Raw genomic sequence first — 72089 nt, forward strand, 5'->3', positions numbered from 1 at the left:
TATAAGAACCTGAGATTGGAAGATCCATATTGAAATCTATAGAAACAGAAGACCATGGTTGTTTTGGAATGGATAATGGCTGAAGAAGTCTATAAGATCGATGACAAGGAGTTTTTGATCTTGAGCAAATATCATAAGTTTGTACAAAATCTTTGACTGGTTTCCACATTTGTCGCCACCAAAAATCCTTGGATATTAATTCCAAATTTTTATTGTACCTAAAATGTCCTGTTGCTAGAAAGTCATGACGAGCTTGAAGAATATGTAATTGAGCTTCACCTTTTGGAACATATAGGCGTCCTTTGAAATATAATAGATTTTTCTTGAATTCAAACTTGGAAGTATTATAAGACTTAGAGGAAGTATCCTTGATATCCTGAATAAGAGAATCAGAGGACATGCTTGATTGAATTTGCTTCACAAATGTTGAATTAATAGTCAATGTTGATTTTATAGCTCAAAGATGAAAATACTCAGGCTTTAAGAGATTTGATCTTTATTGATCAAAAGATATATCTCCTTCTTTTGGTGTAAGATAAGAACATCTAGAAAGAGCGTCCAATAGACCTTGTTATTTTCTTGGTCAATAAGTGATCTTGAAATTGAATTTAGTTTAAGACATGTTCCAACAGGCTTGACGACAATTCAAGAGACATACTGACATGAAGTACTCGAGGTTCTTATGGTCTTTATACATGGTAATTGGACTTGAGGTGCCTTTTAGATAATGACACCATTCTTGAAATGAATCCATGATTGCAAGGAGTTCTTTGTCATGGATCTCATAATTAATCTTAGCTGCTAAAAATTTCCTTGAATGGAAAGCTAATAGGTGGAGTTTGTCATCTGTTCCCATTTGTGACAACTCAACACCTATAGCAAAATTTGACATGTTTATTTCCATAAAAAATGCCTTAGAAAAATCAACGCAATATAAGATTGGTGTAGAAATAAATTCTTTCTTTAAAGCATCAAATGATGCTTTTTTTTCTTTATTCCACTGAAGTTTGTCTTTACAAGTCAGACGTATAAGTGGAGCTGCAACTTGTAAAAAATTCTTGATGAAGATTTTATAGTAATTAGCAAAGCCCAAAAAGCATTGCACATCTTGTACTATTCTTGGAATCTTCCATTCTATGATAGTTTGAACCTTCTTGGGATCCATCATAAAGCCTTCGTTGAAAATAATATTCCTAAAAAGTCAACTTGAGTAGTGTAGAATATACACTTTTCCAACTTGGCATATAATCTTGCATCTCTAAGTTTCTATAACACGAGACAAATATGAAGCTCATGTTCTTATGTGTTCTTAGAATAGATTACAATGTTGTCTAAATAGCAAACAACAAAATCATATAAAAATTCACGAAAAATATCATTCATAAGATGTTGAAAAGCGGTCGGTGCATTCGTGAGTCCAAAAGGCATGATATTATATTCAAAATGTCCATACCTAGTTCGAAAAGCAATCTTCCATTCATCTCTTTCTTTGATACGAACTAAATTGTATGTTCCTCGTACATCTATTTTGGTATAGATTTTTGCTTGATTGAGTTGGTCAAGAAGTCCTGAAATCAAACACAAAGGATACTTATTTTTGATGCCGATCTTGTTGAGTCCTCGATAATCCACACATTCATGGAGATCCATCTTTCTTCTTCACAAATAAGATAAAAGCCTCGGCTAGAGATTTAAAATGGCATATGAAGTTCTTTGCCAAATTTTCATTAATGTATTCTTTTAATGCAGCCAACTCATTCTGCAATAAGCTATAGATTGGTCCAAATGGTGATTGAGCTCTTTCTTGTAGATCAATTGAACAATCATAAGGTCGATGCTCGGAGAGAATATTTGCATTCTTCTTTTCAAAAATGACTTGGAATTCTTGATATTACTTAAGAATACCACTCGACATTGTTTCACTATTAAAAATAGATGTAGCATATATAGCAAAAGATGATCCTTCTTTTGTAGCATGCATGAAAGCTTTTACACCTAATAATAAAATTTTGGGCATATTGGACTTAGGTACTTCTATTTTACTAACGCAATCTTAGATTATACTATTAGGAAAGTTAAGATTACAAGAAATCTAATGTATTTGAGTATTATATTTTTCTAGCCATGATAATCCTAAAATAACCGGATTAGAGAGAGATTTTATTACATTAAATACTACTACGTTGTTATGATCTTTAATTACTCTATCTAAAGGAATAATTTCATGGGTAACATTTCTAGAAGACGACGAACAACCATCTATGACTTCTATATGTATGGATTAAATTTTTTTCACTAAAGGTATTTTTTGATTTTTGACAAAATCTTCATCTATAAAACATGTTGAGGCTCCTTAATCTAACAAAGCAAAGACTTTGTGATTATTAGGTCCTAAATATACTTCTATTATAAAACAAGGTGAAGTGTCTGAGGAGAGAATAGAACCTTTACTAGGTATTGCACATGATTCCAGCCCCACGGTCTTTATTATAGCTGGAGAAACTCATTTTCTGATATATTATCTTCTTTGGTAATTGTGTTCCTCATTTTGTAATTATGTTGCTTCTTTGGACAATATTGAGCAGTGTGCTTAGCTTCTCCACAATATAAATATAATCCCTCTTGGAAACGTCGAGTCTTTTTTTATTTTGTGAAAGGTTTAAAATGTATCATATCAATTTGCATTGATTCTGGCTTTGATGAATACGTTTCAATAAACTTGGGAGCTGCTGCCATTACTTGACTTGTTCCTCTTCAATCAAATCTTTGTTCTTGATGCCTTTCAAATAAACGATTGTCGCATGTAATGGCTTGAGTAATAAATTGTTTCAAAGTTTCTACTTTCGATATAATTAATAACAAATCTTTGATGTTATCCTTCAATCCATATCAAAATTGGTTGATAAGTGCTTTGTCATTTCAATCCACATCGTAAGCAAGGTTTTGGAATTTGATAGCATATATAGTGGCTGATTGTGATCCTTATCATAAGAATAAAGGCTTCGTCTCTGCTACTTGTTCTTGATCACTTTCTCCAAATGTGGCTATAAACACTTCTAGGAATGAATTCAAATTATAAAGGAGTTGTGAATCTTTTTCCATTAAAGATGCAAACCAAGAGAGAGCACTTCCTGATAGTAGTACACTTATGAATCCGACTTAGATAAATCCATCAAGGTATTGGAGAGAGTGCAATCTTAAATAGAGCTTGATTTCTTGCAAAAATCTTCAAAATTTTGATCTTGTTCCATCAAACTTCTTAGGCATAGTAATCCTTGTCCCTCTCATACTTGTAGAAGCAAAACTCCCTGGATTTGGTTGTGACATTGATCTACTTGTTTCTTTCAATTATACAAGTTCTTGCTACAAATTCTAAACTTCTTCTATAGGTGTAGGCATAGTACTTCCATGATTCATGTTGGTAATATGTGAGATTTCTACTCTTAGAGTATTGACAAGCTCATAAAGATCTGCCATAATTGTAAATCTATTCTCACTTCCATTGAGAGTAGCACCCATAATTTTTCCTTCTATTGACAACTCAAACGAATTCAAAAGTTAAATTAGAGGAAGGTAATCCCCACCTTCTAAAAATAAATTCTACAAAGAGGGGTAATCTACTTTCTTTAAGGAAAAGATCAATGTTAGAAAATAAGATTTTTTGTTTAAAGGTAGGTAGTCTGCAACCTTCAAAACATAACAATAGAAGTGGGATAATCCACTCACTCCTAAAACAAGATAGAAACAATATGTTAGCATTCTTGTCAAACTATCAAGGACATGAATCTCAAAGAAAGAGAGCCCTCAATACACTCTTCTATCACTAAAGAGAACTAGAAAATCACTCAAAAGGTGATGTAATATTAACTAGAATAGCTATTGGCAAAAATAAGAAAGACTAGAAAGTCTTGAAACAAGACTAAGACTAGAAAGGCATTGACAAGAGTGAAGAAGGCTTCACTCTTGCCTCCATATGTACTATCTAACTAAGAGCTACATGGCGATGTCTTATAGGACCTCCAGCATGTGTTGACTTTGTTAGTCACATGTCTTATCTTGCAAGGTAAGTTACCTATGTATATGCCACATAGTTAAAAAGATTTTTTACAAATTCTAATTTGTATTTATTTGACCAAGGATTTAATTATAAGACACACTAATTCTTTAATAACAAAGGATATATTAAGTACTATGTTTTTTATATTTTTTTATATATAATAAATGTAAAAAATAATAAATCAATTAAAATGAATAATTAAGAAGTAGAAAGAGACATGTTTTGGTACGAAGTTGGTGGTGTAATTCTTATTGCAATTAAATGTTGTTATTTTCTAATAAGATGACATCATTGGTTAATTTCGTACCTTATGTCTCTATTTGTTTTTTTATTTATTTATTCTGATTATTGTAATAATATCAAACAACATGGTTTAAGTTCTTGCAATACATATATGGCTTATTTGTTTTTTTGTATAAGCTTCTCTTCTTGTATTAGCAATTTAAACCAAGTTGCATGAATTTGCATATCTTTAATTTTATATTGAATGTAATTAGTTTTATTGTTTTATAAATTGGTACAATAATTTGGTGTGTGCTACACCATCTTAGTTCCTTCTTTTGTTGTCTTTCAAAATATTCAATCAATAGATGCAAATTCCTTTGTAATGAAAATTTTCATATTAAAAAAATAAAATTTTATATAATATTGGAAAATAATAATATATATATACTGACATTTTTTTCTTAATCAATTAAAAATTATATAAATTTTATTAAAAACTATTAGTATATAAGAAATAAAGGCTTTAAGAAAGAATAGTCTATGTAATGTTTTTAGTATATATTTTTTGAAGTATTCCAACTAAACACTGTCTCAAATTCCATAAAAGATGGTTTAAAATATCCATAAAAATTACAAATATTTTCCATAATTCAATGCTAGTTAAGAAGAGCTTTCAAATTCTTCTTGCATAAATTCATACAAATAATTGTACATGTTAAAGAAACTAAAAGTTATCATACTTGTCCCATCAAATCTAATTAATATATTAGTCTTGTATTTGTTTACTTATAAAGTAATATGCATATATGTGTGTATATATATAGTAAGTTTTGGTTGCTAATCTTTTTATTTATTCTCAATTTAAATTCTTCTAGTCTTTATTGATATCTATTTAAAATATTATAAGCTTTGGTAATTGAACAGTGCCAGTTTAGAAAAATTTATAAGTTCTTCTCATAAACTGTGGTTGTCTACCACCATAATAATTTATTTAAGTGTGTGTAAGAATAATTTTATAAATACACAAGTTGGTTTTATATACCACTTTATAAGAAGATAATCTACATCTTTAAAATTATTGCAGTGATTGAAAAGAAGAATAATTCAATCACATTTAATCACATTTAGAATAAATACAAGTGTACAATACACAAAATTAATTTATTCAAAATTTCAAACACACAATGATAATTATCTGAGATGTTATGGAATACAATAAAATAGTTTACAAGATTAAATACAAGACTTTGAAAAAAGTTTAATTTCTTATTCTGTATTTTAAGTAATATAATATAGTTTTTATAGTTATATTTAGTTTTTAATTACAATAATATATTCTTATCTAGCATTCAAAATGTATTAATTGAAATTGAACTCAAGATTTGTAATGGATGTCTTTAAATGTGGTAACTTGTGTATTAATGGTTTTATTATTATTATTATTATTATATACAAAAACACACATACAGACATACATTTTTAAAAGATTTATCCCACATGGATAATTTTTATAAAAAATTATAGTATATTTTGCTATGTAAAATTTAATTACATTTTTTTCTGTAATTTTTATAAGTTGAAGGATTACAGATTAAGATCCAAGAAAAGTAGATAGATTATTTAGAAATGTTCTTATAATGCACTTCAATTTCAAATTTTATTTTTCATTCTTTATTGATGAATCATTTAGACTATACTTGGAAATATACTGCAATGTAAACTGTAGATATACACAGAAATACAAACTATCAATGTTCTAAAAAAAGAAATGCCTCAGCCTACTCTATAAAATATCCATACACATAGTAGGTCAAAATTTGTGTTACTGAAATGGATAGTAGAACATGTTTGGTATCTCAAATTTGGGTAATTTACAATAAGCCTATTTATTTTCTTTAAAATATATATAATATTAAAAAAATGGTTTGAATTTTTTCGATTAGAAAAGAATTTAAAATACACAAGCATTCTTATTTTTATTTTTATTTCTACCATCAAGTTTGATTTATCTACAAGGCATGTCAAACATTGATTTAATGCACTAGCATTAGTGAAAAAAATAAAATTACTGTAGTCACAGGCATGTACACAATTTTAGAATAGATTGTAATATTTATATAATCAATATAAGTGGAAGATAACTCACTTCTCGTTGTCCAACTACATCATAATCTTTACAAAAAGAAATTACGCAGCAACTCAAAACTGTAAAGTTCCTTCAGACCTTTTTCACGTAAGATTTAATATTGTAGTTAATTCATTAATCAACCAATGTGAAACAACAAAGAACATACATTCAGAAACTAAGAACGGAAGGTGGAAGGAAATGAGAGAGGAAAGAAAAAAGGAAGATAAAGATAAAGTTCAGAGCAGGAAGAAAGGTAGAGAGACGAAGGAGATTTAAAAAATAGCAGGATGAGAAGGAAAAAGCGAAAGGAAGGATGAAAAGGAAAAGGAGAAGGAGGAGGGGGGGGTAAAGCAGCCAGCTCGACGTAAATAAAGGAGCTGTCTCAAACTCATCCGAAAAGCAGAGAGAATGTTAAGAGTATATTCCGTGTCTAAATTTACACACACCCATGCTATTTACTTTTCTCGGCGTTCAATTCTGAGATTCCCTCGGTAACTTCCCTCCCCCCTCCAAGTACTATTTTCTTAGAATTTCCTAGAATCGTCCCTCTGATTGCGAACCCCTTTTCACACCATATGTGTAGGATTGGAGTGTTCCTATTCAGTGGTTGCAATCGTCCATTGAGCTACTTCCATGAAGTCCCCACAGATTCCAAGCGATGAATCCAAAAGAAATTCATTCATCCAACAGGATGAAGATTCATCCTCATCCTTGCACAAGCAACAGCACGCCATGGGGCTTACATCCATCCACTCGCTTCCCGCAACCCTAGCGAACGATCTCTACAGGATGGCCGTTCTAATTCCGGCATGTTGGATGAGTTACATCATATGATCCCCGAACTGAATGCGAAAGTGGATGAAGAAGCTTCGTTCAACTGTGTGCTTGTCGGAATGGGGGGGGGTACCTGCGAGATGCAGTCTGCACAGTCGTGCAGCAGCACTCAGTCAGTCTAGTTTGCAGCACCAGGGCACCGTCTCGCGACTCCGGGCTTCATCGATTGTTGCTCAATGCGGCACTTCGCGGATGTAGGCTATTTTCATGAGGTGAGTTGACGCCGCAGCTATGAATTCTACATCTCAGTGTCGCTTCGCACACCACTTCCGCAAGCGTATCCCTTCTTATCGTGCTGTTTTAGCGCACTCCATCTGAAATTCGAGGTCCATTGACGCGTCTTGCGAAATGCCGATTGAAGCCGGTGTGATAATTCGCGCTGTAGCGTGACAATTGCTTAGGAGATCCTCACCGGCCATTGAGTCGACGTTTAGACGCTTTATCTTTTTGTTGCTCTTCTTAAGGATTTCGTAGGGTGTGCAGGTGTAGAGTTTTTTTTTTTTTTTTTTTTTTTTTTTTTTCTGGTTCGCTTGGGGCTTGAATATTAATTTAGTGCTTCTCATGCGGAATGACTTACAGGTGCTGCCGAAGTTGAAAATGGCTGACGCAGAGGGAGTACGAGGAATTTTCAACTGAGAGAGCGGGGTGAATTTTCTTGCGAACATCTTCACTTCTTCGCTGTTCGTGCAGAGTTGGAGGGAGTCGGGAGAGATGACGGAGGAAGGGAAGCCGTTTAACTGCCCTATATGCCTGGACCTGGCCTACAAGCCCGTCGTGCAGGGGTGTGGCCATATGTTTTGTTTCTGGTGCGTGCACCGATCCATGAACACCTCCACAGTCTCCCATTGCCCGGTCTGCCAGAAAGCCTACATCCACCAACCTCGAGTCGCCCCCCAGCTCCATCACCTTCTGCAGCTCATCTACCCCCGAGAATACGAAAGCCGCGCGCTGGAGGTTGCAGCGGAGGAATCTGACCAGAATCTCTACTCCCCTGCGATAGAGCCCCTCTCGTCTTCGTCCTCTCGTAGCCCTAAGACCACTCTCAACTGCAATGTCTGCAAGAAGCTGCTCTGCAAGCCGGTGGCGATGAACTGTGGCCATCTCATGTGCCAGTCATGCGCCGTGTCTAGCCCGTCCAACACTTGCCGCGTCTGTGGAGTGTACCACCCCGGGCCATTCCCGCTGGTTTGTGTCGAACTTGAGCAGTACATGGAGAGAGAATTCGCGCGCGATCACAAGCTTCGGAAGGACGAGGTTGGTCGAGGAGCGTTCGCGGGCTGGATAGTTCAGCCGGCTGACGATCCCGACAATAATAGCACGGTCCACTCTAACGTGGGGTGCGACGGGTGTGGTATGATGCCCATCCTTGGCAAAAGGTTTCATTGTCTCGATTGCCCGGAGAGCTGCGGGTACGATTTATGTCAAACTTGCTATAACCGCGGGGTGAACTTGCCCGGGCGGTTCAACCAGTGCCATACGCCGCGGCACCGCATGGAGGAGCGGTCCTTACGAAGCCCCTGGATCTTCGTCTGGGCCTGGTGAACCTGCCAGGGTTGTCGTGGAAGACGACGTCGCTGAATTGAAACTACCCTCGCACACTCTCTCACATACACACAATCTTTTCTGTAGAAACCGGCCTTCAATCTGTAGATGTCTTTCTTAGTTTGTAGGCCGGACATGGCTCACGAGCCTGATCGCGCACAATCATGTTTGCGGACTCATGTAACATGAGCTGAATCAATTGTGGTGCGACTTGAGAGCTTGTAACTTGATCACTGTCACTGGCAAAAGATTGCAGATCGTTGTTGTGGTCTATGAACTCCGCAGCAAGCAAGTTTTGCCAGTGCACATTGCTTGGTCGTTTGTTTCAGATAAGCTTCGCATTTTTTTCTGCGGATGCATAGATCTGAATTTGCCATGGCAGTTATATTCTTAACCTCGTCGACAAACAATCAACACTTTCGAACTGGTTTTTCTATGTCGTGATAATTTGCCAGGAATAAAATAATCGACAATTTTTTTTTAGCTCATTGAGTCGATCATCTCTCCCTCTCTCATTGTAAACATGAGTTGATCCGTGACATTGCAAAACAGCCCTCATGGTTTCTCAAGACCAGGTGAAGCCAGTGCACACGCACTCATAAACTCACACGGTGCATTGCACTAACTTTTGAGCAAGCACTTCCACAGTCTTTTTCTTTCTGCAGACTCGTGCTTCTGAAAACATGGAACAGTTACTATCTTTATCGACAATGTGCGACAATCACGCGCATTTAGGCACTTGGGGTGGGTATTAAATTGGAATCCAAGCTATATTCCGACTGTAAATGTTGGAGGTAGCAGGGGCTCGGGCAGGTAGAGCCGAGGGGCAGACTCGGCGGGCAGAAGGGCGAAATCAATCTGGGCTTTGTCTTGCTTGTGTTGTGGCTGAGCGGGGGGTTGCGCTTGGTTGTTTGCGAGAGTGGGGGCGTCTGGTTGTGGACGGGTCGCCATAGCCCATGCTTACGAGCTGGAGGCTGCGTCCTTGGCTTCGCGGCGCCTGCGAATGGAACCCCCACGTCCGGAGCATTCTAACGAGGTGATGCACGCGCGGTGTGGAGCTATGTGCAGGGCGATGAAGCTCCCGGAAGGCAAGGGAGCTGTGCCGTGGAGATCTTCCTTGGATATGCGTTTAGTAGAAGCTGACGGTAGGGTCTGGTAGGGACAGCAGGAAATTCAGAGATTTGTGGCGGAGACAGCCGTTGTGATGATCAGTGGCTTGCCGAGCGGGGCTGCGGAAGGGGGCCCCGTGTCGTCTTCGCAACCTTCCCTTGAGTGGAAATTCTCGCAAGTGTTTGGTGAGCGCGGCATCGGTGAAGAAGTCCAAGAAGGTACTACGATCTTATGCCCTTTCGAAACTTTCCGCATTTTTAGTGTTCGACATCTCCATCTCCCACAGGCCGTCGACTGTCTTAGTAGTCACGTCAATCTCTTTAGATCGACAAACGAGGATGCGGATCCACCCTGGGACTTTTTGTTTTCCACTGAGTGTTATTCTGCTGGGGCTCAGATTGTGACCGATGGATTTGAGGAGCACGCTAAGTGTTAAGTTTGTCGTTGATCCAAATTGTCATCTAATGCTGGCTGAACTTTCTTGGAGAAGCCATGTAGGATCGGCAATTCGTTGCTACTTTCTAAACATACAAACCACTCTCCAGCCAATTCTAGTCTACCGCTTCGTGGACAACGATTTTTCACTCTTCACACCATTTCTCCATTTTTGGGAACTAGATTTCTTAAACCCTAATGGGAGGTTTCAGTCTGGAGCACCAATTAGTACCATTAGCTTTCCTTTTCAGTTTCAAAGCCTGGCGAGTTTTTTTAATGTGTTCAAACTTGTTGATCGACTTCAATGCGAAATTTTCTCCTGTGCACCATATCATGGGTTGGTCAGATCCTTTTTCCCCTGTGACGTAATCTTCCGCTTAAGAACGCTAAAGCTGCAATGAGTTTGCTTCCAGTAGGTTCCATACGTATGTCTGACTTAAATCTAGTTGTAACTTTCTACTCGTTATTATGGCAGTCGATATCATCTCGGCAATTGAGTTTGATAAATCTGGGGAACATTTAGCAACTGGGGATCGAGGAGGACGTGTTGTGTTGTTTGACAGAACGGATGGCGTAGAGGTGAGTTTTCGTTTTCACAAACTTAGGATGTTGGATGCTGTAGACTTATCTTTCGCTACGTCGGTCTCTTTAAACTTGCGTCTGAGCAGTACATAAAATTACAGATCGTGCTTTGCTAGATGTTTGAAAATGTCCACATCCTAAGAAAGAATATAACACGGTATTCGTGCTAATGCTTATTTTTCCTTCTGCAGCAACGCACACGCAAGGAGTTGGAAAACACGGATTGTTCACCATCCAGGCATCCAGATTACCGATACTCCACAGAGATTCAAAGTCATGAACCCGAGGTGACAATGATTGTTTTTACTTGTTTATTTTGTTTGTTTAAATATTGATAATTGTTGTTGTGTAATTGCTTATCTTGTTGTTGCATGTGTACTTGCCTATCTGCAGTTTGACTACTTGAAGAGTCATGAGATAGAAGAAAAGATAAATAAAATCAAGTGGTGCCACACTGCCAATGGTGCTAAGTTCCTGCTGTCTACGAATGATAAAACGATTAAATCTTGGAAGGTACTTACAGCTGACGGTGCTTGACCACGAAAACATCTTACGTCTCCTATTGTTGACTAAGACTTTTGGGTGGCTCCTTTTCTATTGCATAACTTTTTGCCATATTACAGGTATCAGAGAAGAAGTTGAAACAAGTATCTAACCTGAATATAGCTCCTGGAGTTTATGGCAACGGCAGTGCAATATCCAGCAGCCTGTCACTTAACCCAACAGGTTTTTGCCCCCGCTCGCGTTCCTTCCCATTCAGCAGTGACTCCGATTTTATGTTTCCACTTGGCGGGATCCCAGCGCTGCATCTTCCCTCGGTAGTCGATCATGCTCCCATCTCTTAACTGCCTGATCACTACGTACATTAATTACCCTGTTCCTTCTAGGTTCTCTGAAGACTAGAGATCTCTGTAGCTCGGTTTCTGCGGCATGAGACTTACATTTTTGCATGTGTGTCACAAAGATCTTGGTCTCTGTACTCCTCCTTGATACTGTCTATTGATGTGCTTTAAACCATGAGTTGTAGGTTTCAAGCAATGAGTCAACGTTGGTTGCTAGGTGTAGAAAAGTATATGCCAATGCCCATGCATATCACATCAATTCCATCTCCACTAACAGGTAAGCTTTTATTTCAGACCCTGTGCTGTCGATAAGTGTACTATGACATATTAGCTTACGTCGTTTATTTTGCGCTGATTCGTCACTGTAACAACAGAGCCCGAAAGAGCACGCTTCACGTACTTGCAAGCATGTGTCATCGGGAAAGGAATTACTTAATCAGTGGCGATTCGCAATGTGCAGTGACTGTGAAACGTACATCTCTGCGGATGATTTGAGAATAAATCTTTGGAACCTCGAAGTGAACGATCAAAGTTACAACATAGTTGACTTGAAACCAGTCAATATGGAGGACCTTACAGGTACTGTTCCGCAGACTGCCTTCCTTGGAAGACGTCGACATAATAGGATATGTTTTTGATTCGTTTACTCTGAAATAGTGTTTGTCGTAGTACGAGGACGAGGCTAGTTGGTGCCTTTAATTCACTGGGTTGGCTGTCGTATGTACAGAGGTCATAACGTCAGCAGAGTTTCACCCTACGCATTGCAATGTGCTAGCATATAGTAGCAGTAAAGGGTCTATCCGGCTCATTGACATGCGCCAGTCAGCTCTTTGTGACACACACGCAAAACTGTAAGTCTGTATACACATCTGTCTGCAAATGCGACTAGTGTTCTTGTGGTTTTAGAGCAGTTCATCTTATAAATATATTTTGACAGTGATGTCTTGCTTTACTAAGTTGTAAATTACATTTCTTTTTCTTTTCTAAAGAGGGTGGCTTCTTTATTTTTATTTCAGATTTCAGGACATAGAACCCGCAGCAACAAGGTCTTTTTTCACTGAGATTATCTCTTCTATCTCTGACATTAAGTTTGTAAGGAGTGGTCGATACATTCTTAGTCGAGATTACATGACTCTAAAGGTTTGTACCATCCGTTTATCTACGCATCGTCTTTTATACTAGTTGAAGGGTGCATTAAGATTTTTAGGCAAACTTTAAGTTGAAGAAACTGCTCATTTTCGTGTATGTCATTTGCAGTTGTGGGACGTGAACATGGAAGCGGGTCCCGTCGCGACTCTGAAGGTTCATGAGCATTTGCGGCCGAAGGTTCTCATCCCGAATTCTACACATCACTCTTTTCTGCTTATGCTCCTCGTATGTTTGACAAATTTTTGACACATTATGCCTCTTAGAGATCAAATATCCCGAATGATTCTGTGAGGCGAGCTCTAATGTGATACGGTATTGCCTGCAGCTCTGTGATCTGTACGAAAACGATTCCATCTTAGATAAATTCCAGTGTTGTTGGAGTGGAGATGGTGCACACGTCGCAACTGGCTCCTACAGGTATATCTTCGAGCAGCTTTGTGTCCTACTGGCAGTGTATGTATGGTCGTGGGTTTGAAGCTTTATGTAGTACCAATGACATTTAAATTGACGCTCCACTGTTCCTTGTTTCAGCAACTTGTTTCGCGTGTTTGAGGCGGTTACTGGAGGTGAGGTGTCTTCAATTTTGGAAGCCAGCAAAAGTCCCAACAGGTGTGAATACTCTGGTCAAACGCTTCAACGTCAGTGGACCTTTCGTGACACTTGTTGAAAGTTAACAAGGCATGGATAGTCCACTAGCTTTCTTTAAACTATTATGTTTATTTGCGGTTACGGTAATCGTTGATCCCACATGTGTGTTACTAGACGAAATGCAACCCCACCGTCGAGACTTTCAAGTCAGCTGGTCAACATTGCTCGAGGCTGTTGCGACAACCGACGAGGTCAGTTTCTAGACAAATGAGGTTTTTAGTAGTTTTACTTCCATTGCTATGGGCTTTGGATTCCAGGATGTTCGGAGATGATGTTTAATCTAACATCCATCTCCGTGTTGACCCAGGAGGAAACGAGAACCCTGGTGCAGAGAATGGAACGTATGATTATACTGCAAAGCTTCTGCACTTAGCGTGGCATCCCGCAGCCAATTTGATTGCCTGTGCTGCATCCAACAGCTTGTACATGTACTATGCTTAGGATCACCCCATTAGTAGCTCCTTTCAGTAAATTCATTTCTGATTATTTGCAGTATCGTCTCTTCATTGTTTTGGGGATTGCAATGGCATTTATTATTTTAGTTTTCTCGTCTGGTATCTTGTCCAGTGGTTCGCTTTTTCTACTGCACTCCATTGTGCTTGTCATAATAATAATAATAAAAAAAAACAAAACGTTTTTATTTAAAAAATAGTCTGTCTGCAAGTAAAAAGCTTATTTTTATACATTGCGAATCGTCGTTTGGATTTACAGGGAAACAAATGAATTTACAATTTTTATAGCATTTTACATTTATTAAAAATTAATCTGCTAAGTTTTAATACAATGAATTGGGATTTCTGTAAGTACAAAATTAACAGAAGTTACGATTGATTTTTGTTTTATGAAACCAACCAGGTAAACTTAAAGCTACTTAATGAAATAATTTTGGTCATTGAAAATCAACCCCGACAATTGATGTTTGGGAGGGTGAAAATATGAAATTGGTGTTCATCCAAATAAAAAGAACTCTAGCAAGTTTATAGATTTTTGATCTATCTGCCTAATTTGTTAGCTTATAGATAAAGACAATGGTTTAAAGTTGTTTGGTGAACCTAATCAAAGTGTGACTCAATTTAGGGATGCAATGGTCATGGGCCAACCTTTGCATCTGAACAAATTCTTTCTAGTAGACTTTACAATGTCCATAAGTAGGGTTAAAATTTCTTTATTTATTTATTTTTTCCAGTGCCTATGTAGCAAGTGTGAGGGCCAAATCCTTTATCGCAAATGAAAATCTACTAGTTAATATTTATTTGCAACTCTAGTTTAGAGTTTTGTTCTAAAAAATGGACAGTTTTGAGGACAACGCACATTTTTTCTTGCCAAACATTACACATAATAATAAATGGTTTTTAAAGTGTTTTAACCAATTATTGTTATTATTGTTCTTTATTTTATTTTCTTTCTCTCAATTGCTTTTATTTTTACTTTATTTTTACTTTTTTATTTCTTCTTGCCAGAGAGACATATCCACCATGCTGAAATTCCTAAATATTTAATTTCCAATTTTTAATGGTGATTTTTGTTAGTTTTATTTTAAAACATTGTCAAAGTTTTTGTCATATCATTTCTTTAACTATTTATTTTTACAAAATTAGCCTTTAATTTTTAAATGTAATTTTTCAAATTGAAAAAAAAATTAATAAGATGAAAACACTATAAGTAGATACTTAATTAAGTAGATAAATAGGTAAATGGATTACTCAATAAAAATAATTTTGGTTAATTAATTTTCACTACACTATAAAGATATAGATTTCTTTTCAGTATTCTCTTTGACCCATTTTGGACATATAGACCTATCTAATTTTGATTAGTGGTAGGTTACAAAACCAAGAATCCAACTTTTACAACTTACATCTATCAATGTTATCAAACTTCACCTAATTTTGTGATGCCTACAGGTGTAAATATGTTGATGAGGCAAGAAAAATTCAAACATTGAGTTGTAAGTAATCCACTATGTTTGAGTTAGATTTTTGCCACCATTCTTCCTTGTTTCTTCTCATCTCCAAACAATATTTAGCACATCCTCCATCTTTAAATCTTGCTATAATGACTTCCTAATTCACTAATGTATAGTCAACTGCCACATATGTACAACTCCACTAATACATAAATTGATTTTTCACAATTTATGCATATTAATTCCAAGTACAATGAATTATTTATATTATTCACAATTTAACATCATTTACACAAGACCCCAACCTATTTCCAACCACAAAATGTTAGAATTGGTTGACTGCAGAAATACCCCATCCTATAGTTTGAATATGGGGGTGGTTGACAATTGGTCTGCTACCTTATTGGGTATAATGCCTTACTGCTACCTTATTAGGTATAATGCCTTTAAGTTTGTTTAAATGTGGACTTGTTCAGGGCACCATGTCCTCAAATGCGGAATCTTCCAAGACAGTGGCGATCCACAGTGCCATGAATGTCGTATTTTCAAACACCGCTAACATGAGCAGAGTTCATGTCTAGGCTCCTCTGATCCGTGCCTTTCAACTGTACCCTCCTTCGTTAACACGAATCTCAAAAATTTCCTTGTTATTGATCAAAGTTAAGCAGGAATTCGTGGGTACAGTCGACGTTCTCACACATATGAATGCCACCCCCAAGCGGCCTCACTAAAGCAACCTACTGACAGACTTTGACAGGAATGCCGTGCAGCACAATTGGTGCAACGTACTCTGAGAAGACATAAATAACCCACCTGGACTGTAGCAATATAGTTTGATACCCTACCCCGGCTAGATATTTCGTGTTACAGTGTTGAAAGAACAAGCTTTCAGGCTTGTGTGACAAGGTTCTAATAAGTGAGGTCCTTAGTAGAAATTTATCCAGTCAGGGTCTTTATGAGGTTTGGAAGATGTGTGACAAAACCAGTAGAGGCAGTGCACTTTTGAATGAAATCCTGCAATGGATTCATGAGCGACTAGGACTTGAGAGAGAACTGAAAATTTGTTATGGATAGCAAGATTTATTAACAGATTATTGTAGCATTGAGACTTCTCCGAGCCGTCGAATGCTGCGAGAACTGTTGTGATTGCAAGCATGTTTTTGATCTCTACCTTAAAATAATCAAAGTAACGTGACTAAGAATAGTTCATTGGGTCCCAATTTCCACACCAAATAATGATATATTCTCTAAAAACTCATTGATTTCTAAAACATTTTACAACATTCTTTCACACTAAAATTAAGGGTCGAGAATTGGTTATTTTGTGACTAAAAAGGACTCTTTGCCGCTCATACGGTACGAGTATCATCTACGGAGTTGATGACCTCTGACGTTGGCACCTTTCACTCGAGCGTTAAGTTCTTCTACATCGTACACTAGGTGAGCCAAGCCTTCAGTTTGTCTGCGTAGACATGGAAACCCAAGTTCGACTTAGAAAACATCTCTATGTTACGGACAGGAAGTGCCAGTGACGCAAGAGCATAGTCGCAAGAAAAAGGAGAAAAAAACGTACTTCGAAATTTCCGAATTAATTAAGAGGGACATGTTCTTGAGCTGGCCAATCAGGTTGCTCAGATCGCTCAACGCTTCATCGTCCTGGGCTACCAGAAAGAGATCGGCACTACTATTTTCAGAACAGTGTGATGGAATTTCTAAAAACACAATTCAGAGATGCAAGAAAGACGAATTGAAACCCCATTGTGACATGTTCCGAGGAATCGGGAATATGTGGTAAAAACCTCCATTAATGGATGCCGCACTTTGTCGGATGTCCTCTCCACCTTCACTGGTATGAGATCCTCCCCATCCTCCTCACAGGAATAGCTACCACGGTTCACCTCTTTCGGGACCGAAGCTGAAGAAGCAAAATGCGCAGAGCTCACTTCAAGCGCATCATCGTCGTCATCAAAAGGGTTGACGTATGAAACCTCGCTGTCAGATGTCTCAAATGGGTTTGTCGACTGCTTCCCGCAGTGCCCCACAGCCATGGCTGTCTCAAATGGGGCTTTAATTCAAAGATATTGAAAAACAAAATCTTCTCGATCACTACACCTTAGCCACTGCTGAACAAACAATTCAAATCTGTTGACTTCCGCAACCTTCACCAAACCACACGAGACGCAGAAGACCTCACAATACAAACCTCCTCTAACATCCGCTCTGTGAACTCCAGAACCCTCAATGAGCATGCCACCAATTCGTAACTCCTGAGAGGCTACAGCAACTCCGGATCTCAGCGAGAATTCTCACCAGCTGCGATAATCAGATAGCTATTCTTCCAGTACCAACAGGCTCGATAATTGGCAACGTCCACAGCAGCGAGAGTCTGGAGCGGCTGCCCAGAAAGAGAACTCCGAGCTGGCTGGTGGGCGACACGGAGCAGATTATTGTAGCAAATTGGAGTTGACAGAGTGACGGTGGAGGTGTGAATGAAGTTGGCGGTAACGAAAGGACAGCTGCCAACGGAACTGTTTGAGAATTTTTGAAATTTGGACCGCATTTGCGCAGTTATCAAAGACCGTGAGCCACGTCGCCAATAAGGTGTAGGACAGCACCAGTGACCGCGAGGTTCCGGCACCTTGTCATCATGCATATTTAGTGTCCTGTACATTATGGTTAGTCCTCAGTGAATGTCGCCCAGTTGTGCTAACAAGTGGGATTAAGACTGGGATAATTGGTTATCGAATTTTTGCAACATTTATACAAAGTTATTTCGGAAACGTTTGCCTGTGACAGGGGCTAACGTTTGTCGTGTTCATGGGGATATCATTTCCGTAGGCCGGAAAATTATGCCCGATGTTACAAGGGAAGCATCATTAATCGTTTTGATTGTTCGTGTTTCAATTCAGAATCTGAATGTTTACGTCCCGCACAAACTTGACTGTTGTATTGGTGGAATTAGAAGAGAATAAAATATATCTGTCAGTAGTGTATCAGTGAACAGATGGGGGCCGAATAGTGTCTCCGGATAGTGATTCTCAGTCATGAAAGAGGATTTCAAAGATGCATTTGCCTTCACATAGCAGTTGATCACTGCTGGGGATATGAATGAAGCATGTTTGTGAATAATCGCAACGCATGGGTTTCAACTTAAATCTGACATGTTCTTAATGTGAGACTCTTCCAAAACAATCTTGGTCAATTGGTGTGTGCACACGCTCGACTTTGTTTTACATTCACTGGGAGTCGAATAATTTGACTACAGAGACATGAAGTTGATACAATCCCTATGGCAACATACTTAGCCTCTTGCATACGAATGAACCAAGCATGCATGCACAAGACCAGGTGAAAGGAAACTTCATTTACTCCATTGTTGACAACGAAGAGAGCTTCCGAACGGCTGACTCAATTCACAATGTTCCGCTGCCTAAACACAACTAGAATGTAAGCAATGTACAGCGGCAATTAGTTTTTACTTGCAGAAATGAAAAGAAGAATCATTGCGAGCAGATGGAGAATGGTTGATGCTGATTCAGATTTAGAAGAGGGGCGAGATGGAGCCCATAATTACAAAAGTGGCAAATGCAGGGCCTGATGATCGACTAATCCTCTGGGATGGATCAGAACGCGTGAAGGTGTCAAGGTGTCGGTGATTCAAGTGATACGTGCGTGATTCACATGTTGAAGAAGCATTTGATGAGGCGGAGGATGCCGTAGGTGATGAGCATGGCCAGCCACCCGCCAGACAGAACCCGGAAGGCTGCTTTGAATATGTTGGCACCACCAAGACGGGCACCGATGGCGCCGAAACAGGCGAGGGCTAGGGACGCGGAGGCGACAATGGAGGCTAGTCGGTAGGGGTAACTGGAGATGAAGGAGCCCGCAAGGAGCGGCACTGCGCCGCCGGAGGCAAAAGCGATGGCAGAAGCGAGGGCTGCTTGCCCAGGATTAGAGAGCTCGTCCAGGTCAATGCCCAGCTCGTCTCTGGCGTGAGCCTTCAGAGCGTCCACTCTGGACAATTCCTCCGCCACCTAACAAACATTTTTTTCATCACGCGAGAATTAGTTTCAAAGCGAGTCTTGAAGCGAGCTGAGCGAATAGTATATTTTAAAAGTTAGGTCACTGTATTGAGAGTCATTGTTGTTACCTGTTTTGCGAGGTAATAGCTGAGGCCCCGACTCACGTAGATCTGCGTTAGTTCTTCCAGCTCCACATCGGGGGCAAGGAGAAGCTCCTGCATAACGTTCATGTCATCCGGTAAATGAGGCTAGATTCCGTAGAGTCGAGGATTGACACTTACCTTTGAAGATCATCAGCAACAAACTTCCGTTGCATTGCGGTAGAGAAAGAGTTAACAGGTATAACAGTCACGACGACATACTGTATTGCAACATCCAGTAAATCATACTCCATCCTCGAATCTGCAAAGCGGGATACAAACCTTTTTCTACACTGTAACATGAGCCCAGAGTGACTACATGAACGTATGTCATAATATCAGATCTTATCTGGTTTAGAAACCAGTGATGGTTGCGGAACGACTCGATAGAGATCACCGTGATCTGAGGGTGCATGAGCTCATTGCAACCACCATGATCTTGAGAGACGGTACGAGCTTCACACACAGGACACCTAGCACCCAGAGGATGCACGTTTTCCGACCCCCATCCCAAGAGACTTCTATATCATTCCCCTGGATGATTTTATGGAAGGCGGGCACTGACACAATATTCTCGAAACGGGGCACTTGTATGAGGAGAGGGGACTTTCATTATCATCTCATTAGCGGTTGATAATTGTGAGGTTGGCGTCTGTTATATCATCTAGAGATCTGCACGATCCCAGAATTTATGTTCTCTGGATACTACATATATCTCGCGCAACCATGGCTCCGTAACATCCCTCTAGTGAAGAAAATAATCGTTTAAAAAAAGAAAAACAGAAATGAAAAGAAAAGAGACAGCTGATAGCGCTATGAATTTATGTGACTGGCATGTACAAATAAGTTTCCATAACAAAATAAAACTTTTGCAGACTTATTTCATTTTGCATAGCTGGAAACGTATGTAAAGGAATCGGAAGTTACGATTTAACCATGAGAACTCATAACAAGACACGACAATGACAAGCATGGGAATCTCCTATCTGACGAGTAGAATTTTATTGTAGAGGAATTCGAAAGAAACGCTGAGTACCTTACGCTCGATATTTAGATCAGCGAGCTCGCTATCGCGTTGCGAGAACACAGACACGAACTCCCCGATTGCCATACTGCAAGCGCCGGCGACGAGTCCCGCAACGCCACTGATGACGGAGGCTCTACCGCTCTCGGCCATGACCACCGCGTCTACGCCAAGCATCAGGGATGTGATGGATACCAGGCCGTCGTTACCACCCAGGACCAAAGCTCGCAGCCAAGGCGCTCGGTGCGAGTAGTGAGGGGACTTTTTGGGAGCTGTGATTTCATCTTCAAGCGGTGCCTTGGATGAGGTTGGGGTAGCGAACATCGGCCTTTCCTCTACATCGTAGTTGGAAGGACGGCCATGCAGGTACGTGATGCGTCTGGAGGCTGAGAGCTCGGTGGCTTGGTCTGCAATTGGAACCCCCATTGTGCTAGATAGAGTTTGAAAATGCAGAAGTTCACTTGTAAAAATGAATGTGTCGGAGAAGAAACAAAAAATGTCGGAGACAATGTGTCACCGTTTCAATGTCGACGTTGTGCTGAAGCGTCGAAAGGACCGTAGGAATTACCGTAGCAACACTAAACCTCTACGCCTTCGATTACCGAGAGTCTGACTTCCATAGAAGCAGTTCGATAAAAACCTCTCTTAAACCACAAAAGCAGGAGGTGATGGACGAAACTAGCGGTTTGGCCTACGAGCATATACAACAGCAGCAAAACCTGCTATTGGCTGATAAACCAGCCACTGCTTTAACCGCACTGAACGGTAATAGCAGCTAGTACTGTCTGTGAGCACCCGTACAACTGCAATGCTCAGTGATTTGCAAAGTTGTGCACACTGATTATCACCATGAACAAGTGCAGGACTGTCGTGAACACCACTAAGCGCCCGAGGAACTTCCACGGTGGTATACGTTCTCAAACTACAACTATCAAAGGCATGTGAAACAGAAGGTTTCCTCCCTCATCGATTAGAACCTCGGACTCTGCATCTCCCACTGGCCTCCACCAGATTGTCAGACTCACTCCTGAAGACCTCTTTCTCATATAACTTGGCTCCGGACTCAACGAGAAAACTAGCAAAGAGTAAATCCACCTTCAAGCTAGTTGTAACTTCAGTCCCAGAGCTCAAAATCTCATGGAATCACCTCGCCTAGCCCTCAGGTACGAATCACGAGGTTTAATTTCCCTCTATTCAACTTGAGAACTGGAGAGATGAAGATCAACCCAATTTGCGCTTCAGAAAAATCTCTTCACAATGCACTTAAACTGCAAGGGGGAAACGATAAGGAAGTCGCCTCACAGGAGCTGCTGCAAACGAGCCATAGTCTGAACGCGGCTGGCTCAATGCAAGGCTCCCGCGGCGACCGAGCTGAGAGCGCTGAGAAGCGAGGGCTGGCAACTGGGAGAGGGGATGCTGCTGCAGCTGATACGAGAGAGCTGCCGCGCATCCCAGAGTTTGTAAAGGACCCAATGGGGCCCGGAGGGTGAGCGTGGAGGCCACACGAGCCACCACAAACCGTCCGATGAGGGATCCACGGCTCACGGCGGGCAAGCGGGCCCCGGCAGCGCGTGCCGCCCACTCGCGGAGGCGTTACTGGTTGGGGAAGGGGGGGGTGGGGCTGGCTGGCTGGCTAAGCGCAATGCAAAGCATGAGAGAGAGAGAGCCTAGAGCGTCGTCACGTTGAGCAGGCCATTAATCTGCAGGTTAGTCATGATCCCCCTCCGCGTGATTCTCCACTCCCTTTGCTAATTTACCCTCACGATCCCCCCATTGCCCTGCAACCCAACCACCCCACCCAGCCAGTCAGTGAGGGAGGGAGTGAGGGAGAGTGCATAGGAGCTGCTCCACCACCACTGAAGCGGCGCAGCTCCTGCGCGAGGAAGCGCCACGCCTGCTCCTGACCCCACCCCCGCCCCCGCTCCCGCGGCGCGTCACCACCCCCTTGTCTCCCTCACCGGCCCCGCACTCCCTGTGTGTGCTATCTGCTTTGAACCCTGCCGTTCCCAGTTCCCAGTTCTCATTTCCTGCGCTTTGCAAATCGGTGCTTGTCAGTGTTATTAAGTCGTGTTTTTTTCTCTCTTCTGTTTTTTAGGGAAACTCGGGTTCTAGAAAGATTGGAATGGTAAATTAATTTTATGGTTGGAGAATGGTTGTTTTTATGGGGTCTTTTGTGGTTAGAAGCCCATTTTGAAAGGTAATGGTTCAAATGTTTTATCAAGGTCCCCTTTGTGGTTACAAGATATTTGTCTTTTGGATAGAATATAAAATGGGAAGAAGACATGAAATGTACCGAATCATTCTTGTTTGTTTTCACAATTAGTCTACATGTGTCACTTCATATCTTGATTCTAAAAATTGTAAGAGGTTTAAAAAGTTGATGCTAGGAATTTTTATTTCAGGAAATTTGGCAATTTTTGACCAAGCTTCTTGATTTTTTTTAAAAACCTCATTTTAATATGGGTCCAAAACAAATTCTAAGGGGCAATACTGTTCATGCTATGTAGTGAAAAAAAAGTGCCATCCACCTTATTTTTCTTCTTATGGCCTTTGGGCTAATTTTTTTTGGGTGTAAAGCCAAGTAAGACTTCTTGATTTCAATTAATGAAAAGATTTTCAAAATTTTGGCCTCTCACCTTGTCCTTCTAAGCATAAAGATCTCTTGATGTGTAGAAAAAGAATTCTTTTTTTGTATGTATGAATGTGTATATATATATATATATATATATTAAAATATTTTTATTTTATTTATGATCAAATAATATATGTTTATTTTTTTTGAAGCTATAATTACCATAAATCAATTTTGATATAATATTGATTTTTTGATTTTTTGATTTAAATATCATAATATTTTAGATACATGATAAATTTCATTTTTTTTTTGAACATATATGTTTTTATTATTAAAAAATCTATTTTTCTATCTTTAAAACTTCTTAAAAGGTATGAATGTGAAAAAATTATGAATCAGCTTAGATTGTTTATTCAATTAAAATAAATATAACCAGTACAATAAATGGTATTAGTTTTGTAAGAGAATTATATTTCCAGAAAACTCACCAACCTTATAATAACAATAATATTTGCCTTTGAATTATGCTTTTGTATTAAAGTTGGTCTTGTGTTTTTATATATTATCATTTTATAATAGTATTTTATTTTATTTTTTGGGTTAAAAAGTTATTTATTTATTTATCAATAAAAGAGGTTATTGCTTCAAGAGCAATGTGTTAAAGCAAGCTTTTGATATGTAGTAATGAATCACAATGGAATTGAACATAACCAAGAATCACACAAATGCTTTTTCACAAAAATATGATAACCTAACAAAATAATAATGATACTAAGAAGAGTAATAAGTAAGAAAAGAAATACATATTATTCATACACATATGTTACTTGCAAAAATAGTAAAGTAAATACTTAGAACCATGAAAATGCAATAGAGAAGAAATATTCAATTTATATATTTTAAACAGTATATATATAAGAAGTTAACAATGATTTATTTATTTATTTATTTATTTTCTCTGAATCAGAATTATTATGAAACACTATGAAATTAAAAAGAAAAAGAAAAAGAAAAAGAAAAAAGATTGTTTAAAGTAAAAATTCCCCTGTTTTTCTTGTACATATCCAATGATCTAGTTAATCAAATGATTGTTTGTAATACATTTCACCATTCTTGATAGTAATGAAAATTTATGAAACTGTAAAATAAACAAGAAAACACAACATTATCTGGTGAGTGGAGAAGATTAAAAAGTTGAAGATATTTCTAATTATATCCGAAATGTATTTGGTAGTACCATTTATTTTTCCCCTTAATTACTCGTCCATAACTAAAGTTGTTCATTCATTTATGTATATTTCTATTTTATCTTTAATTTCAAAATCTAATATTGAGGAAATGCATAAGGTAGTGACAATTGCAACACTGCATTTTCCATGCTACATGGTTGCTAGAAGTCATATGATGAATTTCAAAAGTGGATGACAGCAGGGATACATCCAAAACAAATGTGGTGAATTCGAACAAATATTTTTATACTCGAGGACAGACAACAGTGTTCTAAAAACATATAAAGACATGCTAAGAACTTATTTTGTGAGAGTTATTTCCACACAAGCAAAACACGCAATGTTGAGGAGCCATGCGCGCGGGATTTGGAAGCCTTACGTAGCATGGCGTCATAAGAAACCCGGCCAGGACAGGGACCAGGCAAGTAACGGACCGGGTATCAATAGTGAGGGCCATGAATAACCTCCTCCTCCACCTGCTCTGCCCCTTGAAACCCCCCCCCCTTCATCAAATCCTTAAATGGATTATCAGCTCATTCATTCTTCCATATTCTGAGCACGCCAACCGAACGCCTTCACTGCCCATCCCACGAACGTCATCCACGAAATTGGATGAACTATTGGATGAAAACGGTCACCGATTCCCGAATCGCTCCAGGAATTAGGGATGAACGTGGTCTCTGACGTGACTCTAATTCTTCTTCAGTCATCCGTTCCCCTCACGTTCTCATGAAGGAAAGGATACGAAGCAGGTGGTGGTAGAGGCGGAGCCACATGGGCTGGGGATTGGCAGAGTGGTGGGGAGTGGGAACGGGGGTGAGAGGGCAGTTAAGAGCCGCGGCAGGGTGCCTTAATGTCTCAAGGCAGTCCAGTCCAGTCCCCTGACCTCCCTAATAAATCTACGCTGTGGTGTTCCCTTCCTTTTACTTTTATCGTTGCCTTCCTTCTCTGTTCTGCTCTGTTCCTTTTGCTTTTTGTTTGTTTTATTTGCTTTTGTTTCTCTTCATCTGCCCATTTCATTATGGCACCCTTCTCCACTCCACTCCCTTCCCCAGCCCTGCCAGATTTGACTTCTCATAAAACAAGGAAATGGAATTGAAAGTCGCAATCCTTTTTGACTCTCTTTTCTTTGCCGGGCAGATATGCATGCTAACACTAGGAAAAAATCAATCCAAAACTTAAAAAATCCGTAAATACAAGAGGATTTTCTTAATAAATTAAATTTTGTACATGTACATTAAACTTACTAATCATGACGTTTTCTAAACATCAAATTTGCTACGGCAAGACTCAGAAAGTTAAACAAATAAGTTGAATTAAATAGTAATGGAATATATACCTGGGTATTTTGAAAGCCCATATCAGCTTTTATGAACTTACATCTGGGGATTCCTCAGGAATGCCCCAAAAAGTCCAAGTGACATAGAGATGACATGAGTCAGGAAGCTTTTCTTAGTTTTACATGTTCCCTTTGATTATGTTGCATAATGCCTTTGTGTGTGTGTTGGAAAAGGGCCAACATTTGTGCAGTGAGTCTGCAGATATGGTGGCAGTCACAATTGAGAAGAATATGAGGGTTCCCTGCCAAAGTAATTAATGTTCCATAGCTTGGTTGCTTCTCTCCATGCCTTCTCTTGAAAACTCAACAATTAATGATAAAACTAACGATATATATATATATATATATATAAACCCTAAACCCTGAACTCTAAACCATGGCATGCTTTCATGCAATGTGTAGGTCACATGTTTCTAATTTACATTTTTTAATCTTGTTTTCTAATAACGTCCTTTAAGCACCATGTCAGGATTTGAATCAGATTCATTTCTGGCCAAGTCAATTGAGAAGCTTGGAAAACCAAATCCCAAAAGTGTGTATCATTTAATTTAATTTTAATAATTTATTTTTTTCCAGGTTTTATAACACATATATTTTCTTTTTTCTAAGCACCATGAGTGGACAGAAATCTTACTGTTGGTGGCCTGCAGCCACACGGATTTAATTTTTGATTTATTTACTATTGTTGTTATTATTACTGTTGGAACAAATGGAGATGTAGACATGAAACCTAACCCCTTGTAGGGTTTGGTGTGTTGTTGTGACGGTGATGCTATGACAACTAATTTGATGTCCCTGAACATTTTGCAAAATGCAGATAGCCAAGGAAGGTTACATCCCTTTTAATTTTTTCAGAATCCAAGGCTCAGTCTGTCCTCTGTTGTTTTTGCATTGCTTGGGAAAGAAAATAATATAAAAAAAATAAATAAAAGGCCTTGCAAATGTCATTGTGCTATTGCCACCAGAACTTGCCATCCACTCAATGTATTTTTTCAAAATTTTCATCCCAACCAATTCTTCTAATATATATATATATATATATATATATATGTGTATACTTCAAATTATATTTTGAACAACACCCACATTATGGAATTTAGTTATAATATTTTTTGATTAGAATAACATAAATAAATAAATATTTTAGGTGAATGATCAGTTATAATGGTTATAAAAAAATTAGCAATATACTATATATATAATATATATATTTTTTTTACTAAACACATTTAATACCACAAATATTTATCATCATAGTTAAGATTATTTTATAAGATTTTCCATCTATTAAATAAATGTGTTTGAATATATACTCATAAATTTATAAATAAATTATAATTATATCATAAAAAATATATTGGAACTATATTATGATTTATTTATACTTTATACTATTTATAAAGACCAAAGCTTCTGAAAAATGATTATTAAAAAAATTAACCACAAACTTTTAAAACAAAATTTTAGACAAAAAGACTTTTTGAAAAATTAATTACACTTAAAAATTACATCTACTATTATCTTCATCCTTAATAATATATATATATATATATATTGATTTTTTTTTACTAATTTCATTATTTACTAATTTATCTATGATATATAAATTATAAGTATAAAATAATTTAAATTTTTTTACAATAATAAAAGAAGAAAATTCTATTAATTCAATTTAAAATTTAAACCAAAAATTATGATTTAAAATTTTATTTTTAATAATAAATTAAAAATATAAGTTGATAAATAATTGGACTTGTTTTTAAACTTTGTTTAAAAATGAATTGTATTGCACATGTGCATTCAAAGTTACATAGCCTAATATCAATCTATTTTGTTGATAGAGACAAAAGAAGATATTACATAGAACTATTATGAAAAAAGCTACAAGTAACTAAAAATTTACATATGTGTATGAATTATGACTACTTAATTATAAACAAGAAATTTCTTTTTACAAGCTTGAATATTAATTTATATTTTAATGAAACTATTTTTGGATTATATTGTTTTATTTTTATTTTTTCTTTTTTGGTCAATATATGTACATATTTAATATTTTTTTATATTTTAATTTTTTATCAAATTTAATTTTTGTATATTATATAAAGTATAATTACAAGAATTTTATATTTTCTTAATTAAAACTTTTAAAAAATTACACTATTTATTTATTTATTTATTTATCTTTTACTATTAAATATATAAATTTATCTTATAAATAAGTTGTAGAACTAGCAACCAATCATATACAACTAATGTTATGGCATTGACTTTATAATGTTTTAATTTATAAAAGAAAGTTTTAAAAAGCTTTTATATATATATATATATATATATATATATATATATATGGTAATCATTTTATAATTTTTTTTATAATTTTTTATTCAAATTTTATTTAACATTATTTTTGTTCAAACCAAAAATATATAAAATGTAGTATAATAAGTATTTAAATAGTCAATATTTTTATAAAGATGTAAATAGTTACTTTTGTTACCTACTTATATATTGAAGATCAACAAGATCTTGTATAGTTGCCACGACATAGTAAGTTTCTAATAGTCAAAAGATAACAAAGAATTAAAAGATATTACTATAATTGTACCTTAGATTTTAGGTACTGACTAGGTTAAGAAGAATCTAGGATTTAGTGGGATGTAAGAAAGAAGGATAAAAACAATTGTAGATGAAATTCATTTATAATTGATGTAAACTCTAGCTATAAGTAAAGAATGTTAGAAGTGAGAGTCATCTCATTTTATATTTTACTTTGTATGCAACCTTATTGATGGTAAGTATTGTGGCTTCTAACTTCTCTTTATTCAATAAATTATCGGCCTACTCACATTTACTTGTGTGTTTTGAAGTTATATGAAGTCTTTGTTGTTGTATGGAGTAGATTATGTTATTTTTGCTAAAATTAGGATTTAAAAATTCTTAACTTTTAGATTTAAATCTAAATCTAGATCTTAATTTGTTCTTACTTGTTGTTAAGAGTATTTTAAATTTGGAATATACTTTATACTTATAGAATAGATAAATAAACTTTGTGATAAGTTACTGGTTGGTTATTGATAACCTTGAGAATTAGACTGATGGTTAGGCAGTTTAGTTGGTAATAGTAGATTGTTAGTGGAATAAGTGGTTAAGAATTCAAAGGGTCATAACCTTTGGAATCCGCTGGCCAATGGATCATCTTTTTGGTAGGATAAATAGGTCGAAGAAAGAGAGATCGGAGCCAGATAGTGAGAGTCGTAAGCCCAGGTAAGCTTGGTGCTAACTCTTCATTTTTTTTACTTTTATTATTTTTTTATGAAGAATTGTGATTGAGAGAAGTATTGTTGAATTGATAGTCGTAGAATGGATTATGAGTTGAATCAAGACGGAAGTAGTAAGCCTTGATATTTTATAGTTTGATAATTGATTTCAGATAGCCAAAGTACAGTCAATTGTGACACTAACAGACCCAATTTATATAACCAGTCTTTCTCCGTGTTCAAACCCACCTCTATTAGTTCAATTGCTTTGGTCTACTGAAGCTTGAACACAATGAGAACAACATTTTGGTGCCGTTGCCGAGGAAATGATAACAATATGAAATGTTAGAAATTGATTGTATGAGAAGAATGAAAGATTATGAGTAATAATAATGAAGGAGAGGATTATCATAGAATTAATCGACAAGCAAAAGAAAGATAGGAGCGATTACACATAAGAAATATCCTATGGGAACGACAAAAAGGATTTGTAGGTCCAAGAAAAATCAAAGGAAGAAAAATTCAAATTCAAATAGTAAGAAGACTAGTAATAACACCAATGGCCACGGGAGTGCCAGAAGTACCTATTGCAATACAAATGGGAGCAATAGGAGACCGAACTACAAGTGTGGCACCATTACCTACTTTTAGTGGTTGGCCGAGCTCTGATCCCGATCACCATATATCTCAATTCTTGACACCATGCATGGCTAATAATGGTAGAACTGAAGACATTTGGTTGAGATGGTTGTCAGCAACTTTAAAAGATATAGCTTTTGAATGATATATTTGGCAACCAGTGGATAGATTTCTTAATTGGAAGGCCTTGAAGAACGCCTTTCTAACCCATTTTAGACCAATTGGATTTGAAGATTGGCTTTGAGAAAGTTTTATGAATAGTAGAATGTTTGTGGAGGAAGCAATAGAATCCTATTATGGCCGGATTGCGGATATACTTCGTAAATGGTCAAATAATCAAATATCAGGTGCATTTATATTATCGATATTAATCAATGGTTTGCATCCACCAGAATTAAAAATATTTGTAAATGAGGCTCGATCAGCTACGGTAGAAGCATCGTTGGCACAAGCAAAGGTGTGGGAAGAATGTCATTGTGACCAATTATTAACAATGGGGGCCACGATGTTTCCAAGTTCAAGAAGCCAATAAATACAATTGGGAAATGTGTCGATGGATAATTATCCACAAATGGCTGCCTCCAATGTGAAGTATGTTATGTTGCAAAAAATAATTAATGCTACACCGCTCCAAAAAATAGTGCCAATAATGATGACATCTTATTTTACATTGCCAACCTATCAACAATCAGAGTTGTTCATAAATGCGACTGTTAAAGATCCAAATGAAGCCTTATTATTAAATCTAACAAAGAAGATGGAAGAATTGGTCGTAAATTTGGCTAAAGATAAGGAGAAGTGACATAAGCCTTCTAATATAAGACCTAATGTATGGTGTAATAATTGTGAGGGACAAGGTCATTTTGATACGGAATGTCCATCACCTACACAAATGGGTGTTCAATGTATATTTTGTAGAGGAAAGCACCCTACCCAAAACTATTGGCATTTACAAATGCAACAATAATTTAGTAATCAGACCATGATCCCATCGACTTAGTGGGAAGTCAATCAAGTTCAAACGAAAAATACATATGGATAGAATGAAAATCGATCTAATCGACAAAATCGAACATTCAATAACTTTCAAAGTTCTAATTTTAATCAGGGGTCTATATCAAACCCTAAGAACTACAGGAAGGAAGAGCAGAGGTATTAACAATATGCTCTATCGGCATCATCAAACCAAGTATCCTTTGTAGCAACGGGACAACAAGGAACATCTTCTAACCCTACATGGAACAAGTCTAGTAGGTATATACCGATGGAGACATCCAATATGTCAGATGGAAGTACAAGAAGACCACTTTGTTGTTTCCGTTGTAGACAGATTGGTCATTATGCTAGTGAATGTCCCAATCCTAGAGTTAATGACAATTATGCACCAGTATGTAAAAATTGCAAGCAGTCGGGACATACTTATCAGCAATGTAATGCTCCATTCAATTTCAATAATCGAGATCAACAGATCGAAAGGCAAGAAAAAATAGAGGAAATAAATCAAGGTGCTTAAGATTCACCAGTTCATGGAGTAGAAGTAGTCCAAGCTATCCATACAAGAAATCAGCTAAAGAAGAAAGGACCAATTCAATATTTGGATGATCTTGAAGCAAAGAATCAATTAGACCCAATTATGGGGACTGTAGAATAAGTAGTTATTTGTTGAATTGTAGATACTTAGTTCATAGTGTAAACAGGGATAGATGACTGTTGAAAAGGTAGTTCAGTAGGTAAAATGGATGAATAGTTAGGAAAAGCAGTTTTCATTAGAGATGTAGCAGTTGGTATCTCGTGGTAGCATAAGGAGGATGGGAGAGAGGAAGTAGGGGCCATTACTGTGATAGTGTGAGCCGGGGTAAGCTTGGTGCTACCTCTTTTCTTTTGTTGTTATGTTCTTTGAAATAAGAGTATTGAGAGTTTCTGAATATTGTGAAGTGAATCATGGAATGAAAGTGTGAATGGAATTATATGTTATTGAATGAGAAGAAGAGAGATTGAATGCTGAAATCTGAATGTAGTTCAGCAGAGAGAATGAGTCTGTGTTTGTGTGAAACACTGTAATGTGAAGGCAGTTAATGGTGAAGAACTCCAGAATTTGGATTATAGTATGATTATGTCCTGTCATTTAGGATAGTGCGGGATTACATGTTGTTGTTATCAGTGATGGTGGAGTATTATTAGGAAGTGGAAAGCATTGTAGTGTTTCCTGGATGTTTTAAGTAGTGCGAAATACAGTTAATTGTGTGACCCTAACGTGTAAGCTCATGCGGTATTCTTTCCCTGTGTTCGAATTCCCCTATACATGTTTACTCTGATTAGATAAGTTAGAGTAAGTAAAACGACAATCACATTTTGGCGCCGCTACCGGGGAAATTGATAATAGCATGGAGTGTTAGGTTTTAACTGCCGGTTGAAGTAGATGGGAAATAGGTAGCAGTCGCAGAAGAATATAATGAAAGAGTATGGTTATTAAGAATGAGAACTTAACAGTAAAGAAAATACGGCAGTCAAGAGAAAGAATAGAGAGATCGCAAGCAAGAAATTTGTTGCGAAACGAGCAACAAAGAAAGTTAAAAAGGAATCATAGACAAAGCTGGATTAAGCCATGGTTGCATGCCTGTCGTCATATTCGAGCATACCCAGAAGCTAATCGACATCTAATATTTCAGAAGTATATACCGTTAGAGAAATTGCCAAGAGCACTTGCTGAAAATTTGATCAATAGGCCAGGGTTTCTTCTGAGACCGTTAACTGAGAGTGGGGGAATCACAGAATAGTTGGGTACTCCATTGGGTACGTTTCCAATAGCGGAAACTGCCGATTCCGTCAAAACTGGTTCCATAGAGTGGCATAAATTATTGGTCAATAAGGGCCAATTCAGTGTGTTTCAAAATCCGTCATTCTCACCTCCTATTCAACCAATAAACTTGTTCAAGGATAATAATAGCAAATTGAGCAGGGTGGAAAGTTCGGAAAATATATTTAGGAGAGACGCAGACTATATTAACAAACGATTAAGTGTCACATTGTCAAATTCAATGACGACGGGAGGTCCAGCGGTTCCCATAGCAGTACAAATGGGTACTGTGAGTGATCGCACAACTAGCGTGGCTCCTTTACCTACCTTTAGGGGTTTTCCGGGTGCGGATCCAGATCAACATTTGTCGCAGTTTTTGACAGCATGTGTCGCCAATAATGGGAGAACCGAGGATATTTGGTTACGATGGTTGCCAGCAACCTTAAAGGATACAGCGTTTGAATGGTATAACCGTCAACCAGTTGGTCAATTTTCGAACTGGGAAGCATTGAAGAATGCATTTTTGACCCGTTTTCGACCAATTGGTTTTGAAGACCGTCTTCGAGGAAGGTTAATGAACAGCAAAATGATCCTAGGAGAGGCGGTGGAATCGTTCTATGGCCGAGTGGCTGATATACTTAGTAAGTGGCCGAACCACCAAATGCCGGAGGCATTTATATTATCTATATTAATAAATGGTTTGCACCCACCAGAGCTAAAAATGTTTGTAAAAGAAGCTCAACCAGTTACGATATCTGCATCCCTTGATAGAGCCAAGGTTTGGGAGGAATGCCATTATGATCAGTTTTTAACTGCGTGTGCCACGATGATACCAGTTCAAAGCAATTATCAATATCCGGCTTTGAACGGATCAGTGGGTAGTTATCCATAGATGATCGAAACAGTTGCCCAGTCAAGTGCCAATACTCAGGGGCCAGTTAATGTTACCCCATTGCAAGCTTTACCACCGCAAGTAACAACAGCGTATGCCCCATATTTTCCATATCAAACACACGAGTCAACTTTGGCGGAAAAACAAATAATATCAGCTTCAAAAGATTCCAATGAAGCCTTGTTATTGAACTTGACGAAGAAAATGGAGGAAATGGCCGTTAATATGGCCAAAGATAAGGAGAAGAGGCAAAAGCCAACCAATACTAGGACCAATGTATGGTGCAGTAATTGTCAGGGCCACGGTCATTTGGTAACGGAATGCCCGTCACCTTCACAAGTGTTGGGTAAATGTACATTTTGTGGAGGCAAGCACTTAACCGCTAATTGTTGGAATTTGCAAAGACAACAACAATTCAGTAATCCGACCATGATTCCACCAACTCCATGGAATGTCAATCAAGTTCAAACAGGAAATACGTTTGGATGGCATGGAAATCGATCTAACCGACAAAATCGAGCAGTCAATCATTTTCAGAATTCCACTTATAGTGAGGGGTTTGTATCAAATCCTCGGAACTATGGTAAGGAGCAGCATGGGTATCAGTCATATGTTCCATCGATGCCATTGAACCAAGTACAACCGGGACAACCAAGATCGTTTTCTCAACCTACATGGAACAAACCTAGTAGGTATATACCGGTGGAGACACCCAATATGCCTGATGGGGGTGCAAAAAGGCCATTGCGTTGTTTCCGTTGTAGACAGATTGGTCATTATGCCAATGAATGTCCCAATCCAAGAGCCAATGACGATTATGCCCCAGTTTGTGGGAATTGCAAGCAGTCAGGGCATACGTATCAGCAATGTAATGCTCCATTCAATTTCAATAATCGGGATCAGCAGATCCAGAGTCCAGGAAAAATGGAGGGAATAAATCGAGGACCTCAAGACTCTCCAGTAAATCGGGTGGAATGTGTCCATACCGTTCTTACTAGGAGCCAGCAAAAAGGGAAAGGCCCAATTAAACATTTGGAAGATCCTAAAGCGAAGGGCCAATCACACCCAATTACGGACCAATCCCATTCAGGCCCGGAAACTGGGAAAGTCTTGAGCCCTGATTTGGTTGCGAAGCCCAATGAGGTCCCAATTACGGAGTCTTCAGTTCCGTCTCGAACCGGTCTGTTCCCACCGCAGTTCCAAGAAGCATCATACCCGTTGAAAGATCCCCTTGGGAAAGGAAGTCCCAAGGAAGCTCAATCTGCTGTTCCAATTCCAAGTCCAGGGCGGCAGAATAAATTACCTCACGGAGTTAAGCTCAAACCCATGAAACGGAAGAGGGCATTGGGAATTACCCTAAATATGGAACCCTATGACATTTTAAAGGATTTGGACGCTATTCGGCCTTCAATCTCTATGAAGCAACTTCTAGCAGTCGCACCAGAGTGTCGTTCCACCTTGAATTCATCCCTAACAAGACATCGGCATCGTAATATGGAAGTTTGTGAAGTTAGTTTGAACCCTGATCCAGGTGCACCAACCATTGATGTTTCGATTGATGGTGTTCGGATCTCTGGCGTCCAGGTAGATGGAGGTTCCAGCGTCAATTTAATGAACGCTGATACAATGGATGCTTTAGGTCTGGAACAATTAGTCCCCACGACATTGGTATTACGGATGGCAGATCATAGCCGAGTTAAGCCAATGGGTATTTTACGGAGTGTTCAAACTATAATTGCAGGTATTGCCTATGAAATTGACTACATTGTCTTTCGCTTACAACGTTCGACTTTATCGTACCCTATTTTATTGGGACGACCCTGGCTGTATCAAGCGAAGGCCAAGAACGATTGGGGTCGAGGTACTTTGACAATTGGTAAGGGCGTAGATAAAATGGTGTTACAAATGTACCCAGTACGCTATCACGGGGAGTCTCAGTTGCCAGTATCTGAATTGACGTCGGACGAAGGGCTTAGCTCCGATGATGACACAGAAGTACCGAGTACGGAGGCCAATGTGGAGGCAGCACAGCACCCTGAGGTGGTGTACCAATGTGGAGGTCCGGGGGAGTACTTGATATACCCGAAGGATTCGGAAAACTCTGCTTATGTAAGTATTGACTGGAAACCTGGGTACGATGTGCACCATGTTAGTGCCCTCGAGACGGGATTCGTTACTTCGCATATGTCGGACATACCGAGTAACTTTAAATCACTGCGGGAATTGAAATAGAATATTGTTGCTGACCCTGTATGTCCAACTATTAACTTAGCGACCACGGCCGAACCTCGGCTAATTAAGGTCTACGAAGGTATTAAGAAACAAGAGTTGACCTGTTGGACAGACTTTTTCTTACATCATAAATCCGCTTTTGCTTGGACTTATAATGATCTACAAGGTATCCCCGCTGATGTCTGTGAACATCGTATCATATTGGAAGAAAACGCTAAACCGGTACGCCAGAGGCAACATCGCCTTAATCCTAAATATTCCCTTATGGTGAAGGAAGAATTGGACAAGCTTCTTGCGGTGGGTTTCATTTACCCGGTACCGAATAGTGAGTGGGTTTCTCCAATTGTGATGGTGCCGAAAAAGAACGGAAAAATCCGAATTTGTCAAGATTTCCGAAAACTTAATGCAGCCACCAAGAAAGATTACTTTCCGTTACCATTCACGGATAGTATATTGGACGCCATCGCCGGTCACGAATGCTATTCGTTTCTCGATGGTTTCTCCGGGTATAATCAAGTTCAAATTGCAAAAGAAGACCAGCTCAAGACAACCTTTACTACGGATTGGGGCACATTTGCTTATCGCGTGATGCCTTTCGGGTTATGTAACGCCCCAGCCACGTTCCAACGCGTGATGACTCAGGCTTTTCAAGATTATCTCCGACTGTTTATGGAGATCTTTTTAGATGACTTTTGTACATTCAGTACCAAACAAGATCATCTTCATTGTTTAGGCAAATGTTTGGCTCAGTGTGCCAAATTTGGAATATCGTTGAATTCGGAGAAGTGCCAATTTGGTGTTCCGTCCGGAAAATTATTGGGCCATATTGTTTCCAGTCGTGGTATTGCTACAGATCCTGACAAAGTGCAGCATATCATGAACTTGCCCAGACCGGAGACAGTCTCCGGTGTTCGAGGGTTCGTTGGTCATGTCAGTTATTATCGACGATTTATAAGTTCGTTTGCGGTTATTTGTCAACCTTTAACGAACTTACTAAAGAAACCTCCGTCCGATGGTACTAGTCCCCTCTGGACCAAGGAGTGTACCGTAGCCTTCGAGGTCTTAAAGTCAAAATTGGTCTCTGCACCAATATTGGTGGCTCCTTGTTGGACAAAGCCATTTCATGTGTATGTTGATGCATCCAATGCTGCTATTGGCTCGGTGTTAAGCCAGAAGGATGATAAGGGATTCGATCATCCAATATATTATGCCAGTCGACAATTGGTGGCTGCCGAACGCAACTATACTACTACTGAACGAGAGGCGTTGGGTATGATATACTCGATTAAAAAATTTCGGCACTATTTGCTTGGGTATCCGTTTGTATTTTATGTGGATCATGATGCCCTCAAATATCTGATTAATAAGCCTCAATTGAGTGGGCGCATTGCTCGCTGGGTCTTACTCCTCCAGGAGTTCAATTTTACGGTGGTTGTCAGACCTGGGAAGCAACATGCGAACGCAGATCATTTATCCCGGTTGTCTAATATTCTCGGCAACGAGCCTATTCCCGATGATCTTCCCGACGCTGCATTATTTGTGGTGGATGTGATATCCCCCGAGTATAGCGAAATTATTCAGTTTCTGACCTTCCATACTTTTCCGCCGACTTTCACGGACAAGCTTAAGAAGCGCCTTATTCTGAAGAGTGCCCCATACACGATGATTCGTGATGCTTTGTATAAACAAGGACGCGATGGTCTTTTATGGCGCTGTATCTTTCCCAGTGAAGTACAGTCGATACTTACAGGTTGTCATTTGGATAGTTGTGGTGGTCATTTCGCGGGAGACAGCACTGCCCGCAAGGCTTTAATGGCCGGATATTGGTGGCCCACAATGTTTTCTGATGCCCACCAGTTCGTTCGCCGTTGTGATCCTTGTCAACGAATTGGTCGACCTACGGGTACTTCCGCCATGCCGTTAGTCCCAATCTTGGCCCAGGTTCCGTTTGAAAAATGGGGTATTGATTTTGTTGGTCCCATTGCACCAGCGTCAAAACCTGGTCAAAAGCGGTATATCTTAGTCGCCACCGATTATGTCACCAAATGGGCAGAGGCGATTGCTACCCGCACCGATAATGCCAGTACGGTGGCAACTTTTCTGTATGAGAATATTATCACTTGCTTTGGGTGTCCCAAGGAATTGGTCAGCGATCGAGGCACCCATTTCATCAATGCTACCATCGCCGTCTTGACGACCACATATGAGATCAAGCATCGTAAGACCACTCCCTACCATCCTCGTGCCAATGGGCAAACGGAAAAGACCAACGGTATTTTGTGCAAAGTCTTGACTAAGACAATTTCAGGGGCCGGTACTGATTGGGAGACCAAACTCTTTGCAGCTTTGTGGGCTTATCGTACCGCCTATAAGGTAACTACCCACTCTACTCCGTTCCAATTAGTTTACGGTCAAGAGGCAATTTTACCTATCGAATTGGAGGTTCCCAGTTTACGAATTGCCTTAGACGAACGCCTCAGTGACACTGAGTCATTACACTCTCGGTTGATGAAATTGGAGGAATTGGATGAAATACGGGCTGTCGCTCTATTCCACATGGAAGCCACTCAAAAACGGAGGAAGAGTTACTATGATAGTAAACTGCGGCCGAAGTGTTTTATGCCCAATGATTTGGTATTGCTGTATGACAGCTGATTCAACCATTTTCCGGGAAAATTTCAAGTTCGCTGGCATGGGCCATATCGCGTAATTGAAGGATTTTCTAATGGGTCTGTTCAATTGGAGGATTTCACGGGCCATCGTTTCAGTACCCGCATTAATGGAAATCGTTTACGGTTATATAACACCTAAAACCCGGGACGGGTTTTATTTCATTTGAGGGGAGGGGACTTCGAATGGACTCAGGAGGGACCTAATTATGGTATAAGACGTAGAGGCGGCTGCAAGGATATGTAGTAATCACTATTGTGTCAGATGCGAAGGAAGTGAGAAATGGACAGTATGGGTACCATGTTGTCGCTCTCATCACTAGGTAATAGAATAGGAGTGGGGCTTTTACTAAGGGTTATTCTGTGGTGTTATATTATGTTGTTGCTTATTTGTGTCTCATTTTAGTGTTTCGGGCAGACTGGAGAGTGGCATTGACGGTTAGGACCTGTAAGCGTTTGAGTCATGGCGATTGAAAGTACCAAGAGAGCTGTAGACAGAGATGAAAGTGGCCGGAATGTGAGAGCTAAACGCACAGCAAAACCACCGGCTGTGATAATCGTTACCAATATGGAGCCGATGAAGTTAGAAATCTGTTGGACGCAGAGAAAAATAAGGGATTTTCGGACTGCGAAGCTGTTCCAGTTTTTGCACCATTCAGAGCGTTTACCATCAATCAATGTGTCATTAGTGGAGGAATACATTGAGAATTACGACCCCGAGGATGGATCGAGTGTCGTTCAAGGGCGAATTATTGGGATTGATGAAACAATCCTGGAAAAGGTGTTGTTTCTTCCCATTGGAGAGATGGCAGTTGGGACTGATGAGTCAGGCGATTTCAGCCCAGGTAGATATTTCAAGGGAGGAATGTCATCCTTTGAAAGGAGCCAAGGATGGCGGACTCAGGAGGCGATTACACCAGAATATGTGGAATGGTTGCGGTTCGTGCTGAGGCGGTTAGGATTGTACCGACACCCCACATATGTGTCAAAACGATTATTGTATGCAGCAGTAGGGGCGTTTGAGGAGATGGTGTTCAACTGGGCGGCTTACGTAGCTACTCGTATTCATGCGGAGATAGGAGCCAAGTTCAAATTGGGGAAGTTCACATCCTTGCTTTGTTCAAATTATGTGTATGCTGTCATCGCGCACACATTGCGTCAACCACCGTCAGAAGAGGAAAACCCTATACCAGTGTCAGCACCTTTGCAGAGAGAACGAAATTTGTTGGCACAGAATCACAATGTAGCGGATGTAATACACGAAATTGGAGAATCAAGTCGTACAGTGGTTCAAGGGGTAGCTCCGGTTATCGAAGCGAGACGGGTTCCAAGTGGTCTTGCGGTGGAAGAGGAGAATCAAGTCCCATTATTGATAGATATCAACCAGTTGGCGTTTCCAGAGGGTCGATTCCCTGAAGGAGTATCTCTTAAAAATGCCGTATTGAAGCACATTTCGCAAATACATTGTATGGTACGAGCATTGGATGTCGAAGACAGAAGTAAACGGGATTGGGAGGACAGTAAAAAAAGGATATCGGATCAAAATCAAAAAAATCAGGGAGCAAGAACTGAGGATTCAAGAAATTGAAGAAGTCAAGTTGGTCCTGGAGCGGAAATTGGTTCTCCAATATGAGGCTTGGACAAAGGAAAAAGAACAGATTTCACGGATTGTGGAAGGACAACGGGACGAATTGATTCAGAATAGGAAGTCATGGGATTTGGAACGGGAGAAGTTCAAATGCCAATTGCAAGCGGAAGTGGACAAGACAGAGTTATTGGCGACAGAGAAAGCGTTATTGTGTGACCAATTGAGATGTGAAACGGGGAAAATGAGGTCTGAAATTGAAGTTTTACAAAATGAGGTGTCAAAACTGACGGAAGAGTTAACTGTGAGGAGCCAATCTCAAGTGTCGATTAAAGATGTCCCAGAAGGGATGAGTTCGCAGCAACATCAGTTGGAACTTCGCGATGCCCAGATCCTGAAACTGGAAGCTCAGATCCGTGAATTGGGAGAATACAATGAAGATCTTTCAGCCCAGTTGAGAAAGGAGTCGCTTGAAATATTGGAAGAGGATGAAGACGTACCACTAGAGCCAGAATCGGTGGAACCAATAATGGATAATGTAGTAATTGATCAATTGGATATATCAAATAAATAGAAATTTTGGAGAAGTTTTTTTTTAGTTATGTATCGGTTCTATGTTTGCGAGGACGCTGCACAGATGGGAGTGGGGCTATGTAGAATAAGTAGTTATTTGTTGAATTGTAGATACTTAGTTCATAGTGTAAACAGGGATAGATGACTGTTGAAAAGGTAGTTCAGTAGGTAAAATGGATGAATAGTTAGGAAAAGCAGTTTTCATTAGAGATGTAGCAGTTGGTATCTCGTGGTAGCATAAGGAGGATGGGAGAGAGGAAGTAGGGGCCATTACTGTGATAGTATGAGCCGGGGTAAGCTTGGTGCTACCTCTTTTCTTTTGTTGTTATGTTCTTTGAAATAAGAGTATTGAGAGTTTCTGAATATTGTGAAGTGAATCATGGAATGAAAGTGTGAATGGAATTATATGTTATTGAATGAGAAGAAGAGAGATTGAATGCTGAAATCTGAATGTAGTTCAGCAGAGAGAATGAGTCTGTGTTTGTGTGAAACACTGTAATGTGAAGGCAGTTAATGGTGAAGAACTCCAGAATTTGGATTATAGTATGATTATGTCCTGTCATTTAGGATAGTGCGAGATTACATGTTGTTTGTTATCAGTGATGGTGGAGTATTATTAGGAAGTGGAAAGCATTGTAGTGTTTCCTGGATGTTTTAAGTAGTGCGGAATACAGTTAATTGTGTGACCCTAACGTGTAAGCTCATGCGGTATTCTTTCCCTGTGTTCGAATTCCCCTATACAGGTTTACTCTGATTAGATAAGTTAGAGTAAGTAAAACGACAATCACAGGGACATCCAATTTAGGTCCTGACATGGGCCCCTTACTGAATATAAGACCTAAATTGGTTGTGCATCCTAATGGGGTACCAATTACGGAGGCTTTGGTTCCATGTTGAGCTATTCCGTTCTCTACATAGTTTCGAGAAATATCTTTTTTGTTGAAAGATCCTCTAATAGGTGTGAATTCCAAGGAACCAATATCAGCCCAATTGGGAGAACAAACTTATCCGTTGAAAAAATCGATTTTAGAGGCTCCATCAAATTCAGTTCTAGTAGCTTTATCAATTTTCAAAATAGAGAAAATTAATTTACTTGCGTCAGTGTCTAGGATTGGGAAGAAGAAACAGACATTGAAAATTACTACTAATACAAAACCATATGATATTCTAAAAGATTTGGACACCATACAATCCACAATATCTATGAAGCAACTATTGGCGGTAGCACTTGAGTGCCGAACTATCTTGAATTTCTCATTAATTTATCGTAGATCTCGAAATAAAGAAATCCGAGAAATAAGTTTGAATCCCGATCTAAGTGCACCTATGATTGATGTCTCAATTGATGGAATATTATTATCGAAGGTACAAGTAGATGGAGGATCTAGTGTAAATCTTATGAATGTCGCTATAATAGAGGAGTTGGATTTGGATCACCTATTGCCTACTAAAGTGGTTTTGAGAATGGCTGATTCTAGTAGAGTTATACTTATGGGTATTTTATGAAGTATTGATACAGTAATTTCAGGGATTATCTACAAAATTGATTATATTATTTTTTGATTGCGAAGCTCTATATTGTCATATCCAATTTTATTGGGGGGACCATGGTTGTATTAAGCTAAAGCTCAAAATGATTGGGGCCATGGTACATTGACAATTGGAAAAGGTAATGATAAAATTGTGCTTCAAATGTACCCTATCCAATATTACGGAGAAACTCAAGTTGCTAGTTCAGAATTCACGTTGGATTGTAAAGATGAGTCTACAAAAGAAGAAATTGGTACATCTGATTTAATTTATGCTGATACAAGGCAAGTTGTTGAGCATACTAGAATGAACTACCAATAAAGGGGAGATGATCCAATTGATTGGATCATAGTAAGAAGTAGGATGGGGGCTCTTGACAAGCATCGTGTTTTCTTTTGTGGTTAAGGAGAAGATGACAAACATGGTGTCTGAGAAAGTATAGATGGAGACCGATTGGAAAGAATGGCAAGAGGGGCTGTAGGTAGAGGTTGCAATGTTGCAGACTAAACTAGCCGCATTAGCAAAAATAGCCAATAATTTAGTGCGGACCAATACGCCAATTTCAACGAGAATACCTTGGGATATACCTTTGAAACCGATAGAAGAATGGCAGAAGATGTTGGAGGAGCATGACAACCAAATTTTTTGATGTGAGTCTCAAGTACGGAAATTGGGTTTGTTAAATGAAGATCTGATGGCATGTTTGGATAGAGAATCCTTGAAGACCGAGGCAGACGATGAAGATATAGTAGAGGAGAAGGTCACCAATTCAAAGGGTGGTAAGCCAACGCTGACGTAGTGTAAATGCTTATAGTATGTAAAAATTAGTTAGAATACATTAAATGTTAATAAATCTAAATGTATGTTAGAGTGGATAATAGATTAAATTAAAAAGAGTTGATATGAAAAAATTTTATTTTATTTTCCTTACTTAGTTTGATTATAGTATATAAAAGTTATAGAACCTTAATGTTAAGTATGAAGCCTTGAGAGGAGATAGGGTCCTAAAGATGAAGATTTAAACTAATAGGAGGTTAATTGGGAGGGATGAAACCAAGGCATGGTTGGATGAAGGTAGAAATAAGGATCTTCATCCCCATTGGTCGAAATCCATGCCCAATGGACTTTTAGGAGGCTGTCCGCGACCTTGATAAGGGTTTCGGCGACTTCAAAGAAGCCATTAGGAAATCAGAGGCAAGGGTTGTAAAGTTTAGGGTTTTGGCTACAATTTTAGTACAAATTTTATAGGGTTTGGAGTTAGGGTGAATAAGTTATAGCCGTTTGAAGTTAAGGTGTCAATTTGAGACCTACTGTTACTCTTTTGAGTTTAAGAGGAGTCTTACGGAAGCTTTTGGAGATCGGAAGGTGCGGCTGGAAGAGCAACTTCAAGACATACATCTTTTGTGAAGGAAATTTTGCATTTGGTGTTTATGTGAAGGAGTTATAGGGAGTTAAAGACAGCGCATTCAAATCAAAAGCAGTAAGTGAGCGGTTTTGTTCAAAGTAGTGTTAGGAGCCATAACTTGAGTTTTCGAACGAAATTTTGGCTCAAACTTTGGAAGAATGTAAAAATTTGTATTAAGAAGCTATCTATACAAGTTTCGTGGCATTTAGATTTATGGTTTGTGAGATATGAAGAAAATTGCGCGCGGGTATATAAAGATTAGGGTTTGAAGCGACTGTTAGAGTTTTGAAGATATCTCAAGATCCACGACGAATTTGGGGTTGAGATTTGTTGTACAAATCAATAACAACATATCCGTACTTCGTGTAAATTTTGATCTTGTTTGGACGGTTGGATCAAGAGTTATGAGGTGTTGAGGTTCGGGAGAATTTCCATACAAGGATATACAAGGTTTTAGAGTACTTCTACCATATTTTGGATATTGTTGGTTATTTAAGACTTAAGTATTTGGTGTAAGTCCCAAAAGAAGAACTTATATATGTAAAATTAGGATTTCCTTATTTTAAGCTTGATTGAGCAATTAGTGATAGCCAGAAGTCCAACGCTTTCTTGAGGCAAAACCTCTTTACCCCGACATCTTGGTGCTTCCACTAAGAGAGCCTTAAGGCACTAATTTCCTCAATAAGTTAAAATGGGGGATGAAAATCCAGGGTTTGGATTACCAGGAGGTGTAGGTGCCCATAATTTATTCAGGGCATTTGCTCAATTTATGGAGGAAAAGCAACAGGTGCATGGAGAAGATAGGAGCACCTTTAAGGCCTTACAAGTTGTGGTGGACAAGATTGGGAGGTTTGATGGAAGGAATATCACCAAGTTCTTAAGGATTTACATATGTGAAAATGGAGGTGCATCAAGTTCCAGAAATGAAGATGATTACTACCTTTGATTTGGCAGTGATACCATAAATAAGGGAGAGAGTGCAAGAGTTGCATGCAGAGGCTATGTCATGGAAGAAATTTGAAGAACTGTTGAAAGATGAATTTTTTGAAGAAGATTTAGAAAGAATCACTAAGGTGACTTTTTTGGAGTGGATTGAGCAACGGCCTAGGAATCAAATGGCTCCAAATGAATTAATCAAGGAGTTTGAAACAAAGTTTAGTCAATTGCCACGGCAAGAGAGGCAGCTATTGGAAACAAGGAAAATTGGATTATTCTTGCAAGTAGCTGATGAACACCTGGAAGATAAGTTACTCTTTCACCTAACAGACAAGACATCTGAGAGTGGTTTTACAAATAATTGGAAGCTAGTAAAAGAGACAGTGGGACTTTTGGCTAAACAACAGAAGATTAAGGCTCATGGTATAATATCAAGGTTGGAACCAATGCCTGTATCTCAAAATCTAGAGCCACCTCAAAAAAGAATAAAGAATGTGAAGAATGACACTCTTGAAGAATTAATCAAAGGCATACAAGATTTGTTTAGTTGGTAATAGTAGGTTGTTAGTGGAATAAATGGTTAAGAATTCAAAGGGTCATAACCTTTAGAATGCGCTGGCCAATGGATCATCTTTGTAGTAGGATAAATAGGTTGAGGAAAGAGAAATCGGAGCCAGATAGTGAGAGTCGTAAGTCGAGGTAAGCTTGATGCTACCTCTTTGTTTTCTTTACTTTTATTATTTGCTTATGAAGAATTGTGATTGAGAGAAATATTGTTGAATTGATAGTCGTAGAATGGATTATGTGTTGAATCAAGATGGAAGTAGTAAACCTTGGTGTTTTATAGTTTGATAATTGATTTCAGATAGCTAGAGTATAATCAATTGTGACACTAACAAACTCAATTCATATAACTAGTCTTTCCCCGTATTCGAACCCACCTCTATTAGTTCAATTGCTTTGGTATACTGAAGCTTGAATGCAATGAGAACAACAATACCTTAAGGTGATGTTATAAAATACTTTTAATGTGTTTTCTTCTTGAGTTAGATCTTTGATGGATTAACTTTTTAGTTTTATGTATTGAAGAAGCTTAAGATATTTATAAGACTTCTTATAGTACGTAGAAGTAATTTGTAAGCATAAAAGTGATATAAAAGTTGAAAATCTGATTTGAAACATTTATATAGTTTATTGGACTTATGAAAAGTCCTAGAAGTGAAGTTGATAGTGTTTGACAATAAAAACACTAGTTTATTCACAAAAAAAGTATTTTGAGATTTTAAGGTAGTAACACCTTCTTGCTGATTTTGAGAGCCTTAGGAATATTTTTCTTGATCTTTTTAGATGCATCTCTCCTTTAGATATGGCTTCAAGTTAGGATGAAGTCTTGAGAGTAATTGAAAAGTTTAGAGATAAAAATTTATACCATTTAAAGATCAAAATAGAAATTTTGTTAGCTTCTTTGGATTTATAGGATATTGTAGATGAAAGTGAAGAGCCTCTAAGCATGCATGTTGATACAAACGAGACGAAGGACTACAAATATTGTGAAAAGAAGGCCTTTGGATTGATTAAATGTAATATTGATGAAGCCAACTTCTTCAATATTATGTCTTACAAAGGACCAGTGGAATCATAGAAGATTCTTTCTATCATCTATGAGAGCAAAAACTTATCTAACATCATCTACACAATGAAGAAGTCCTTCATATGTAAGATGGAAGAAGATGAAGATATCATGGCACACATCAACAAGGTGAAGACACTTACAAACCAACTTGCAATTATTTACAAGCCTTTAAAGGAGACAAAAATTATCATGACTCTATTCCTGAGCTTACCAAAATCCTATAACTACCTCATTGTGGCTTTGAAATCCATCAAGATGAAAGAACTTATAATGGACTACGTAACAATAAGACTTAGCCATGAAATGACAGAGAGAAAAGAAAAAGAGCCTCAAAGTGAAAATTTAAGATTTTATTTACAACAAGGTAAGGGCAACTATTCAAATCAACAAGGTAAGGGCAACTATTCAAATCAACAAGGTAATGTCAAAACTTGCTTTATTTGTAGCAAAGTAGGACATTTTGCTCAAAATTGCTATAAATGCTAAAAGATGAAAAAAGAGAATGCAAATAATATACAAGATGAATGTGGAGGAGAAGTTTATGCATTCACAACAATAAATGAGTTGTCTATGGCTGCCATGTTAAGATAGATTGTAGATTCAGGTTGTTCTAAGTATATGACACCTTATAAGTATTTATTTGAGACTTATGAAGCTATTTCAGCATCAAATATAATTTTGGCAAATAGTAGCATATGTGAATCCATTGGAATTGATTCTATTATGGTGAAAGTGGTTGAGAATGGATAAACTAATAGGATCACATTAAAAAACGTCCTCTATATGCCCAAGATGAAGCAAAACCTACTTTTGGTGAGTAAACTTGTAATGGAAGGTTTTATGGTTCAATTCAAAATGAATGGATGATTTGTAAAAATATTGTGTAGAAACATGGTTTCTAAAGGTTCACAAGAAGTAAAGGAAATTTTTACTAACTCAAGTGTAAGAAGGTCAATAGAGTAGAAGTAATTGCATTTGCTGAGTTTACATCAAATCAAGACAAATTGAATATTTGGTATTATCGCCTTGGCAATTTTAACATGAAAAGTATGGCAAAGCTTAAGTCTATGGTAAGTCGCTTAGATCTTAGAAAAATAAGCTAAAATACAATACAACTTATATGTTAAGGATGCATATAAGGTAAATAAGAAAGGACCTTATTTTTAACTAGTATAGCAATAGGTACTACAAAATTATTGAAAATTCTCCATTTTGATGTATGTGGACCTATGAAGAATATAAGTATTGGAAGAACTAGGTATTTCTTTATTTTCATTGATGATTTCTCAAGAAAGATTTGGATTTACATTCTTAAAGAAAAGAATGAATACTTTTGGAAGTTTAAAGAATTAAAAGCTCTTGTTGAAAAATAAAGTGAATATAAGATCAAGGTGATATGTACAAGCAGTAGATGTGACTACATATTTAAGCAATTTGATGTTTATTTGAAGAATGAAGGAATTGCTAGACAAACAATAATTCTTTATATTCCACAACAAAATGGTGTTGCTAAAAGGATAAATCAAACTATTGTGGAAATGATAAAAAACATGTTTCATGCTCAAAATCTTGGTTATGAATTTTGGACGAAAGTTGTGGTGAATGTAGTATACATAAAGAAGAGGTGTTCAAAAAATGCTCTTGCATCAATGGTACGACAAGAAGCTTGAAGTGAGAGACAACTTTGCATTTCACATATGAGGGCCTTTAGATGCATTGCATATATAAAGACACGAGATTATATGAGATCTAAACTTAATATAAGAGGTATAAAGTGTATTTTCTTAAGATATTGTGAAGGTTCTAAGGCATATAGACTAAGATGTTTGGATACCAAAAAGATCATCAAAAGTCATGATGTTAAGTTTTTAGAATATAAAAGTACTTGTAAGCACTTGAAAATATGTCTAAGTAAGAATAATAGTGAGTTTGTAGATACATCTTCAAATTTAGTAAAGAAACAAGATAAAGACAATGAAGATGGTGGAGATATAAATGAAGATGATGAAAAATAGAAGATGAACAAGAAATCCTTAGAAATTCCTATAATAAGTAATGAAGATATTAAAGATTGTGATGATGATGATAATGAAGAGTATCAATCTTTAAGTGAGAAAAGATAAGATTTAAGGAAGAAGAAGCTTAGAAGAGAGCTTGGAGTACAACAAATTGAATCTTCTTCAAATGAAAGAAGATATCCTTTGAAAAAAAAAAGACCTTGCGGCAAATGGTAGAAGAACCACATCTTTCTTCTAGTAAGTGAAGAATATGCAAATGTTATTTTTTTTTGCTGATTTATTGTCTTTATGTGATGATATAAAGTTGCAAGATGCAATCAAGTAGGAGAAGGCTATGAAAAAAGGGCACCAATCTCTTATAAACAATAGTACATAGGAATTGGCACCTCTTTCAGTAAATTGATTTAGTATTGGTTGTAAGTGGATGTTTAGGATTAAAAGAGATACAATGGATGTAGTGGTGAGGCACAAGACAAGATTAGTTGCTGTGAGATATTTACAAATTGCTGGTATTGACTTCAATGAGATTTATGCACTCGTTGTCAAATTTACTACCATTAAGACCATTGAGGCAATTGGGGCAACAATGGACTTGGAAATGCACTAAATGAATTTAAAAATGGCCTTTTTGAATGGAAAATTGGAAGAAGACATCTATATGGATCAACTTCAAAGATTTATATAACAAAGCAAAGAACACATTGTATGTAAGTTGATGAAATCTTTATATGAATTGAAACAATCATCAATAGTAAGATACAAATGTATTGACATATTTTTTTTTCAATAAGAGATTTGTAAGGAATAAGGCTAATTATTCATTATATGTAATACAATCTAAAGAATTCTTATTGATTTTAATCCTCTACATTGATGATTTCATCATTTTAGCTAATAATATAAAAAAGATGGATTGAATGAAGGCCATATTAAAAAAGGAATATGAGATGAGTGATTTGAGAGAGCTCTACTATTGCCTAAGAGTGGAGTTTGAAAGAGATTGTAGTAACAAGACCATTACAATAAGCCAAAGAAAGCATATTTAAGAAATATTGAAACGATTCAATGTCAAAGAATGCAAGCCCATTGAAACACCTTTAAAAGCCAATTTGAAGTTGATAAAGCTCACGGATGAAGAGTATGCATAAGTTGAAGGTGAGATACAAAATATTCTATATAAGGTAGCAATAGACTTATTTATATATAAAAGAGTAGATCTTACATTTAATGTGAGTGTTGTGAGCCATTATATATCTAAAGTATGTTCTTTACATTAGACAATGATAAAAAGGATATTGAGATACTTGAAAGATATAAAGAACTTCAAATTATACCTTGGTAGTAAGAATATTGATTTGCAAGGCTATTATGATATACATTGGACTAGAAATATAAATGATAGAAGATTCACAATAGAATATGTATTTTTTATTGAAGTAAGAGGCATTTCATGGAATTATAAGAGATAATCTATTATTACAAGATCAACTATGGAGGTTGAGTATATGATAGCAAGTTATTGTATAATAGAAGTATGTTGAATAAGACAACTCTTAAAAGATATTGGACTTAAAAAATAATTTTAATACATCTAAGTAATTTCATATATCATGTAAAGTTCTTTGTATATATTTTTAATTAATTCATTATATAAAATTAATATTTCTATAATATATTATGAATATTTCTAAATAATTATAAAAATTCTTTTTAAAATTTATTTATAAAAAATATAAAGAATTTGTTTTTATAAATAAAGATTATTATACACAACACATGAAGTGCTACAAATCAATCACAAAGTATGTAATTTAAATCAAATAAAAATGCAACATACTTTCAAGGCTAGATTAGAAATCTGTACCAAATTAAATGAAGCTATCTTTTATACTACAAAGAAGGAATCTAAAAATATAAGTATGAAGATAAAGAAAAAGCTTAAAGCTCTTATAAATGGCTAAATCACCATAACCAAGCAAATCCTTACAACAAGGTCTCTTAGTCCCAAAATTACTTAAAAGACTTAACTTGACAAGAATGTCAAGTCATGGATTTTTTTCTACTTAAGTATTCAAATCTTACTTGATATGAATAAAGTCAATTAATAGAATAACTATCAATAGTTAAAAAATCAGTAACCAAACTAAATTACATATATTTGACAAAATTTAGTATTCAATGCCATATTACATGACAACTGTCATGTAAACAAAGATCATTACATATAATATATTGAATACTACAAACCAACTACCAAGTATGTAATTTAAACCAAATACAAATGTACATCTAACACATTCTCAAGTGCCTCCTTAATTGATTAGGAGCCCGTCAAGCTAGGACTATAAAACACACATCATTGAAGATGAATGCTACAATGATATTATTGCCAAATTGTAATCTTTCAAATTAATGTTGTAGCAGCTAGACCATCCAAGTGTATGACAAAGATAATAGAAGAAATCTTCAATTTTGATCAAGAGATGAAGCATGGCTAAAAGACTTCTTATAATGAGGACAAATCCATCTCTTGAAAAGAGAGACAAAAGAGGTGGTGTCAAACATATCATATACCATCCATATTAGTATTGATCATACAAAAACATAGTAACAATTTCTTTTTTCTTATCACATACAAAATAAGAAAGATCAATTAGTATAACTATCAATTCATATTATTTATAATTATTAATAAAAAGATGACAAAGAATACAATTTTTTCAATACTTCAGATACTTTTGTCCATCCTTGTCTCCCAACAACAAAATACTACTAGATAATACATCCTTTACATGTAAAATTGTGGGCCTTGCCTTAATATTAAGTATTGTAAGTATTTTACCTTAAAAATATATATAATCTCATTTGGAGCATCTTTACAATTGAGATTGATAAGCTCTACTATAAATGCAAGTATATTATAAAGTATTACAATATTGAGTAATAGATAAATTTTCCATAGCCATAAGCATGGCTTATTTAAAGAACTTTATTTAGCCATATAGACATTGAATTCAAATGCCAAGATCATCTAGGTCTATAACTAAAACTTCATTCTTCACATATTGAATTGAGTTGAATTAACTCTTGTCCATATAAGAACTAATAAAGTCTATTAGATATCAAAGGTGCTTGTCTACTAAAACAAAAATCCATTACAATTCATAACCATATCAAGTCTCAATAATAATGGTTGCAATGAAGTAATCCATATTTTTGTAAACTATGTTTGATAATCTAAATAATCAATTTAGTTAGACAATCTATCTCAAGTTGATTTCTAAATGTGATATAATGATTTATTAAAGCTTTAGTATATTATGCTTCAAAAAATCCAAAAAACTCTCTTTCTTGATTTATTAAGACTTCAATAGATGCTCCAAAATAATCCAATATTTGATCCAAAAAAACCATAGTTACTAATTTTGAAGAATTTTGTTATAAAACCACAAGTACAATCCACTTGCTAAAATATTCTATGTAGAATAAGTAGTTATTTTTAAAATGTAGATATTTAGTGTATAGTGTAAACAAGGATAGATAACTACTGAAAAGGTGGTTGAGCAAGTAGAATGGATGAATAGTTAGAAAAAGTAGTTATCATCCATAGTATAGGAATTGGTATCTCAGGATAGTATAAAGAGGATGGGAGAGAGGAAGAAAATGCCAGACTATGATAGTCATGAGCCGAGATAAGCTTGGTGCTATCTCTTCTTCTTAGTTTTCTTGTTTCTTTTGTATTAGTGTTGATTCTAGTAAAGAGAATCGATTTAATGAATCAATGTTTGATTTACGAAGTTGTTTATGGATCATTTTTTATCAATTATTGTGAAAGATTGATGATGCATGGAAGTTTCTAGTCACTGTTTATCGCAAGGTTGTGAGTTCAGTGGACAAGAATTGTAATCGAAGGAATTATCTTGATCAGATTCTGTGGATTGGAAGTTATTTTTTCTAGGGTTTGGATTATGCTTGTGTGTTCGTGAATTATATAGGGTATTGAAATCGATGTTGTGGTTGTTATCGTATTGATATGAGAAAGTGGACAGTAGGAGAAAAATTTAAGTGTTCTTTGATATTGTAAGCATTCAGTAGTAGCGGTTAATTGTGTGACTCTAACAAGTGAAACTCATGCGCTTAGTCTTTTCCTATGTTTGAATTCTCCTATACGGATTTATTCTGGGAGGTTTCTTCTAGAATAAGTAAAATAACAATCACATTTTGGTGTCGCTATCGAGGATTGACAATAGCATTGAATATTAGGAATTAATTACTGAACGTGTGATAAAATTGGTGATGGAAGACGATTTCAATAGTGTTTGAAGCAAGATTATGGTTAATAAGAATAAAAACATTGCATCGAAGAAAATAAATCAATTGAGAGAAAGACAGGAAAGAACGCAAGGAAAGAATTTGCTTAGAGAGAAGCAAGAACGTAATCTTAAAAGGAAGCATCGACAGAGTTGGATTAAACTGTGGTTGCAAGCTTGTCAGTGCATCCAAACATATTAAGAACCAGACAGACTGTTAATTCTGCAATCATATATATCATTAGAAAAATTGCCAAGAATACTCGCGAGAAATTTTGTTAACATTCTAGTAGGAATCTTGAGGCCGTTAACTGAAAGTGAAGGAAGCATAGAAGAATTGGATAATCCATTGGATATTTTTTCAGTAGTAGGTACCGCGAAAATGAGCAATAGTAGCTCTTTAGATTGACACAAATTGGTCACTAATAAAGATAAATATATTGTATTTTAAAATCTGACATTTTCACCTGTAATTCAAGCTATAAAACTATTTGCAGAAAATAACAGTAAATCGAGGAGCGCTGAGAGCCTGAAAATTAGAATAAGGAGAAGCAGTGATTGTTTTAAAATGGAGTTCAGCGGCACAAAAAATTCAATGGCATCAAGAGGACCAACCGTTCCGATTGCAGTTCAAATGGGTGTAGTGGGCAATCGAACGATTAGCGTCGCGCCATTACCTACTTTTTGGGGTTTGCCAGGTGCGGATCCAGATCAATATTTGTCTCAATTCTTGACGGCGTGTGTAGCCAATTATGGAAGAAGAGAAGACATTTAGTTGAGATGGTTGCTAGTGACATTGAAAGATACAACATTTGAGTGGTATAACCGCAAACCTGTGGGACAATTTATCAATTGGGAGGCATCATAAAATATATTTTTAGTCTATTTTTGACCAATTGGTTTTGAAGAACGTCTTAGAGAAAAATTAATAAACAGCAGAATGATACCAGGAAAAGTGGTACAGTCATATTATGGTCGTGTAGCAGATATACTTCGAAAATGGCTAAATAACCAAATGTCAGAATTGTTTGTGTTGTCTATATTAGTCAATGGACTACACTCACCATAATTGAAGAAGTTTGTGAAGGAGGCCCAATCAGCCACCATTGCATCATCTCTTGAGTGAGAAAAAGTATAGGAAGAATGTCACTATGACCAGAACTTAACAATTGGAGCCACGATGATTCCATCTCAAGGAGGTTATTAAATGAAAAATTGGAATGACGCATCGGAAAGTTATCTAGGAAGGAATAATTATGATACAATTGCACAAGGAATAGTGGATGCCATCCCATTGCAGGCTATACCACCATCATCATCACACCGTATGTGCTTTATTCCACATATCAAAAATCAATACCTACAAAAGAATAGCCAAATGCATTGGTATGAAGGGATCCCAATGAGTCATTGCTGTTAACATTGACAAAAAAAAATAGATGAATTGGCTATGAATCTGGCCAAGGATAAAGAAAAAAGGTATGAACTGACCAATATGCGATCCAATGTTTGGTGTAGCAATTATAAAGGACAAGGTCATTTGGTAACTAAATGCTCTTCATCACTCCAAATGACGGTCCAATGTACATTTTGTGGGGGTAAGCGTACCACTGCCAATTGTTGGAATTTAAAGAAACAACAAGTCAAAAAATAGACCATGATTCAACCAACTTTGTGAGATATCAATCAAGTACAAATGAATAATAGATTTGGCTGGAATAGAAATCGAGCAAATATATAAAACAAAAATTATTCCAATTTCCTAAACTCCGAATTTCACCAAGAAGGTGTATCCAATACTCACAGATTGGCGATGAACCAACAAGGATACCATCAATATCCACCCATGACAAAGCCAATGCCAGAGTCTATAGGTCAATGGATCAACCAGAATCCTTTAGTCATCCAACATGGAATAGACATAGTCGTTATATATCAGTAGAGATACCTAAAATTCGTGAAGGAGTTGGCAAGACACTACTTCGTTGCTATCGTTGCAAATAAATTAGATATTATTCGAGTGAATGTCCTAATCTAAGAGCCAATGATGACTATGCTCCAATATGTGGAAATTGTAAGCAATCACGACATACTTATCAGTAGTGTAATGCGCCCTTTAATTATAATAATCGGGACCAACAAATGCAAATAAGCCAACCTACAAAGGACAAAGGTCCTGTTCAACGGGACTCAACAGTACATCATGTTGAGGTAGTGAACGCAGTGCTTATCAAAGACCAACAAAAAGACAAGAATCCAATTTAGGACTTAGATGAACCAATCGCAAGAGAGTAAGTAGCGCCGTCCATGGCGCTAAATGAACCAATATCAGTATTGGGACGAATCCCAATATTAAGACCTCAACAGACTAAGGAACCCAATTTGGTTCCACGTACTAATTTGTCGGGACCATTAAAATCGATCCCAACTGACCAAGTACCAATACCTGTACAGCCCAATAAAAGATCTTACGCATTAAAAGAACCTTTAGTGGTAGAAAAGTTGGCAAAGTTATCAGTGGCAATGTCAATTGTCAGGAAGGAATTGCTATCGAATGGAGTAAAATTGAAACCAATGAAATGCAAAAAAGCATTAGAAATTACTCTCAATATGGAATCCTACGACATTCTGAAGGATTTGGATGTTATTCAACCTTCAATTACAATGAAGTAACTTTTGGATGTAGCACCAAAATGTCGATCTATATTGAATTCAACGTTAATACGATGAAGATCCCGCACTAAAGAAATTCATGAAGTTAGCTTAAACCCAGATCCAGGAGCATCGACTATTGATGTATCCATTGATGGAGTATTTATTTTTGGAGTTCAAGTAGATGGTGGCTCCAGTGTGAATTTAATGAACGCGGATACAATGGAGGCCATAGCAGCGAAAACTGATAATGCCAATACTGTAGCAACATTTTTATATGAGAACATTATCACTCGTTTTGGATGTCCAAAAGAATTGGTTAGTGATCGTGGAACACATTTTATTAATACAACAATTGAAGCATTAACAGTGAAGTATGAGATCAAGCACCGCAAAACTACACCTTATTATCCACGAGCCAATAGGAAGACAGAAAAGACCAACGGTATCCTATATAAGATCTTAACAAAGTCTATTTCAGGAGCGGGAATCGATTTGGACACTAAATTGTTTGCAGCTTTATGGACGTACCGTATTGCATATAAAATAACTACTAATTCTACTCCATTTCAATTGATCTACAGTCAGGAAGCAATTCTACCAATTGAATTGGAGGTCCAAAGTTTACAAATTGCATTGGATGAACGTATGGAAGACAAAGAATCTCTTCAATATAGGTTAGTCCAATTGGAGAAATTGGATGAAGCTTGGGCTACAGCTCTCTTGATCATGGAAGCTACAGAGTGCTAAAGAAAGAGTTATTACGACAGTAAGTTACGGTTGAAATATTTTATGAACAATTATCTGGTGCTACTTTATGATAGCCGCTTTAACAACTTTCTCAGTAAATTTCAAGTACGATGGTATAGGCCATAACGGGTGGTGGAAGGTTTTCCTAATGGTTCAGTTCAATTGGAAGATTTTCTAAGAATCCACTTCACAACATGCGTTAATGGAAACCGGTTACATTTGTATTATATGTAAACCCGAGATGGGTTTACTCGATGAAGGGAGAGAATCTCCGTAATAATGATTACCCGACAGGATTGAAAAGGTTATGGTAGCTAGGAAATGATTGATGGTTAGTTTTGGGTATTGAAATTGACTAGTCAAGAAATTAGACATTTTGGGTTAGACATGAGATTAAGGTACACTGAATTAGATGTTCTTGATTTGGACCTCGAGTAAGCAACTAGGAGCGGGGCACTCATAGAAGGTTTCATTGTTAGAAATTTTAGACATTGTGCTTTGAATTGTAAGCTTTATGATAGTAATCAATAATAGTGTTAATGTGAAGAAATATTGAGAATTTAATTTTTACAATGTCAAAGGAAAGAACGAAGAGAGCACCGAAACGATCAAAAAGTCACTACAATATGAGGTCTAAGTGCGATCTGGGATCGCCATCTCTTGTAATTATCACCAATATGGAACCGATGAAATTAGATATCTGTTGGTCATTGAAAAGACAGAAAGATTTTAGAAATACACAGTTATTTATATTTTTATAAGGATCGGATAAACTACCACCAATTGATGTAGAACGAGTGGCAAAATATATAAAAAATTATGATCCAGAGGATGATTCGAGTGTGATAAGAAGATTCCTGATTGGGATAGATGAGAATATCTTACACAAGGTCTTGCATTTACCAACCGAAGAGCTTGAAGTGGAAGGAGATTTGTTAAATGACTTCAAGCTAAGAAGCTACTTCAAAGGAGGAATGTCGTCTCTCCAACGAAATCAATGATGGAAGGTACAAGAGGTACTTACTCCCGAACTTATAGAATGGATGTGGTTCATTGAGAAGCGGTTAGCATTGAATCAACATATGACCTACATGGCAAAGCGATTACTGTTTTTCGTGATAGGAACAATGGAAGGCATGGTATTCAATTCGGTAGTTTATGTGGCGATAAGGATACATGCAGAAATGAGAGCTAAGCAGAAAACGGAGAAGTTTGCTTCACTATTATGTTCCAATTATGTAAACTTAGTGATTGAGTATACATTGAAACAAGAATCTCAACTAGTAGTTCCAAGTTTACAAACGGGAACAGTTAGTCCAGGGGTAATGGTGTATAAAGTGGGAGATTATAGCAGAGCTGTAGAACAGGAAGCAAGACCAATATCTATACCAGAGCAAGTTCCAATTCAGCCGACAATAGAGATGACGACACCAATACCAGTTCCAAGGAAAAATAACCAATTAGGATTTCAACGGGGTGTAACGGAAGGGTGGAATCTTAAGGAAGTTATATTGGGTCAAATTTTCCAGGTACAACTTATGGTGAGTAAGCTTGAAGATGAGGGTAGCTTAAAAAGGCAAATAGAAGTAAGCAAGAAAATAATATTGGAGCAAAATTGTAAAATCAAGGAATAAAAATAAGTCATCAAGGTAGAATCAGAATCCAAGATGCGAGTGAAGCATGAATTAGATGAGAGAGTGGAAAATTGGTCAAAGAAAAAACAAAGGATTCAGCATATCTTGGAAAATCAAAGGCAAGAATTACTACAAACTTGCAAATCATATAGATTGGAACACGAGAAGATGAACGCTCAGTTGAAGATGGAACGAGAAAAGAAGGAGGCATTGGAGCTTGAAAAGAAATAATTGGATGACCAATATCGAAACAAAACGGATGAGCTACAGATAAAAATTATTGTTTTGAAGGAAACAGTAACAAAATTGGAGAGTGATTTAGTCAGTATTGGTCAGTCACAAACATCTACCTCAACGAGAGTAAGAATTGGAAAATTGGAGGAGAAATTGCAATAGTAGCAACAACAATTGGAAGCTAAAGATGTCAAAATACTCAAATTGGAAGCTCAAGTTTGAAAATTGGGAGCGTATAATGAAGATTTAATAGCTCAATTAAAGATAGAGATTCAAGATGAGTTGGAGGAAGAAGATATAGTGTTGGAACAAAACCAAATGGAGCCAGTGCCAAAAATTGAAGAGATTGAATAATTCAATTAAAAAAAAAAAAAAAAAAATGATTGATTTTTGTTTATCAATACTATATTTGCGAGGATGCATACAGTTAGGAGTGGAGATATGTAGAATAAGTAGTTATTTTCAAAATGTAGATATCTAGTATATAGTGTAAACAAGGATAGATAACTACTAAAAATGTGGTTCAATAAGTAGAATGGATGAACAGTCAAGAAAAATAGTTATCCTCCATAGTATAGGAGTTGATATCTCGAGGTAGTATAAGGAAGATTGGAGAGAAGAAGAAAATGCCAGACTGTGATAGTCATGAGCCGAGATAAGCTTGGTGCTATCTCTTCTTTTTAATTTTCTTGTTTCTTTTGTGTTAGTATTGATTCTAGTGAAGAGAATCGATTTAATGAATCAATGTATGATTTATAAAGTTATTTATGGATCACTGTTTATCAATTATTGTGAAAGATTGATGATGTATCGAAGTTTTTAGTCACTGTTTATCGCAAGGTTGTGAGTTCAATGGAGAGAAATTATAATCGAAGGAATTTTCTCGATCAGATTCTGTGGATTGGAAGTTATTTTTTCTAGGGTTTGGATTATGCTTATGTATTCGTGAATTACTGTAGAATAAGTAGTTATTTGTTGAATTGTAGATACTTAGTTCATAGTATAAACAGGGATAGATGACTGTTGAAAAGGTAGTTCAGTAGGTAAAATGGATGAATAGTTAGGAAAAGCAGTTTTCATTAGAGATGTAGCAGTTGGTATCTCGTGGTAGCATAAGGAGGATGGGAGAGAGGAAGTAGGGGCCATTACTGTGATAGTGTGAGCCGGGGTAAGCTTGGTGCTACCTCTTTTCTTTTGTTGTTATGTTCTTTGAAATAAGAGTATTGAGAGTTTCTGAATATTGTGAAGTGAATCATGGAATGAAAGTGTGAATGGAATTATATGTTATTGAATGAGAAGAAGAGAGATTGAATGCTGAAATCTGAATGTAGTTCAGCAGAGAGAATGAGTCTGTGTTTGTGTGAAACACTGTAATGTGAAGGCAGTTAATGGTGAAGAACTCCAGAATTTGGATTATAGTATGATTATGTCCTGTCATTTAGGATAGTGCGGGATTACATGTTGTTGTTATCAGTGATGGTGGAGTATTATTAGGAAGTGGAAAGCATTGTAGTGTTTCCTGGATGTTTTAAGTAGTGCGAAATACAGTTAATTGTGTGACCCTAACGTGTAAGCTCATGCGGTATTCTTTCCCTGTGTTCGAATTCCCCTATACAGGTTTACTCTGATTAGATAAGTTAGAGTAAGTAAAACGACAATCACATTTTGGCGCCGCTGCCGGGGAAATTGATAATAGCATGGAGTGTTAGGTTTTAACTGCCGGTTGAAGTAGATGGGAAATAGGTAGCAGTCGCAGAAGAATATAATGAAAGAGTATGGTTATTAAGAATGAGAACTTAACAGTAAAGAAAATACGGCAGTCAAGAGAAAGAATAGAGAGATCGCAAGCAAGAAATTTGTTGCGAAACGAGCAACAAAGAAAGTTAAAAAGGAATCATAGACAAAGCTGGATTAAGCCATGGTTGCATGCCTGTCGTCATATTCGAGCATACCCAGAAGCTAATCGACATCTAATATTTCAGAAGTATATACCGTTAGAGAAATTGCCAAGAGCACTTGCTGAAAATTTGATCAATAGGCCAGGGTTTCTTCTGAGACCGTTAACTGAGAGTGGGGGAATCACAGAAGAGTTGGGTACTCCATTGGGTACGTTTCCAATAGCGGAAACTGCCGATTCCGTCAAAACTGGTTCCATAGAGTGGCATAAATTATTGGTCAATAAGGGCCAATTCAGTGTGTTTCAAAATCCGTCATTCTCACCTCCTATTCAACCAATAAACTTGTTCAAGGATAATAATAGCAAATTGAGCAGGGTGGAAAGTTCGGAAAATATATTTAGGAGAGACGCAAACTATATTAACAAACGATTAAGTGTCACATTGTCAAATTCAATGACGACGGGAGGTCCAGCGGTTCCCATAGCAGTACAAATGGGTACTGTGAGTGATCGCACAACTAGCGTGGCTCCATTACCTACCTTTAGGGGTTTTCCGGGTGCGGATCCAGATCAACATTTGTCGCAGTTTTTGACAGCATGTGTCGCCAATAATGGAAGAACCGAGGATATTTGGTTACGATGGTTGCCAGCAACCTTAAAGGATACAGCGTTTGAATGGTATAACCGTCAACCAGTTGGTCAATTTTCGAACTGGGAAGCATTGAAGAATGCATTTTTGACCCGTTTTCGACCAATTGGTTTTGAAGACCGTCTTCGAGGAAGGTTAATGAACAGCAAAATGATCCTAGGAGAGGCGGTGGAATCGTTCTATGGCCGAGTGGCTGATATACTTAGTAAGTGGCCGAACCACCAAATGCCGGAGGCATTTATATTATCTATATTAATAAATGGTTTGCACCCACCAGAGCTAAAAATGTTTGTAAAAGAAGCTCAACCAGTTACGATATCTGCATCCCTTGATAGAGCCAAGGTTTGGGAGGAATGCCATTATGATCAGTTTTTAACTGCGTGTGCCACGATGATACCAGTTCAAAGCAATTATCAATATCCGGCTTTGAACGGATCAGTGGGTAGTTATCCATAGATGATCGAAACAGTTGCCCAGTCAAGTGCCAATACTCAGGGGCCAGTTAATGTTACCCCATTGCAAGCTTTACCACCGCAAGTAACAACAGCGTATGCCCCATATTTTCCATATCAAACACACGAGTCAACTTTGGCGGAAAAACAAATAATATCAGCTTCAAAAGATTCCAATGAAGCCTTGTTATTGAACTTGACGAAGAAAATGGAGGAAATGGCCGTTAATATGGCCAAAGATAAGGAGAAGAGGCAAAAGCCAACCAATACTAGGACCAATGTATGGTGCAGTAATTGTCAGGGCCACGGTCATTTGGTAACGGAATGCCCGTCACCTTCACAAGTGTTGGGTAAATGTACATTTTGTGGAGGCAAGCACTTAACCGCTAATTGTTGGAATTTGCAAAGACAACAACAATTCAGTAATCCGACCATGATTCCACCAACTCCATGGAATGTCAATCAAGTTCAAACAGGAAATACGTTTGGATGGCATGGAAATCGATCTAACCGACAAAATCGAGCAGTCAATCATTTTCAGAATTCCACTTATAGTGAGGGGTTTGTATCAAATCCTCGGAACTATGGTAAGGAGCAGCATGGGTATCAGTCATATGTTCCATCGATGCCATTGAACCAAGTACAACCGGGACAACCAAGATCGTTTTCTCAACCTACATGGAACAAACCTAGTAGGTATATACCGGTGGAGACACCCAATATGCCTGATGGGGGTGCAAAAAGGCCATTGCGTTGTTTCCGTTGTAGACAGATTGGTCATTATGCCAATGAATGTCCCAATCCAAGAGCCAATGACGATTATGCCCCAGTTTGTGGGAATTGCAAGCAGTCAGGGCATACGTATCAGCAATGTAATGCTCCATTCAATTTCAATAATCGGGATCAGCAGATCCAGAGTCCAGGAAAAATGGAGGGAATAAATCGAGGACCTCAAGACTCTCCAGTAAATCGGGTGGAATGTGTCCATACCGTTCTTACTAGGAGCCAGCAAAAAGGGAAAGGCCCAATTAAACATTTGGAAGATCCTAAAGCGAAGGGCCAATCACACCCAATTACGGACCAATCCCATTCAGGCCCGGAAACTGGGAAAGTCTTGAGCCCTGATTTGGTTGCGAAGCCCAATGAGGTCCCAATTACGGAGTCTTCAGTTCCGTCTCGAACCGGTCTGTTCCCACCGCAGTTCCAAGAAGCATCATACCCGTTGAAAGATCCCCTTGGGAAAGGAAGTCCCAAGGAAGCTCAATCTGCTGTTCCAATTCCAAGTCCAGGGCGGCAGAATAAATTACCTCACGGAGTTAAGCTCAAACCCATGAAACGGAAGAGGGCATTGGGAATTACCCTAAATATGGAACCCTATGACATTTTAAAGGATTTGGACGCTATTCGGCCTTCAATCTCTATGAAGCAACTTCTAGCAGTCGCACCAGAGTGTCGTTCCACCTTGAATTCATCCCTAACAAGACATCGGCATCGTAATATGGAAGTTTGTGAAGTTAGTTTGAACCCTGATCCAGGTGCACCAACCATTGATGTTTCGATTGATGGTGTTCGGATCTCTGGCGTCCAGGTAGATGGAGGTTCCAGCGTCAATTTAATGAACGCTGATACAATGGATGCTTTAGGTCTGGAACAATTAGTCCCCACGACATTGGTATTACGGATGGCAGATCATAGCCGAGTTAAGCCAATGGGTATTTTACGGAGTGTTCAAACTATAATTGCAGGTATTGCCTATGAAATTGACTACATTGTCTTTCGCTTACAACGTTCGACTTTATCGTACCCTATTTTATTGGGACGACCCTGGCTGTATCAAGCGAAGGCCAAGAACGATTGGGGTCGAGGTACTTTGACAATTGGTAAGGGCGTAGATAAAATGGTGTTACAAATGTACCCAGTACGCTATCACGGGGAGTCTCAGTTGCCAGTATCTGAATTGACGTCGGACGAAGGGCTTAGCTCCGATGATGACACAGAAGTACCGAGTACGGAGGCCAATGTGGAGGCAGCACAGCACCCTGAGGTGGTGTACCAATGTGGAGGTCCGGGGGAGTACTTGATATACCCGAAGGATTCGGAAAACTCTGCTTATGTAAGTATTGACTGGAAACCTGGGTACGATGTGCACCATGTTAGTGCCCTCGAGACGGGATTCGTTACTTCGCATATGTCGGACATACCGAGTAACTTTAAATCACTGCGGGAATTGAAACAGAATATTGTTGCTGACCCTGTATGTCCAACTATTAACTTAGCGACCACGGCCGAACCTCGGCTAATTAAGGTCTACGAAGGTATTAAGAAACAAGAGTTGACCTGTTGGACAGACTTTTTCTTACATCATAAATCCGCTTTTGCTTGGACTTATAATGATCTACAAGGTATCCCCGCTGATGTCTGTGAACATCGTATCATATTGGAAGAAAACGCTAAACCGGTACGCCAGAGGCAACATCGCCTTAATCCTAAATATTCCCTTATGGTGAAGGAAGAATTGGACAAGCTTCTTGCGGTGGGTTTCATTTACCCGGTACCGAATAGTGAGTGGGTTTCTCCAATTGTGATGGTGCCGAAAAAGAACGGAAAAATCCGAATTTGTCAAGATTTCCGAAAACTTAATGCAGCCACCAAGAAAGATTACTTTCCGTTACCATTCACGGATAGTATATTGGACGCCATCGCCGGTCACGAATGCTATTCGTTTCTCGATGGTTTCTCCGGGTATAATCAAGTTCAAATTGCAAAAGAAGACCAGCTCAAGACAACCTTTACTACGGATTGGGGCACATTTGCTTATCGCGTGATGCCTTTCGAGTTATGTAACGTCCCAGCCACGTTCCAACGCGTGATGACTCAGGCTTTTCAAGATTATCTCCGACTGTTTATGGAGATCTTTTTAGATGACTTTTGTACATTCAGTACCAAACAAGATCATCTTCATTGTTTAGGCAAATGTTTGGCTCAGTGTGCCAAATTTGGAATATCGTTGAATTCGGAGAAGTGCCAATTTGGTGTTCCGTCCGGAAAATTATTGGGCCATATTGTTTCCAGTCGTGGTATTGCTACAGATCCTGACAAAGTGCAGCATATCATGAACTTGCCCAGACCGGAGACAGTCTCCGGTGTTCGAGGGTTCGTTGGTCATGTCAGTTATTATCGACGATTTATAAGTTCGTTTGCGGTTATTTGTCAACCTTTAACGAACTTACTAAAGAAACCTCCGTCCGATGGTACTAGTCCCCTCTGGACCAAGGAGTGTACCGTAGCCTTCGAGGTCTTAAAGTCAAAATTGGTCTCTGCACCAATATTGGTGGCTCCTTGTTGGACAAAGCCATTTCATGTGTATGTTGATGCATCCAATGCTGCTATTGGCTCGGTGTTAAGCCAGAAGGATGATAAGGGATTCGATCATCCAATATATTATGCCAGTCGACAATTGGTGGCTGCCGAACGCAACTATACTACTACTGAACGAGAGGCGTTGGGTATGATATACTCGGTTAAAAAATTTCGGCACTATTTGCTTGGGTATCCGTTTGTATTTTATGTGGATCATGATGCCCTCAAATATCTGATTAATAAGCCTCAATTGAGTGGGCGCATTGCTCGCTGGGTCTTACTCCTCCAGGAGTTCAATTTTACGGTGGTTGTCAGACCTGGGAAGCAACATGCGAACGCAGATCATTTATCCCGGTTGTCTAATATTCTCGGCAACGAGCCTGTTCCCGATGATCTTCCCGACGCTGCATTATTTGTGGTGGATGTGATATCCCCCGAGTATAGCGAAATTATTCAGTTTCTGACCTTCCATACTTTTCCGCCGACTTTCACGGACAAGCTTAAGAAGCGCCTTATTCTGAAGAGTGCCCCATACACGATGATTCGTGATGCTTTGTATAAACAAGGACGCGATGGTCTTTTATGGCGCTGTATCTTTCCCAGTGAAGTACAGTCGATACTTACAGGTTGTCATTTGGATAGTTGTGGTGGTCATTTCGCGGGAGACAGCACTGCCCGCAAGGCTTTAATGGCCGGATATTGGTGGCCCACAATGTTTTCTGATGCCCACCAGTTCGTTCGCCGTTGTGATCCTTGTCAACGAATTGGTCGACCTACGGGTACTTCCGCCATGCCGTTAGTCCCAATCTTGGCCCAGGTTCCGTTTGAAAAATGGGGTATTGATTTTGTTGGTCCCATTGCACCAGCGTCAAAACCTGGTCAAAAGCGGTATATCTTAGTCGCCACCGATTATGTCACCAAATGGGCAGAGGCGATTGCTACCCGCACCGATAATGCCAGTACGGTGGCAACTTTTCTGTATGAGAATATTATCACTTGCTTTGGGTGTCCCAAGGAATTGGTCAGCGATCGAGGCACCCATTTCATCAATGCTACCATCGCCGCCTTGACGACCACATATGAGATCAAGCATCGTAAGACCACTCCCTACCATCCTCGTGCCAATGGGCAAACGGAAAAGACCAACGGTATTTTGTGCAAAGTCTTGACTAAGACAATTTCAGGGGCCGGTACTGATTGGGAGACCAAACTCTTTGCAGCTTTGTGGGCTTATCGTACCGCCTATAAGGTAACTACCCACTCTACTCCGTTCCAATTAGTTTACGGTCAAGAGGCAATTTTACCTATCGAATTGGAGGTTCCCAGTTTACGAATTGCCTTAGACGAACGCCTCAGTGACACTGAGTCATTACACTCTCGGTTGATGAAATTGGAGGAATTGGATGAAATACGGGCTGTCGCTCTATTCCACATGGAAGCCACTCAAAAACGGAGGAAGAGTTACTATGATAGTAAACTGCGGCCGAAGTGTTTTATGTCCAATGATTTGGTATTGCTGTTCGACAGCCGATTCAACCATTTTCCGGGAAAATTTCAAGTTCGCTGGCATGGGCCATATCGCGTAATTGAAGGATTTTCCAATGGGTCTGTTCAATTGGAGGATTTCACGGGCCATCGTTTCAGTACCCGCATTAATGGAAATCGTTTACGGTTATATAATACCTAAAACCCGGGATGGGTTTTATTTCATTTGAGGGGAGGGGACTTCGAATGGACTCAGGAGGGACCTAATTATGGTATAAGACGTAGAGGCGGCTGCAAGGATATGTAGTAATCACTATTGTGTCAGATGCGAAGGAAGTGAGAAATGGACAGTATGGGTACCATGTTGTCGCTCTCATCACTAGATAATAGAATAGGAGTGGGGCTCCTACTAAGGGTTATTCTGTGGTGTTATATTATGTTGTTGCTTATTTGTGTCTCATTTTAGTGTTTCGGGCAGACTGGAGAGTGGCATTGACGGTTAGGACCTGTAAGCGTTTGAGTCATGGCGATTGAAAGTACCAAGAGAGCTGTAGACAGAGATGAAAGTGGCCGGAATGTGAGAGCTAAACGCACAGCAAAACCACCGGCTGTGATAATCGTTACCAATATGGAGCCGATGAAGTTAGAAATCTGTTGGACGCAGAGAAAAATAAGGGATTTTAGGACTGCGAAGCTGTTCCAGTTTTTGCACCATTCAGAGCGTTTACCATCAATCAATGTGTCATTAGTGGAGGAATACATTGAGAATTACGACCCCGAGGATGGATCGAGTGTCGTTCAAGGGCGAATTATTGGGATTGATGAAACAATCCTGGAAAAGGTGTTGTTTCTTCCCATTGGAGAGATGGCAGTTGGGACTGATGAGTCAGGCGATTTCAGCCCAGGTAGATATTTCAAGGGAGGAATGTCATCCTTTGAAAGGAGCCAAGGATGGCGGACTCAGGAGGCGATTACACCAGAATATGTGGAATGGTTGCGGTTCGTGCTGAGGCGGTTAGGATTGTACCGACACCCCACATATGTGTCAAAACGATTATTGTATGCAGCAGTAGGGGCGTTTGAGGAGATGGTGTTCAACTGGGCGGCTTACGTAGCTACTCGTATTCATGCGGAGATAGGAGCCAAGTTCAAATTGGGGAAGTTCACATCCTTGCTTTGTTCAAATTATGTGTATGCTGTCATCGCGCACACATTGCGTCAACCACCGTCAGAAGAGGAAAACCCTATACCAGTGTCAGCACCTTTGCAGAGAGAACGAAATTTGTTGGCACAGAATCACAATGTAGCGGATGTAATACACGAAATTGGAGAATCAAGTCGTACAGTGGTTCAAGGGGTAGCTCCGGTTATCGAAGCGAGACGGGTTCCAAGTGGTCTTGCGGTGGAAGAGGAGAATCAAGTCCCATTATTGATAGATATCAACCAGTTGGCGTTTCCAGAGGGTCGATTCCCTGAAGGAGTATCTCTTAAAAATGCCGTATTGAAGCACATTTCGCAAATACATTGTATGGTACGAGCATTGGATGTCGAAGACAGAAGTAAACGGGATTGGGAGGACAGTAAAAAAAGGATATCGGATCAAAATCAAAAAAATCAGGGAGCAAGAACTGAGGATTCAAGAAATTGAAGAAGTCAAGTTGGTCCTGGAGCGGAAATTGGTTCTCCAATATGAGGCTTGGACAAAGGAAAAAGAACAGATTTCACGGATTGTGGAAGGACAACGGGACGAATTGATTCAGAATAGGAAGTCATGGGATTTGGAACGGGAGAAGTTCAAATGCCAATTGCAAGCGGAAGTGGACAAGACAGAGTTATTGGCGACAGAGAAAGCGTTATTGTGTGACCAATTGAGATGTGAAACGGGGAAAATGAGGTCTGAAATTGAAGTTTTACAAAATGAGGTGTCAAAACTGACGGAAGAGTTAACTGTGAGGAGCCAATCTCAAGTGTCGATTAAAGATGTCCCAGAAGGGATGAGTTCGCAGCAACATCAGTTGGAACTTCGCGATGCCCAGATCCTGAAACTGGAAGCTCAGATCCGTGAATTGGGAGAATACAATGAAGATCTTTCAGCCCAGTTGAGAAAGGAGTCGCTTGAAATATTGGAAGAGGATGAAGACGTACCACTAGAGCCAGAATCGGTGGAACCAATAATGGATAATGTAGTAATTGATCAATTGGATATATCAAATAAATAGAAATTTTGGAGAAGTTTTTTTTTAGTTATGTATCGGTTCTATGTTTGCGAGGACGCTGCACAGATGGGAGTGGGGCTATGTAGAATAAGTAGTTATTTGTTGAATTGTAGATACTTAGTTCATAGTGTAAACAGGGATAGATGACTGTTGAAAAGGTAGTTCAGTAGGTAAAATGGATGAATAGTTAGGAAAAGCAGTTTTCATTAGAGATGTAGCAGTTGGTATCTCGTGGTAGCATAAGGAGGATGGGAGAGAGGAAGTAGGGGCCATTACTGTGATAGTGTGAGCCGGGGTAAGTTTGGTGCTACCTCTTTTCTTTTGTTGTTATGTTCTTTGAAATAAGAGTATTGAGAGTTTCTGAATATTGTGAAGTGAATCATGGAATGAAAGTGTGAATGGAATTATATGTTATTGAATGAGAAGAAGAGAGATTGAATGCTGAAATCTGAATGTAGTTCAGCAGAGAGAATGAGTCTGTGTTTGTGTGAAACACTGTAATGTAAAGGCAGTTAATGGTGAAGAACTCCAGAATTTGGATTATAGTATGATTATGTCCTGTCATTTAGGATAGTGCGGGATTACATGTTGTTGTTATCAGTGATGGTGGAGTATTATTAGGAAGTGGAAAGCATTGTAGTGTTTCCTGGATGTTTTAAGTAGTGCGGAATACAGTTAATTGTGTGACCCTAACGTGTAAGCTCATGCGGTATTCTTTCCCTGTGTTCGAATTCCCCTATACAGGTTTACTCTGATTAGATAAGTTAGAGTAAGTAAAACGACAATCACAATTACACAGGGTACTAAAATTGATGTTGTGGTTGTTATCGTATTGATATGAGAGAGTGGACAGTAGGAGAAAAAGTTAAGTGTTCTTCGATATTGTAAGCATTGAATAGTAGCGGTTAATTGTGTGACCATAACAAATGAAATTCATGCGCACAATCTTTCCTTATGTTCAAATTTTCCTTTTCGGATTTATTCTAAGAGGTTTCTTCCGGAATAAGTAAAATGACAATCACACTTTACCATCACTAACACATATTTAGTTCCATGTGAAGTAAAAATAAATGGTCCAACAAAGTCTAATGACCAATGATAATACAAATCTATGATAACAGCTTCAAGTAAGATAATAAGGTATTAAAACTTAATTTAATTTGATCACTCACTTGGCACTGAGAAACATATGTAGTCACTTATTGATATGTACCACTCCACTAATATTTATTGTGTAATATAGAATGTATCATGTACATCCTAAAATATCTAAGTTCTTCATGTACTTATTATATTAAGTAGATTCTTTGATTTATCCTTGGAACTATGCACCTAATTCTATCAAGCCACATTTAAAATAAAAAATTATTCTTCCAACAAAATCTTATTATTTGATGACTAATCCTATCTCTTTTAATATTAGAAATAGTTGAAGAAAATGTTCTTTATTAAAGCTTGTATAAGATTGCAGATCTTTTCAAATATTTCTAATCACTTGATTTTTATCTAATTTTTCATCTGAATTTTAATCAAGAACCATACTTGTAGTACTTGAAATTAAAATCAAGTATGTGGCTGCATGCCATCTAAAGATTGCTTCTTAATCACAATTTCTATACCACCATGCTTTAATTAAGTCTTCTTTTAAAGGACATGGATTACAAGAAAATCCACCTACATCCAAATTGGTAATGTTTGCTCATTACACAACCTCAAAATTATATTCTTAAAGCAACAAAGTCCATCTTGCAAGCTTACCAATAAGCTTGTCTAATTCCATGAGCCACTTCAAAGGTTAATTGTCAATTATTAATATAAAATATTGACTATACAAGTAAGGTTGATAGTAAGCAATAGCCCATATTACTACTACTAAAGCTCCTCCTTCATAAGATGAGTAATTTGACTCTGCACTATATTACTTCTAACAAAAAATGCAATAATATATTTTCTTTTTATATCATCTTTTTTTTATCAAGACTTATTTTAATCTTATTATATTTTAATTTATATATAATTAAAAAGATATGTTAGCATCTAAATATTAAAGTACTAGAATTGAACCTATGTTTTACTTCAATGTATTGAATGTATGTTGTTGCTCATGACTTCAAGTCTATAGTTGATTTTTATTTTTGAAAATATTTAAAGGCTTGACAATGACCATAAATTTTTTAGCAAACCTTCAATAGTAGTTTACCAACTTTAAAAAAAGACCAAAGTTAAGAAACATTAGTTAATCTTGAGATTTTTTGCAAGGCATCTAACTTTGCTTGTTATACTTCAATACTTCTTGGGGCAATCATGTAACTTAAGTATGATAACCATTTATGGAAGAATTTACACTTTCTATGATATAAGCATAATTTTTATTGTAATAATTACTCAAATACTAATTGTGAATGCTTCATATGATCTTATAAAGTGCTACTAAAAATGATAATATCATTAATATAGCATCTAGCAAATGACAAGCTAAATAAAACTTCATCCATCATCTATTGAAACTTAGTTGATACATTCTTAAGACCAAAAAAAAAAAACTTCTATTAATAAAGTTAATTATTGTTATTTTAATCAATTCCTTAAAATAATATCTTTACTTGATCTTTAATAAGTAATGGTAATTGGTGATAATCAAATCTTAAACCCAAAGTGTTAAATACTCAAAAAAATTCCATTACATCAAATAATTTTTTTGCATTAGCATTAGATATCAATCAAATTTAGTTTTATAATTAATTGAATAATAGACTGTACACATCCGCTTCTATGTCCAACTATCAAAAACATCCTTCTTTGAAGGAATGACTGTGGTACAAGCATATTCACCATTGAAAAGTTCAATCAAGCTTACAACTAATTACTCTTGGCAACAAGATTAGACACTAGCTTTCTCTGAGATACTAAACTTATGACATCATCAAAAGATTAAATGATCATCTTTTAATTGAATATAAATAGGTTTGTTTTTATAACCTTGAAGATCTTCAAGATTCAAGGTAAAATAATTGTGATATGAGTAGATAAAAGTTCGTACTTTTCATGCTTTGATATCAGTAAGATATGGCCCTTACTCTAATAGCCAATCAATAAACTCTGTGGTCACCTTCTTTACTAATGAAGCACCAATATATATTGGTATGGCCTTTAATTACTAATCTATTGAAGAAATAATTCTTATGTTCTCAACATCTTGATTTCTAGCTAAATGAGGGGCTTCATTACCACAATGTTTGTATGAATTAGAAATGTTAATTGAACATAAAGAAGATTTTCTTATGAGATTTGAATAAGAAGTTGATTAATATATTGATAAGACTCCAATACTTGTATTTGAATGTCACTCAATAGTGGTATATTTTCAAAAATGTAACTACGTGATGTAGTTTGATGCATAAACCACCATTGTGTAAGGTGTATCAAATTTGTGAATAAACTAGATCAAAGAACATCTAACCTTTGACCTGTTCTATTTTACGATTGACTTTAATAAGGCCATCCAACAATCAATAAGTCTAGGTTGCCTAATCTCCTCAAATCTTTATCACTAATGAAAGTGATATTATATAGAAGTTGGCTAAAACAACCAAGAATGGTAGAAGGTTGTAATTTTTTAGGATAAATAATCAAAAATCTTTGAAGATGATGTTGGGCTGCTTGGTTAGATGTAATTTCAATATCCACATGAATGTACCATCTAACAATAATTCTAGCATCAAATATTACTACCAACCTTCACCAATGTTACAATCTTACTACAACCTTCTTGCTACAATCTTCCATTCTATTATATACAGCTTCAAAATCCCTTAGCACATCTATCCTTTGCATTATATTATTTTGATATTATCTCCTTGTACTGCAATGTATTTTGGTGCAATAGAGCAATAGTAGCCTAGCTGGTTCTGGTACCAACACAATAGTGCGTAAAATCTAACAACAAAATCAAATCTGAAATATGATTTATTTTTTTATTTTTTTAATTTTAAATCTATTCCATTTGAATTTGCTATACTATAATTTAAAGAAAAGAGAATTTTCTTGTAAAATAAAAGATTAAAAATCTATACCAAATTAAGATAAGTTATCTTTTACACCACAAAAGATGAGTCAAAGAGTACAAGTGTGAAGATAAAGAAAACCTTAAAGCTTTAATAAATGACTAAATTACTATAGTCAAGCAAATCGTTACAATAAGTTCATTTACTTTTAAAATCACTCACAAGACTTGACTTGATAAGAATATCAAGTCTAGGGTTTTTTTTCACTTAAGTATCCAAACCCTAGTTGATATGAATAAAGTCAATTAACAAAAAAACTATCAATAGATGAAAAACCACTAACCAAACTAAACTAAATATATTCAATGAGATTTGGCACCTAATACTATATCACGTGATATAATACTTATATAAAAATATTAACATTGGTTTTATCAAATGTCTTGATATTTTTTATATATCTTGATTATTGAGATATTATTCTAAGTTT

General features: G+C 37.5%; 4 protein-coding genes across 5 annotated transcripts; 2 read left to right on the forward strand and 2 right to left on the reverse strand.

Annotated features, from left to right (window-relative positions):
* Positions 1–7371: 7371 nt before the first annotated feature.
* LOC112288841 (E3 ubiquitin-protein ligase PRT1) lies at positions 7372–9269 on the forward strand. 2 transcript variants are annotated; one of them, XM_090254481.1, is made up of 2 exons: positions 7372–7608; positions 7824–9269. In XM_090254481.1, the coding sequence occupies exon 2, from the start codon at positions 7956–7958 to the stop codon at positions 8784–8786; it is 831 nt and encodes a 276-aa protein (XP_090110607.1). In that variant the 5' UTR covers positions 7372–7608; positions 7824–7955; the 3' UTR covers positions 8787–9269. The 2 variants fall into 2 exon arrangements, with proteins under 2 accessions (XP_090110607.1, XP_024389246.1); XM_024533478.3 differs by having other exon boundaries at positions 7372–7456.
* A 421-nt stretch (positions 9270–9690) lies between these two features.
* On the forward strand, positions 9691–14098 carry LOC112288840 (serine/threonine protein phosphatase 2A 55 kDa regulatory subunit B beta isoform). Its single transcript, XM_024533477.3, has 14 exons — positions 9691–10114; positions 10807–10910; positions 11105–11200; positions 11307–11426; positions 11537–11731; positions 11941–12032; positions 12216–12334; positions 12483–12606; positions 12772–12895; positions 13013–13081; positions 13230–13321; positions 13436–13513; positions 13667–13743; positions 13860–14098. Exons 1-14 carry the CDS (start codon positions 9991–9993, stop codon positions 13991–13993), a joined length of 1548 nt encoding a protein of 515 aa, XP_024389245.1. The 5' UTR covers positions 9691–9990; the 3' UTR covers positions 13994–14098.
* A 2402-nt stretch (positions 14099–16500) lies between these two features.
* On the reverse strand, positions 16501–17921 carry LOC112288418 (uncharacterized). The gene is made up of 4 exons (XM_024532568.3): positions 17769–17921; positions 17258–17578; positions 17032–17114; positions 16501–16920 (listed from the first exon to the last, which is right to left on the reverse strand). Exons 2-4 carry the CDS (start codon positions 17504–17506, stop codon positions 16824–16826), a joined length of 429 nt encoding a protein of 142 aa, XP_024388336.1. The 5' UTR covers positions 17507–17578; positions 17769–17921; the 3' UTR covers positions 16501–16823.
* An 886-nt stretch (positions 17922–18807) lies between these two features.
* Positions 18808–21509, reverse strand: LOC112288346 (vacuolar iron transporter homolog 2). Its single transcript, XM_024532459.3, has 3 exons — positions 20657–21509; positions 19609–19695; positions 18808–19492 (listed from the first exon to the last, which is right to left on the reverse strand). Exons 1-3 carry the CDS (start codon positions 21068–21070, stop codon positions 19136–19138), a joined length of 858 nt encoding a protein of 285 aa, XP_024388227.1. The 5' UTR covers positions 21071–21509; the 3' UTR covers positions 18808–19135.
* Between the last annotated feature and the right edge of the window lie 50580 nt (positions 21510–72089).

This window comes from Physcomitrium patens, chromosome 11 (genome assembly GCF_059467195.1).
Source record: "Physcomitrium patens ecotype Gransden chromosome 11, ASM5946719v1, whole genome shotgun sequence".
In the NCBI taxonomy this organism is placed as follows: Eukaryota; Viridiplantae; Streptophyta; class Bryopsida; order Funariales; family Funariaceae; genus Physcomitrium; species Physcomitrium patens.

Bases quoted from the DNA above. Each gene is read 5' to 3' on its own strand.
- LOC112288841 (XM_090254481.1), top strand. From the start codon at position 7,956: ATGACGGAGGAAGGGAAGCCGTTTAACTGCCCTATATGCCTGGACCTG.
- LOC112288418 (XM_024532568.3), bottom strand. From the start codon at position 17,506: ATGGCTGTGGGGCACTGCGGGAAGCAGTCGACAAACCCATTTGAGACA. The intron at 17,115-17,257 runs GTTTTTACCACA...CTGGTAGCCCAG, and splicing joins TGCGGCATCCATTAATGGAG to GACGATGAAGCGTTGAGCGA. The intron at 16,921-17,031 runs GTACGTTTTTTT...ATGTCTACGCAG, and splicing joins ATTAATTCGGAAATTTCGAA to ACAAACTGAAGGCTTGGCTC.
- LOC112288346 (XM_024532459.3), bottom strand. From the start codon at position 21,070: ATGGGGGTTCCAATTGCAGACCAAGCCACCGAGCTCTCAGCCTCCAGA. The intron at 19,696-20,656 runs GTACTCAGCGTT...AACGTTATGCAG, and splicing joins ATCTAAATATCGAGCGTAAG to GAGCTTCTCCTTGCCCCCGA. The intron at 19,493-19,608 runs GTAACAACAATG...AATGTTTGTTAG, and splicing joins GCTATTACCTCGCAAAACAG to GTGGCGGAGGAATTGTCCAG.
- LOC112288840 (XM_024533477.3), top strand. From the start codon at position 9,991: ATGATCAGTGGCTTGCCGAGCGGGGCTGCGGAAGGGGGCCCCGTGTCG. The intron at 12,335-12,482 runs GTACTGTTCCGC...TCGTATGTACAG, and splicing joins CAATATGGAGGACCTTACAG to AGGTCATAACGTCAGCAGAG. The intron at 13,082-13,229 runs GTTCTCATCCCG...TATTGCCTGCAG, and splicing joins ATGAGCATTTGCGGCCGAAG to CTCTGTGATCTGTACGAAAA.